The sequence below is a fragment of the Ptychodera flava genome, chromosome 6 (assembly GCF_041260155.1).
Source record: "Ptychodera flava strain L36383 chromosome 6, AS_Pfla_20210202, whole genome shotgun sequence".
Classification (NCBI taxonomy): domain Eukaryota; kingdom Metazoa; phylum Hemichordata; class Enteropneusta; family Ptychoderidae; genus Ptychodera; species Ptychodera flava.
Genome location: NC_091933.1, coordinates 35,100,197 through 35,160,292, shown reverse-complemented (window position 1 = coordinate 35,160,292; position 60,096 = coordinate 35,100,197). Strand labels below are relative to the sequence as shown.

The 60,096-nt window shown below is 37.2% G+C and overlaps 2 protein-coding genes and 1 long non-coding RNA gene across 3 annotated transcripts; all 3 read left to right on the top strand.

Moving 5' to 3' along the window:
- The first annotated feature begins 748 nt into the window (after positions 1 to 748).
- On the top strand, positions 749 to 8,718 carry LOC139134339 (glutathione hydrolase 1 proenzyme-like). The gene is made up of 6 exons (XM_070701218.1): positions 749 to 881; positions 1,385 to 1,521; positions 2,402 to 2,589; positions 4,857 to 5,091; positions 6,309 to 6,422; positions 7,597 to 8,718. The coding sequence occupies exons 1-6, from the start codon at positions 818 to 820 to the stop codon at positions 7,750 to 7,752; spliced, it is 894 nt and encodes a 297-aa protein (XP_070557319.1). The 5' UTR covers positions 749 to 817; the 3' UTR covers positions 7,753 to 8,718.
- A 22,467-nt stretch (positions 8,719 to 31,185) lies between these two features.
- Positions 31,186 to 43,524, top strand: LOC139134464 (glutathione hydrolase 1 proenzyme-like). Its single transcript, XM_070701324.1, has 5 exons — positions 31,186 to 31,343; positions 35,415 to 35,641; positions 37,743 to 37,932; positions 38,180 to 38,340; positions 43,370 to 43,524. Exons 1-5 carry the CDS (start codon positions 31,186 to 31,188, stop codon positions 43,522 to 43,524), a joined length of 891 nt encoding a protein of 296 aa, XP_070557425.1.
- A 3,986-nt stretch (positions 43,525 to 47,510) lies between these two features.
- LOC139135598 (uncharacterized) lies at positions 47,511 to 55,936 on the top strand. The gene is made up of 3 exons (XR_011553011.1): positions 47,511 to 47,643; positions 48,537 to 53,432; positions 54,953 to 55,936. It is a non-coding gene; the product is annotated as an uncharacterized lncRNA (long non-coding RNA).
- Positions 55,937 to 60,096: the final 4,160 nt, after the last annotated feature.

Sequence of the window (60,096 nt, the reverse complement as noted above, 5' to 3'; positions counted from 1 at the left end):
TCCGTTAGCTCAGTTGGTAGAGCATCCAAACTGAATTCGGGGGACGTGGGTTCAAGTCCTACATGGGTCATTTTTTCAAGCCCCAAAAATTTGCTGTGCAGAGACACTCAGATGTAGTTGTGTGTTTTTCAATTTAGTTTCTACTATATATATATATATATATATATATATATATATATATATATATATATATATATATATATGTGTGTGTGTGTGTGTGTGTGTGTGTGTGTGTCTGTGTGTGTGTCTGTGTCTGTGTGTATGTGTGTGTCTGTGAGTATATATATATATATCCTACATTAAATATATAAATATATTTATTTTTGTGTGTAAGTATGTACGTATGTATATGTGTACATGTATGTATGTATTTACATGATGCATGTATGTAGAAACATGATAAGAAAACATCTATGTGCATTATCGTTTATATACGTGAAATAGCACGTGCATACATTTCGTTTTGTCCAAAACTGTTCTTTAATACAACTTAGCCCTTTATATCAACAGTTGATTTCAAATAAAATTGTCTAAATTTCCCCCGGCAGAGACTGTATCGTCGACGATGACTGGTGACTCTGATAACTCACGTCATTTTCATTAAGGTTATCACAACAAATATTTCATTTTTCATCCCTCCCATCACTTTCCCGACAAAGATGTGAAACTACATAGTTATAGGAGTACTTTATGGCTATATATTAAAGTGCTGAATGTACTACGTTTTATTCTAGGTGGAACTATTAACCTCGATGACCTACATAATTATCGGGCAAAGCTATCAAGGCCGTTGAAGACCAAAGTAGGGCCATTTGATATGTTCACAACGCCGCCACCATCAGGTGGAGCTGCATTGATGTTCATAATAAACATAATGAAAGGTAAGTAGTATGGCAGACATGCTTTAGGCTATGTTTTATCGATAAAAGAGCTGCTCTCTTAACGTATAACACATCCTACACATCCTGCTATTGTGGAGCGAGCCTTTTAAATCGTTACAGCAATGCCTCGTTCACACATCTCCCTGTGCCTCCGAGAGGTACATCTAATCGTGGAAATCTTTGAATTTTTTAATATACATTTTTTGTTGTCAATATGTGGTCATCAAAAACACACAAATCAACCCAAAAAACCAACCAACCGACAAACTAACCAAAACAACACAAAAAACCAACAATAAGTTATTTTCTATTGCCTGCTTGTATTGACCCCCTAAAATGATTAAGTCATAAAACGTAATCTATGATATTGTTGACGATGCAACACCTCTAACCATATTATGCAGTCTGACTTAGAACATGATAACTGGGTGAACACTCTTTATCTTATTCGTTGTATACAATTCATCTTCTCGACTGAAAGAGACTTTTCTTGATTTCTTTAGGTTACGATATCAACCCTTGTGAGGCGTGTACGCCAGATGAAGCTCTATTGTGGCATCATAGGTTGATGGAAGCCACTAAATTTGCATTAACTCACCATTCTCAACTTGCAGACGATAATGTAGTTCATGTTCAAGAGGTAAGATTTCCTGATCGTTTGTTTGCTACATCAAAAAGTAATGTAATAACCATCCCTCTGCGAATTAACGTACTGATATAGATGCCAATTGTGCAGATTATTCTTATTGCCGTCACCTTTCGGAGTCTTACTTTATACCTTATTACGAAAGAAAAAGGCGGTGAAGTCAGCGATTCCTTTCAACAAAGATTTATAAAAACTTATAAGTATAGGGGAAATCAACAAGAAGTTAAAAACTGAGCAAAGATTATAATACTTAACTGAGCTGGGACGGTGCAGACAACTCCTCTCCAACAATCTGCAGGTGGTTGAGTCAGGACAGACACTTTTGTGTGAGAAAATGAGTGCTTCTCTGGCTTATTGCGCGGTTGAAGTTTTTCTGCACACAGTGTCAATCAGTTTGAGGATATAGCGAAAAGATAAAACATATATTGTGTAAATAATATGATGTATTACAATCGGACAAAAATGTAACGAATAAAGGCATTTTGCACATAGCGTTATCCAACACCATACTACGGTACGTTTAGTCTTGGTGAAATATGCCAAAGACAACTACGATACCATGACAATGATGAGTCTCATTATTCGTCAGATGCGCCTCTGAATCATGTATGCTAATGAAAGTCACAAATGAACATGAAAATGGTGGAAGTAGGGAATGTTCACGACGCTTGACTAATGTTGCCCACATTTGTTACTTCACAACGACTATCTCAGACGCAGAGACAACCATTTAACTCAATTTCGTATGGACTTTCAATCACTTATACTTGTTTACTCATAGCAGACGTAAGTTCCATGAAATTGATGGAGACTGACAAGTGCTACCTTTTGATATGCTATTTTTATACCTATGCATGATTTCATATGTTCGCAGGTCCTTGAAAACATGACATCAGAAGGGTATGCTGAAGAAGTGCGTCTAAAAATCAACGATAGTCGAACCCAGGATGAGGATTATTATGGTTGTGTCAGAAAGTACCCAGACATTGATGGGACGTCTCACGTATCGGTTATTGACCAATACGGTAACGGGCTGGCCTTGACGTCATCTATTAACAGCTAGTAAGGGTTCCAAGTAAATAGTCTATTATATCTACAGTACTCATAACCGATAGAAAAAGTCGAACCTAGAAATACACCTTTTAAATGCTGGTTTTCAAACGCTATGTCCTATCGATTAAATACTTTCGTACCAAGAGAGGTGAAAAATCCAGGCATCTTCCCCGATTCAAATATAACGATGCTGTTCACACATGAAAACAGCTAAGGGACTGGACAGAAATTATAGGCAAGGGTTGCCTTTTTTAGCGAAAACATCTGAAGGACATATCTGAAGGACAATACTACTACTACTGCTACTACTACTGCTACTACTGCTAGTACAATTACTACTAAAATAATAATAATAATTAATATAAGTATTATATAGAAATAATAACGCGAATAATAATAGGTTCAATTTCCGTGAAAATTTCACCATAAGGGTATTTTGGGTCGAAAAGACCAAATATGATATCGATTTCACTGCCCCATGTTTCCATGGTAACCATTTTAGGGGTTGAAAATTTCAGTTTTTCTAATATCCCATGAAAAGTTACTTTGATTGATATGAAAATTATCTAGTGGAGGAGCTCGGGTCAGAGAACACAAAAACCAGACTTATTTTAATGTTTTGAGTTGCCATGGTAACTATTTTGGGATTGAAAATGTTACTTTTTCCCTAATTCCTATTAAAGAACGATTGATTGATGTAAAAATTTGATCATAAGGGTTTTTCTGGTTAGCACACCAAAAATATCACACTCATTTTAATGTGAGATGTTTCCATGGCAACCATTCAGGAGTAAAAATTACCAGTTTTTTAAAGATTCCACCTAAAATCCAGTAATCAACAGAATGTGTGATATCAAAGGGATATTTTGGGTTAGAAAGACGAAATAACCAGTGTAAAAATCCAGTAATCAACAGAAATATTATACCAAAGGGTTATTTTGGGTTAGAAAGACAAAATATGATATCAATTTTTACTGCCTTTGTTTTTCTATAGTAACTTATTTGCATTTTAAAATTTCAATTGTTTTCCAAATGGAAGAAAACTAAAAACAAAATTAAATTGAACAGATTGAACGTGTATCCGTAAAGTTCGCGCAAAAGTTTAAAGTCTAGGCCTGCTGGTATCGCGTAAACTGCTTAGTGTCACTTTTCCGACAAGCATTTACGTAATTACCCCTTGGCTTAATGATATCCCCCTCTCTCAGTACAGTATGATGCATAATTCTGCGCTGCACGTACAACAATTGGAAGTCACCCCTATTGACAAAATTAAAATGTACAACATCTCTTTTTCAGAATTCTCACACAGCTTAAATGGACATAAGCTGTAACTTCTGGCTAGTACCGTGTCTGACCCTAATCCCTTTGTAATGCTGAAATTTCGAGTATTATTTTTGTCAACACAGTTTGTATGTGTATAGTGATCATTGTTTATTGTTTACAAATGAATTCTAGTCCGGACTTGAATACAATTTTTATCAATAGCAATGTAGATTATACTCATATAGGTTGTTTTTCATGCTAAGTGTTTGGCATAAAATTACAGTTTAGGGATTCAATGCAGAAAGTGTAGGGAAACCAAAAAACAACAGTTCTGAAAAAAATAGCCAAAAGTTACAGCTTATGGAGCTTAAAATGAACTATTATTAGATTTCTTTATAATACTTATAGCCCCTAAACTTGTAATAATAATAATAATAATAATAATAATAATAATAATAATAATACAAACGATTATATGTCAAGGTTAAATAATATTTTTGAAGGTCAAAAGTCACATGAAGAATAATGCGCTAATATGATGTCATATTTTAGTTATGTTTTTTGAAAATAGACTATCGAAAAGTGAACAATGACTGCGGCCGAAGACAGCAAAATACTTAACATATGCCTGTCATGATGTTGAAGGATTTCTCATATATTGATTATGGTCAATTTTCATTTTTAGAGAAAGACATGGAAACACACAAACAAAAGCAAGCACAATAAAGAAAGGAAAGACAAGGTCATCATCCTACTATTTTAATAGCATTAGCAATTACAGAATCATATCTGCCAGATCCGATGTGAAACTATCAGGAACAACCTACACAGCAAAGTGACGACCACGTGTTTTCCAAAAACCAGACCAACCAAGTTTCGAACAAGTTTGCCGACTCACCGAACGGATTTTGTTCATTGATTCAGCATCAACAGATACTTTTTCACTCGATGTGTTCAAATATAAGTCCACTCAAACTGCCATATTGCAATTATAGTATATATATTCATTGCAGTTTTGGATCTGGTGTGTATGGTTCACGAACAGGCATAATATTCAACGACGGAATGAACAACTTTCTTAACATCGACAAAGCAGATGATAGGATGGTAGCCAAGCAGAGCGCAATTTCACCAGGAAAACGCCCTCTCTCTGCAAAATCGCCGGCTATTTTCACTGACCAAACTGGAAACATCAAGTTAGTTGTTGGATCTGCTGGTGGTATAAAAATTATTCCTACCAATGCAATGGTAAGCTCCCTCACATTTTGAAATTTAGAAACGAAAGTTGATATCTGAGAAATACTTCGGTCAAAGTTCCAAAAAGGTTTCAAGATTTAAAAAACTTTGAATGATGCAGAAACAATTTGTCACCTTTCTGCAGTAAGTACTTATTGCCTGGGTAAAAAAATTAAATGACCCATAAAAGATAGATGGTCATAACACTCCGATTGATCAATTGTCGTGCACAAATTATACAAGACATAACACGCCTCTTGCGTTTAACTCTTTCGATTTTAAGGTTTAAAACAAAATTCGTAGAATATCAAAGAAAAAAGATTAGCATATCGGATCGAAGTCCAAATTCAGTTAATCCCAACTACCAGTATTTGAAAAGAACAAAACGCAAAACCACGGAGAAAAACAAAAGAAACTTGTGATACTTGAAGAGTTCTGGTTATGAATTGTAAGTTCATATTTAAAATGTAAGTTGATAATTGGTGTCGTTTAACAGAAAAGAGGGGTGCTAGAATAATCGAATAGAAAAGACATTCTCCCTCCTGTGTGTTTGCTTGTCTGGAAGTCTCGTTTGCGTATCAAACAATCTCATATTGCATATATGACAATTATTCTGCAAATGTTACAATTGCTGGTCATATTTACGGAATGATCTAATGCACATGAATGTCGATTGACACATCGCTGTGTTCTATAAAACCGGGAACACGGAGAAAATGATAAGCTGTTTTCTTTGAAATAAAGTTACGTAATACACGTTTCAAGTCGTGAGAATTTCTAATCTCGTTACCATTCTCTGATTTTACCATTCATTTTATCATGGACATAAAAATATAAATTTTGTATGAGTGTTCATCAATTGTTTGAGATAAAGCGCACGGCCTGACGATGATTGAATGATAATGAACATCTAAGGCAAATCCGTTATATTCTGAATGTTGTCGGGAATGAACCACGAAAATATGTAATGAGTGATACGGCTTGAGTTCAGTTTTGGAAAATACTAGCTCTGCACAAGTCTCTGGTTTTTCCGCTAGGAGTAAATGTCAAAATACGATCTATTATATATTATTTCACAGCAAGACCCAAAATATTCATATAAAAAGTTGGTAAGTCCATGTCGATATCAGTTTTACTACCTTGTTTTACCAGAAAGAGAACGGTGTACAACGCCGACTTAAATATTTTCCTTGATTAAAGTATGCTCATTTAAATTGTTTCGTTTACAGATTGCTATGGATACGTTGTGGTTCAACAGAGACATTGAGTATGCGGTGACGAAACCAAGGCTAAGCTACTCTTATATTACCGGAGCCGTTCTATGTGAAAATACATTTGATGAGGTGAGGCTATGGCCGACATAAGTACGATGTTTTCAAATGAGAAGGACAATTTCACATTGGGGATCGTCAGTTCAGGATCCTTTTGAGATGTACGCATGCGTAAACGAATCTAAATTTCCATAAAGGCATGCAATATTTCACTGTCACCCTCCTACGGGGTATGCATTTCCCAGCTTATTCGTTATGCTAGGGCACATAGTTCATATGGTGATTTGTAGAGTGACAGACATTTCTCTTGCAAGCTGGTTAATCAGGATAACTCAAGAAAAAGGTTTGTCTCTACATTCAAACGCCTTTTTGGTAGGTGTCAAGAACTGACAGAAAAATACGCTGTATCACTTAAATATCACTGATATCATCGGTGACATTTGTCTGTAGATTAAGATCACTTCCTATTTTGACTTATAGATTGATGTGTGGCGGTGCCACATGTGGGGCAGAATGCGCCTACTATTTTTGAAATACTTGACATTACTTCTTGGTTGTCTTTACCGGAGGTACATATATTTTTCTTCTACGGATTTGACTTTGTAACGGAACTAGTTTGTCGTCTATCTGTACTGTGATGTATGTGTTTGTTACATCGAGTTTGTCACTATGGAACTTATAACTATGATGTAGATTATGGCTTTGGTGCTATTGTTCTGATTAAAACTCAGATGTGGAGATGGTGACATGTGAACCTTTGCTCACTCTTTGGCTTACTCGGTGGCCGTGTGAAGATGGCAACGCTGACAAGAATAACAAAGAAACAGCTGAGTATAAAACGTCACCATCCCTGCATCTGATTTTGGTCGCAAGAATACGAATGAAACACTGACTCTAATATTGAGATGTAATCGTCTGCGGAAGACATGGACAAATTATCATTCGGTCAAAAAAGACACGCACGCAGAGACACGCTAATGAAGTCTACTTAAATCCATGTAAGAAATGTACCAAAATATGACTTTACTAAAGCGTTTCATTTCACAACACCTGGTATTATTCCCCAGGAATATGGAAGTTAGAATAACTCTACTGTCGCTCGGTAATGGGCAAACAGTATGTTGTCTTTGTCGTGGGTGTCGTTGTCTATTTATAATTCGTGTTGTAGTTCCTATGTGGACACAACCACGTTTACACCACAGCAAGTTTGACGATTTGGCGTTTGTCATTTTCATTTTTACCCCAGGACATCGCCGATGGATTGAGAAAACTGGGCCACAACGTGAAACAAGCATCGGGAATGAAAATATTTTCTGTAGCCAACGCTATACTAAGGAAAGGAGATGGACTGTACACTAGTCCCGACAATAGAAAACCAGGAGGGTATCCAGCAGGGTTTTGATGCGTAATTCTCGACTGTATTTGACGATTTTATGGATGTCGTTAGTCAACGCAGCATACTAAATTCATAAAGGTAGTGTGCGCCTCGAAAGTGAAAGACTTTAACTTTTCTCAAACTTTCCCCGATAAAAATTTCAACTATACTCTCACCAAATCAAGAATAAAAATCATAGGTCACCGTGCAAAGTTTGGTACTAGAGAAACAAATCACTAACATTTACCGATACTTGAAATTCAAAATGGCTGCCATTCCTGTATTAACTGTACGGGGAAATAAACTGTTCAAAACACTGTGACGGTAAAAGGTTTCCTTAATGAAAGAGCTTTTAAATGAGTACCCATAAGTAGTAGATCAGAAAAGAATTGTAAAAAAATTTGAAAGTTCGAATATCTATCCCCGAGGTGCATACTACCTTAAGTGTGTCATATATGTTTTCTGCATACCTTTCGGCCTTTTTTTGTCGCTGTAACTATTACATATAGCATCGAATATCGAATATTCACTTTACGGTACTTAATGTTACAAACCACAAACCCCAGGTTTTTTACATGTACAGCAATGTAGGAAATTTTATGAGTTTTGACTAAGAAAAATACCAAATGCATCAAATGTATTTCATTCAACAAGGATCTGCACCTTGGAGGTAATTTTTGTATAGTTGATAAGTATTATTGTACTATAAAGGTAGTTCTTGAATCTTCTTGAGTCTCAAGAAGATTTATCCCCTTACTTACAATTCCTGTAATAATTATTTTATATGACGCGACAGTCTAATCTAGTTGACCGACAAAACTCCTCGGATCTGACATCATCCAGTGATAAGCAGTGGGTCTGAGGTGAGTAAGCAATATTAATGACCCACAGTAAGTTGTATAACCTGCGAGTAACAGGTCCTTTGGTATTATATTGTGCGGCAAAGTAGCCCCCTCTCCTGCCGACAGTTAAGATGACAACTCTTGTGTTAGGCATATGTATGCAAACGATAAAGGATAGTAAAGACAAAAAATATCTTTTTCTCAATATAAAGTGTCGTCTTATCACAGGGAGCTCGTTCTCCTTGTTTATTTGTGTCTGTGTTTGTTTGTGTGTATGTGTTTGTGTTTGTTTATTTGTATTTTAATAAAATAACAGCGAAAAGCTATTTTGTTAATATTTGTCAGTAAAGAGCAGTTTATTTATTCATTTGTCTAGAGGGAGTAAATGTCTAACCCTAACCCTAACCCTAACTTAAGCCTAACCCTAACCCTAACCCTAAGCCTAATTTAAGCCTAACCCTAACCATCGGAAATACATATCAACAAACGAAAAACAAACAAACAAACAAATAAATAAACTGCTCTTTATTGACAAATATTAGCAAAATAGCTTTTCGCTGTCATATTATTAAAAATAAATAAACAAACAGAAACACATACACACAAACAAACACAGACACAAATAAACAAGGAGCCCGAGCCCCCTGTGGTCTCATCACCGTTAACGTAGCCCCATGCTGATAAACACGGCTTATTTGGCTTTAAACCGTATATCTCACGAGTTATCGTATTATATAGGTCAGTTGTTTCAATGGCTATGAAACCATTGATCCAATAGTCTATAGCGACAGATTCCGTTTGTGTGTGAAATCGATCGATCGATGCATTGTGATGCCCGCACAAAGATAGTGGGTGTGTGTTGACAGTCAGTGTAAGCACACAAAATGGCTATCTCTCTCCGCCGAATTTAATTATAATCCGAAGCGCTCGAAAGCGGGAGCGTTTATAGTTTTTGAGTTCATTTATCCTAAGTTATGGTTTTCTGTGAGCGAATGATGGATGACAATTCCGTATTCAAAGTAAATTTATTCTATTGCAATTGAAAGACTGGGAAGTGCAAGACTCCACACCTTTTCTAGATAAACTGGATGTGATTACTAACACCCGGAAATAGGCCAAATGTATTTCAACCAATGACTTTTACACTATACACTGCTCTTCCTCATGATGATGTCATTAATGTTCTCAGTTAATGGAATGATCAACCTTTGCATTTTAGGGTAGCACAAAACAATATGTGAGTGTTTCCTTCTCTAAGGCATCCTGGAATAGGGCGGGGACACAGTAACTTTCCTCAAGCAATTTAAAGATCACGGTCAACCATCTCATCGTTGAAATTGGTTTCAACGTTGGCAACAATGTGAAGCTACCGTCGTACATACAATTGGCATTCCCTTGAGTATAGATTGTTGTCTAATCTGGGCCTGTATATAAATAAGTGTGTACGCGAGTTGGTTTATTGGTTGACCCGTGGACAGTTACAAAGAGCCTACAAATTCCATGGTTGCTGTAGCTTCATATGTAACTGTTTTGTTTGAACTATGGCGCGTGAGTTTTGTAGATCTCATCTTGAGATTTATCCGGCGTACAATGGTACACATGCCACACTTGTTGAGATCGATATCATCATTGAGATACTTGTCAACAAACTCGTTGAAAAAGAGAAATGGCCTTGCTGTGTTCACTGTGCACAAGGCAATAATCATTTTTTGTAATAAACATCATACATTTTCTTTTGTACCATTCTCTCGGAATTCCTACGGATTGCATTTCCTTCCCTTTGGAGCGGACCTGTACAAACAGATGTTTTACGTCAGGGTACCGGTTGTCATAGAAACTAGATCTTCGGACAGTTTAAGCCTTTCCAAAAATAATGACAGGGAATTATATCATCAGATATTCTGACTTGAAGTTTATAGGCGGTTATTTGTGTGACCAACGCTGCTGGAGAGCCAGGAAAATCTGAATATATTGATTTTAAATCCCCGAATTAGACATCAAGGCAAAAAACTGATCACAGTCCACCCACCCAAGTGAACTGATTGACCCTTCTTATTCAACTTTGATGTCCTTCTTGTGATGTGTCACGCTTTTTCCTTTTACACTAAGCTTGCCCATGCTTGTTGCCTTTCTGATTGCGATATAGCCCATTCTCCAAAGTCGCTTACTGACATATTTCATATTATAATAGGAAAAAATTTAGTTTTGTCAAGTTGTTTGTACAACTCATCTATCTATTTGTATGAGAAAAATCATAGAACTATATCTGATCGTCTGTGTATTGCAACATTTTGAAGCTTGAAAAGATTGACCAATGTACGATTTGAACCTAGGTCGCTAAATTCAGTGCAGATGCTCTACCAACTGAACTAACAGATCATTTCTGAAGTTTATAATTATACTTGAATTTTGTTAATCGTTCCCACGGAATATTTTTTGATTCGAGGTCATGTATTCAGAGAAATCAATGACAAAGCTCCTGTCATGATACCATGCGTGATTGTCACTTTGCTACGTCACTATTTAGCTCGGTTATTGAAACTACTCTTTTTAAGGGTGGGATTTGGCCGAGCGGTTTTGGTTGTGATGTCTGTGCTAGGTGACTGAGTGTCATATGTTGTGAGCTCGAATCCGATCAAAAATCTACTCTACTATTGTCATTAAAGAAGTCAGTGTATGTCTTGCTTAAGTCCCAAAGTGTATTTTCTTTTAAAACTTTCGATTTCATAGCTTAATAGACTGTCATGCAAAACGTGTAACGAACATTTCAAAAACTATACCGATGAGGAATCCATGCATATCCATGCATATCCATGGATACATAGATATAACTATGTAGATTCGCTTCCGAGGGAATCACTATTGGATCAGCCTTGAAAAACGCCATAGAGATGAAAAGAGACAAGATTGCACAATTGAAACCGTTGAAGTTGAGTATAATTTGTTATCAGTTTGAATTCTTGAAATGAAGCACGAATTGTATTTGATATACTGCATAGAAATATTGAATACATTATAAATAGTTGCAGCAATGCTCTGATGCTAATTGGCCTACTTCTTTATTTTTTTAAATGAAAATACATACATGTACAGTGTACATCTTTTCGAAACAAAAATTAGTGAAATGCGACAAAATGCTTCTAGATCTTGTTTAATTATAACTAACATTAGAACAATTGGATGACATTAAAATGTTATTCAATTGTCATTGAATTACCCACCAAACCTTGGAATCGTAAAAAAGGGCACCAAAAAATTTCCATATCCCCTTTAGGAAGAACAAAATTTTCAAGTAACCCTCTACTACTCCAAAATGTTTTGTATCGCCCACATTTTTTGTGAGCGAAGCCATATACTGCAATGGAGATGTGCAAATACCATGATCTTTCTATGCAACTGATTTACTTGTAATAACGACAGGAGTCTAGATGTTTGTCAGTGATGTCACCATAATTTGCTTAAACGGGAACTTCCCTTATAAAAGCAGGATTATCGTAAATCCATGCAGATGTGAAAAGCCACGCTACTGATCGGACGTGCCGTCTTTGGTCCCAAAATCCCATAATTTTGCCAAGTTTTAGGCGTTCATTGTCATCGAATATTGCATCTGTGAATACAGAGCGACTACAACTTGAGTCAAATATAAATGTTCCTTTTTTGACGTAGAACGCATATGTTTCAAAATGTGTTCCCTGTACGATCACATTGGACCCCTATTTTGCATATGTTACAAAATGCCCATCATGATTATTCACATTCTATGAGAATTCAAAAACTCCCGCCCAGTCTATGCAAATCGCTGCGTCATCAGTAATCTCCCCATTGTGCGCCCACGGTCCTGTAACTTCCCGTTTAACTCACATGTATGTATGGTGCATTTGTATCATTAGACATCTGTCTCTCATTAGCAAAAAACCATCGAGCAAACTGTGCTTAAAGAACAAAAAATAAAGACATTCCTTTGCACCTACAAGGTACAATTTCAATGAAAAGCATTTCCTTTTTGAAATAAGAATGTGACATGCGACATAAGAAGATTTACAGGAAGATTAGTAGAGGTATAATTGCTCACTCATGATAATTTTAATATTTATAGTGTGGTGAGTGTCAACTGCACCTGCTTGCCACTAATTATGCTAAAGTGCTTTCAGCTTTCTAAACAGTCCGGATATCTTATCTATGAATAGCCTGAACTGAAATTCACTTTTTCACAGTAACAATGTTGACAATATACATAGAGGCTGTGTTTAATAGATGAATACAGACATTTGATATACTTTAGCCAACAGAGTAGCTGATAAACAGAACAAAATTTCCAGAAAAATTCAAATCTTGGAGCTCCATGCCCTCGAAAATCATTTGGCTTGAAACAGGTTTCTAATATTTTGGTCCCTCAAAAATCCCTCAAAAATGGCTCAAAGTTGGTAGTCAGCGAAGATTTTTTGACCAAAAAACAGGAAAAACTGACCCAAAATACAAATATGGAAAATCACTGCAATTTGACAAACCTGACCTATGTCACCCCTAGCAACCTGCCCATCAAATTTCAAACTTATGCAACAAACTCTTTTTAGACATTTTTTGACCAAAAATTGGAATTGTCCCAACTTACAAATTCCACAATTGTTTGAACACACTATGGTTACCCCTAGCAAACCACATACCAAATTTAAGACCAATAAGACAAATGAATTCAGAGTAGAACAAAGTTGCTGGAAAATACAAATATGCAAAATTTGAACTTCAGTTATCCCTAAGAACCTTCAACTAAACTAGCAGTTCCTGAAAATAAGATGAATGTTGATGGAACATAGAGGATGGAGGACTGAGGACAATCCACTGATCTGAATAAAGCTCTGTGTCATTGACAGCAGAGCTAAGAATCTCACTTATGAAGCAGTCGGTGAGAAGTGTTGTGCTTTAGGAGCAAAAGTAGTGTGATTTTGTAGTAAAAAAGGAAGATATTGTAAAGCACTGATTCTCACTGCATGAAAGATTAAACACACATGCAAAGAAAATATCTGTAATGGAATTTTTTCCCTCAAAAGTCACAATACCCTAAACATCACTCTAAGGTGTGACGTTAAACTTCTTCACCCATAATGCAACTTACATTATGTAACAGTGACTTGACACCCCCCTGAAAAAGAACTCACAAAAGAAGATACAGTTCACATTGGTAATTGGGTGCTTTAATTGAAATATATGGAGATCTCTTGCATGTGATAAAAAGAAATGTGTTTGAATGAAATCTTATTTGAAATTCACAATATTTGTGCTTGCAATTCAGTGAGTAGACTCTAAATCACAAACAAAGTATTGCTGTTTTTCTGTATTGCCCTTTGCATGATAAAAGGTTAAATCGATAGCAGGTCATCACATTGACATTACAGATCGTATCACATTTGAAGAAAATTACTGGACATATCTGGGTCATGATACACTTTCCTCAGTTCACACATGCCATAGTAATAGCTCCAGACATGAAAATAATAATAGCTGGCAAATTTTGATAATATCAGAAGGAAAGTGACATCGCATATATGTATGCTCAAGTACATTGTCCTTGTGTCTAGGGATTAAAAAGCTATTCAAGTTTGTCTGAATTACATCATCTTATCAATTTTACTCCTTTGTATGTATCATTTATATGAAGATGCAACCCACATGGGGGTTTGACTAATCATACCAGTGTGATAATTAATATGATCTTGCATTTGCATTGCCTAGGAGTAGTCTATAGTGATAGTGAAATTGTAGTCTCCTGTAAATGTTTGCTTTCCTAATGCTATGGCCCAGCTTTTAACATGCCATTTCAGTTATTTCCAGTCCCTGTTGTACAAAACTTTTCCCTGAACTAGGTATTTTTCAGCTGCAGACTTTGTTACTGTGACAAAAAGTGCCTGTCAATGGCTTCTTCCTCAGCCTCAGTCGGTGGTACTTTTCATCCATGTATGTAGCATGCTTCCTTCGTATTGAAAGGTAAGAAATGAGAAATTGAACAATTTAAAGATTTGGAGACATGAGGACACCGAACTCTGATCATTGTTTGAAACTCTTTATTACATCCTCAGGATGTCAGTTGTTTAATCCTCTTTCTCCCAAGTGGTATTTATTTCTATGGTTTGTCTATGGAGCCTGTTAGAAAGAGGATTATATGGATTAATGATACTGCCAGGCATCAAAATTAGTGTTGTTCAATGATAACCCACACTTGAGTATTAGCCCCTCACATTGTCTAATATTCTACGCCATGATAATTCCTTCCAAAGCCCTCCAAAAAAGTAAAATCCATGGCATGGCTCTTACAAAGGAACATGTTTTAAAGATCCCATTCAAAGCAAACAATTACACAGATATACCTTGTTAAAGCGAAGCGGTCTATGGTACTGTCTGCGATTTTGAAGCAGGGGGTTGAATGAAGGGAAATCACTTGCTGAGCTGACATAGTTTCTATGGACTTTAACTTGAATACTGCAATACAGTATAGATAAAAGCTTCATTTAGCATCTTCTACATCCTAACTGAAGGGCCACTTTGAGACTGGTTTGATTAGTGTAATACATAAACTACACATATGTATAGACATCACAAAAACATACATCATCAGACAGTCTTAATTTAAGTTTAATTAAAGGGACAGTACACCTGTTACTTTTCTGATTTTAAAAAATATTTTGTTTTTGTAACAATTTAACTATCTTTTCTTCCCTTGAAATGTCAAGTTTTCACCTAATCAAAGTACACTGTGAATTTTGGTGTGGACTAAAATTAGTTTGCTAACAATCACAATTTCATATATGATATTTACTGTATTTACAAGTTGAACACGGGACATGCAAGGTGCTTTTCGCAATAGAAAAAGACAGTGCAGTTGGTACAGTTAAGAACAAAATTACTAATAAAATCATCAAAACTTACAGCTACTGTTCTGAGGGAACAAACAGAGTGTCTGAGACTTGTTCTGAACAGATAGGTTGCAGTCTACTCAGATTGTATAATTTGTTTCGAAAAATTGTCAATATAGATCGGATTGGTTGACATGCAAATGAGCCTTTGGTTATTTGAGTCCACAACTGCAGAAGTGCCTTTGCTCAACTACGACAAAACAAGGAAGTAACAACAACAAATGCATAAAATGGTCATATTTTTTTATTTACATATTTATTCAACTTCAGTAATTTTTTACTACACATCAAAAGAAAAAGACATCCTAACTTACAGTGTATGAAATGAAATATTTAACATATCACATCACGTAAAACCTTGAAATTTTGTGCTTGAGCTCTCTGTAATAGCTCACTTTTGATCACTACAGTAGATGGAATAGAATACTTCAAATTACAGGTGTTGTATTTATGTATAGCCCATTTTCCTATTAAAATAATCAAGTTTACTAATTTATCTTTTTTCCTTTTCATTTCAATTCCTCCTACAATTATTTTATAATTCAATAACAATTTGAAACCCAATACTTTTTCCAAGATATTTTCAACATATTTCCATATATTATTAGCAACTATACAATCCCAATATCTATGTTTATATGTATCACACACTTTACATGAATTACACAAAGGAGAATTTCTAATCTTCCATTGAAATAACTTCATAGCATTTGGCACTCTGCGTATCATAAATTTCCAATGAAATGAATGTAACTTTGAAAATGGTCATATTTATTCTTATATGTACACACATACTGTTGCCCAGTATTTGTACCACAATAACACGACTTCCGGTGCATTATACTATCTGAGTCTATCTGGCATATATTTATATTGCATTAGGGAAATCATTCAGAACTTACAATATCACTTTTATGATCGACACCCTTTGGACAGAAATCCATGACAGCGACCTCAGGACTGGGATCAGTGGTAATGTCCTAGGACAGGTATCCATACCAACGTCTTCACCCAACTCCTACGGCTTTAAAATAACAAATCACATACACACCGCAGTGAGTTCAAAATGAAAGCTTGTGACTCTGTTGCCTTTATCACTACTTTTACATCAAGAAAACATTTTGATCATGGATGTGACCTTTCATCATTATACAGGGAAGTATGGGGCACATCAAAATCCTAGGAATATTATGTATGTTCCATTATCATCCAACTTTCAGTGTTTATATGGCCCTTGCATTCAGAGAATTAATACACACCATTTACATGTGTGAATATGTGCTGGTAGCATAAGAGGTAAACTAACCTTTATGTTGAGAAGAGGAGGGTTTTATTGGTTTTATTTGATTTGTGAATACAGGCTTTGGGGAGGGAAGAATTTGAGAAAAAGAGGGATGGGAGGGTCTCCTTTGGCAATCTCAGCATACCCTTAATCCCTCGACCCACCTGCTCATAATTACTGAAGTCCCCCTTAGTTTAGTTTGGTACAAGGAACATAGCTTTTGATTGTTATTGGGAATTGAAACATACCATAAGCGATTACACATGAAATTTTGAAAATGTTTTGATAGTAAACGTGCCAGGAAATAAAGATTTTTCATGCTTCCATGTTGATTTATTCTCGGCAAAGTCAGACACGCGTCTGAATTAAATTCTGAGTAAATCGCAAACCATAATACATGGGAACTTGATACATGATTATGGAATGTGAAACATAAATTAAGCTGCAGTTATGAAGCTCACAAGTTACCAACGACAAAAATAGTGAAAACTGATAAAAGACAAGAGACAAAAACATATGCAACAGGTGGAAAAGTGTATATCAATTATCAAATGGACATAAATGCAAAGATATTGTCAGTTTTATATTGGAAAAAATTGTGCATAGTTCTCTCATAGACTACCAAGTACAGTAAATCAACTTTTCAGTGAAATTCCAAAATCAAATTTCTTGCACAACCATGGACTTATAACCTTTCTGGTTTAATCAGAAACATTAATATAAATAATCAAGCGCACATACATGCACAGATTAACCTAGTTTTGTATTGTAACCACTCTAGTCTAATCAAGAACATTCATATCTATAATCAAGCGTACACAAATGCAAAGATTTACCTATATTTGTTTGGAAAAAACTATTCGTAGTTTCATCATAGACATCATGGATAGTGAAATAACTTTTCAGATGAAATTCAAAAATAAATTTCTTTACACAAATGCACATTTTACTTCCCAATTCAAGCAAAGTAGATTTAAATACATTATCAAACATATATAATATACAGATATAGCATGTTTTGTGGGGGAAATTGTCAATAATTTGCCTGATAGACTCCATATATTATGATTTGATACTTTTGGATGAAGCACTAAATCAGCCACATCTTGTCTTCTTATTGTTCCACAAAATATGGTGACCCTTCCTCAAATGTATGACATACCATATCTCTTCAAAATTCTTGCGTGATAAATTGCGACTGTCCCTCCAAAAACACCAGCCCTCCCCTCGTTTTGTCCCTAACATAACAATTGAACCAATTGCTATGTAAATTAGCTGATACTGTTTCAGTTATTCCCGGGGAGAATACCGCAGTGGTTGGGGGTCATGTTTTAGAATGTCGGACAAAGGGGAGGGTCACATTTTACACATGAGGATAGGGGGAGGGTCACATTTTACGGTGCTGGTATGCGCGAAATTCCCCCGGCGCACCCCCTGTTATTACTGAAGGCTCCCTAGGTAAATAAAAATAGATGAAACTTTGAAATTATGGTCCGCTACCTCCGCTACCCTTCGCTACCCACAATCTCATTTGCATTAATGAATCATGCCCCGAATACGGCATTTGTATGTAGGTTCGTGCATGCAGGTTTGTGAGAGTTGCATGTAGGTTCGTGGGTGTCGCATGGGGGTTGGCTCAAAATGTCAGATGTCAATTTTGGTATGGATTACGCGCCATATGTATACATAATACATAGGAACACCTTTCCATCCGATTAAAAAGCTTTCAATGACCACCGTTGAATATGCTCCAGCCACACACAGCAACAAAGCGAAAACATTTGAACCAGTCGGTAACGAAGGTGAGACTATGATTTCTAGACTAACTTATTGTGATACCCGTGCTTCCCCATGCGAATTAGAATATATATGCGCTATATTGGAAATGCCAGGGAAAGGACTCTTCATTTTCTTAGTTTAAAGCGATATTACGACTGTTAAACCTTTTAAACCTGCAATGAGATGTTTGTGCATATTCACTTGGCAGACTTTCAGTGTTGTGGAACGGTTTATATGAGTAGAACAATTGTATTGAAACAACACCTCTTCTGGCGAATTCCTCTTTAATATATATTGCATAAACTATATTTAATCACAAGGAGATAAGTCGCTCGGTGATAGCAAGAGTGTAAACAAATTCAGTTGTAGTTGTACAGACACTGTTGTTGATAAATTTATGATTATGAATATTGTTGATAAAATTTGATAGTACACAAAAAGTACACAACTGGCAAAAGTACACAACTGCACTTGAGTCCTGAATGATCATCGGTATTTATGCCAAATTCACGCAGTTATAACACAGACCATCGGAATTCCTCGATGTAGTTAAGCTGTAACATTGGACAATAACTTGATGCGAGGTCACAGTACTGCGTTGGCAGTCTCTATGAACAGTAAATAAGAGGATCCTATTGCAACCTTGTAACTGAAGTGAATTGCATTCTTCTTCTGACACTCTATTCAGAAAAACTTGGTTGAAAATAGAGGAGGATTTGAATTTTTATTTTTGACCAGACAGCAGAGCATTGAATTTATCAAACTACACAAAGTTAAAATTCAATCAATTGATGTCACGTTTCAAGTGAGAATGTAAACTATTCGTGTTGCAACGTGAGAGTCGACTGCCCTATTTGTTTAAGTTTGCAGAGTAATTCCATATTCTGGAATCCAATATGGTGTCATGACTTTTACAGATGCATTGTGCCAAATTGAAACAAACTGTCCATTTTCCTTCTGAATAAATTCTTAAAAATGTAAACTAGTATAGAAAAAGTCATTTTGTCCATATGATTGTATATAATATACGTTGATTTCAATCGGGTTCGAACTCACAACGTACGGCACCGAGTATTTAATCCTTGTAACTTTTCATAAAAATAGCATTTATCCTAAAATATGTGCGAAGTGTCACTAAAGGTATGAATGTGTCTGTACAGATAAAGATGGAGTGCAATTGTTTATATATTGAAATAAAAATTCATTGGGATTATGGAAGGAAATAATCCGTGACCTTTCGCGGCCAAATGATATATATTAATTTCGAATAGACATATTGACTGTTAGGCTTACTGCTGAAATATCATTTTCCTTTCTATTAAGTACGTCCAAACGACAGGGTTTCACAAACTTGCAACATGTCATAATTGTTTGGCCGTTCACAATGCGGTCGTTCGATTATTTAATTTATTTTGTTTGAACTTGGTGATTATGTATGTCATTTGGTTCAGACATGAGATTTAACTTAAGTTGTGACGTGTATTCGGTATTTCTGTACATGTATTTTTTAGCTCCGCTGGTGGACAGAATTGCTCCGCTGGTGGACAGAATTGTCGCTGGGGCTGCTTTTAGCCAAGTTTAAAGGATGTATTCATTGCTTCGCTTCGATAAAGTCTGTTTGTAATGTGTGATAGCGAGCGTACAGGTTTGAGTGCTTCATTAACTCTACAGCGTTTAGAGGGGTCGCAGTCAGAAAAATGTAACAACTTAGTTCGGTTATTGAACCAATGTTTTTGAGATTGGGGATTTGGCCGAGAGGTTTTGTCTGTGGCTTCTCCACTAGGCCACTGGGTGCCTTACGTTGTGAGTTCGAACCCGATTGAAACCACCGTATTTTAGCCTTAAAGATTTACTTATTGACAGAATGTTGCATTCGCTTTGGTGGGGATTTTGCCGAGGGATGTTAAGGGCTAAATTTGTTGCTAGGTGATTTGGTGACATTGTGGCAAGATGTAAGAACACAAAAGATGACGATAAATGTCAAAGTGTTCAGGATTTATACAATCTTATGTTACTACACAGCCTTGTTAGTGACGGCATCTTCTTTCGTTTGGTCACAGTTTGAATGCGTGACGGCCACATCCACATCCAATCGTGAGCAAAAATGTTGTAATTAATTTTGTTGTCACTTTTAATGAATGTTTACGATAACGAGGATATTTTAAATAGCAACATGAAATTTTGATGTACCGGTATTCACACTGATACAGAGAAACAAATTTGAATGACAAATTTATACGAAACTTATCAAAACCACACATACACTGACAGTGTCAAACTTGGTATTCAGGTACTGTAACCATGGAGGTAACATTTCTCGCTCTATGCTGTAACTAACACTGTAACAGTCGTAAGACTTCATAATCATAAAAAATGTGCCTCTAGAATTTAATGGGATTTCTGTTTGCAAGCTTGGTGAAAATTTCCTTGCTCGGTCAAAACGAAAGTCTGCATCCGGTGGTCCTTCCATTGTTAGGACCATCAGATCATCGGCATGATCGTCGCCTAGTCGATTACGTTGTGCTGTGACACAGACAAATAGAGAGACAGACTAGCAATGGGTATTGTTCAAGGTGTGAAGAGGTTTCGCCTCGCCTCAGGTAGCTCTCGCCTCTCTTTTCAGAAGAGTGTCCACCATTCACTCTTCGATAGTTTCCGGATTTTCGCCAATTTCAATCGAAAGTATGTTCGGCAAAGCTTTTGTTGTTGTTTTCGTGTGGCGCTGAGCGGAATTGACGTGCTGGCGAAAACGGGAAAGTTTTGAACTTCGTGGATGTGAGTTTTACCATTGGACCTCTGGTGTTTCAAAGTTGATTGAGTGGCCCTTGATGCTTGCGTTTCGAAACCCGTATGGTTTCTCAACATTCGCAGTGTAGATTCTTTTCTTAGTTTGCTATTTGTTCTGTGTCGTCACTGTCTACATAGTTGTGTATAAAGCTGAGTGAATTGCCTTACGTATTCGCGTACGTAATATTTTGTAATCTTTTAATGACAATGCCCCGACCTTAAAGTGTCTGGGTTTTATGGTAATGTGTCTATTGCTTGCAAGCTTGTTTATCGATTCTTTGGGTACGAGAAATGTTTTGTTTCCTGTTTGAAAGGATATCTCTAGAAGTGCAAGTTAAGTAGCTTCCAGTTAACCTTCAAGTTTTGTGTTCTCTGTTATTCAGGGAGTCTAGTTTTATTTTTCTTTGAATGGGTGTTGTTGCGATTGTTTGTGTCTCATGATGTAGCGTAGTCTCATTTTACGACTATATTTATTGAAATCCTGTCGGAATGATTTTAGGCCTTTGTCTACTGCTATTATTTCGGTGTTCGTTAGTTTGAGCGATGATAGGTTCCTGATGAATTTCATGTTGTTTGTGGCTGAGACTTTGTTACTGGCAAAAGGAAGTTCAACACTTCAAAAGTACACGGGCCATACAAAATTATTGGAAGAGCCCTTCAGACCAACCGGGTACAAGTTTCCCGAAAAGTGCCAAGTACATCAGACTAACTTAATATTTGAGGAAAAACATTGGGAACAATAAAACTAGTCCATGGGCCATAATCCCAAACCGGTCAATTTTTGTGTGGGCGCGGTGCTGGAATGATCATATTTCATACATCGTGTATTCTGCTCCTAAACTTGATAGTACACAATTTTTTATTCACATGCAAAAACATGGTACCATAGTCATTAAATTGTATTACTCAATTTTCTTTCATTTTAACAAACATGAAAGGTAGGGAAAGCAAAGCTTAAACACAATCCTGCACTTTTGGCTTTCCCCGGACCTGTGCTTGCTTTTGCATGGCTCGTCAACCGGCGAATATTTTATTCCTCTCCATGCATGGTGTTACATAGGCTGAGACAACAAGTTTAAACGACAATCCTAGACTATTGCCAATCATATTTTGGTTATCCACTTGACACGTTCACCCAAGACCTAAGGAAGGTAGTGTTGGGTGGCCAATTATCTGATCAAATGTGATGTATTCCTTCTTATACAAATAGTGACACTCTAGTCAAGATTGAAACATAAACCTCAGAGATTTGGCTCAGCAGAAGATTGGTTTAACAAGAGTCTCGAAATCATGATTTTACAATACCCTTCAAAACATGACTATAACAGCTATTGCATTCTAATATGTTTTCTGTTAAAAGTCTATGTCATATTTATGACGCGTCCCGGTAGTAAATAAAGAGATTTCATACAAGGCAGTGCCTATTATTATATGTCTAGGTAAAAGGGTTGTATATTTGAGATAAGCAGTGACATTAATTTTCAATAAAGTTTGGAGTATGGTAATTTTGGTCATATTTATAAAAACATTGGAAGATATTGCATATTACAATTTGTCATCTGACGAAGAATAAAATTACTTTCCAATGTTACCCCATAAACCATGTAATGTTAAAATATAAGCTAAGCAGATGACTTACAAGGAGACACGCTTAACAATTATTCGCAATACTTTGACTTTAAGGTACCCTTTAAACATGACTGTAACAGCCATTGCATCCCAATAGTTTTGCTGTTAAAAGTCTTTCATATTTTGACGTATGCCTGTAGCAAATAAAACATATTTCATGCAAAGCATTGCCCTTTGTAATATGTCTAGGTACAAATTGGTAGAATTTGAGATCAGCAGTGCAGTAATTTGAAATGTAAAGTTTGGGTATGGGGTAAGTTTTGGACATATTTTATAAAAACTGTGGAAGATATTGCAAATTACAATATGTCATCTGAAAGAAGAATACAATTACTTTCCAATGTTACCCTATTAGCCATGTTATGTTACAAATCGAGCTCAGCAGATGACCTACAAGAAGACAGGTTTAACGAAAACGCATTAGAGTTGGCAATACTATGATTTTGCGGTACTCTTCAAAATATGACCAGTAGAGCTATGTAGAAACACATATCCGAAACGAATCTAAGACAAACTCGACACAAATTAAACATTTTGGAAAGTAAGGTGGGGAGCCTCTTTCACATTTTTTAACATACGACAGTGGCGCTGTTGGTAAATTCTAGTCGGGTGGAAACCGCATAATTGGAACAGGCGTTCGTTTGCGAAGACGACCAAAAGGTGCCAAGCGTACCTTCCTTTAAAGAAGAAAGGTAAACTATGCATAACTAATAGACGGGGTGCAGAACGTCGTTTCAGGCGAGATCGACGGTTTCCACCCCGTCAGTTCTGTGTGGGCGCAGGGCTGTCATGATGGGCATGAATCTATATTCGTGCAATAGACCATTGACGTGACGTTGAAATAACTCTTAAACTAATTTATAAATCATGAAATTTATATCAAATTATACAAGATCGGTCTCTTAAATGAATTATGAAAAGCAATGTATAAAAAGTCAATGTATAAAACGTAATATATATATATATATAGCCAAAAATAACATAAAATATGATCGTGTTCTCCACGTGGTCAAATTCTAAATGGCGCCACTAATTGTAGTTTACATGATAAATCTCTAAGAGGACAATTATGGTGACATATAAGAGATTTTCCCCAAAATGTTATTGCTTTCAGCGTTCAAACTTAAAAAATGTTTTACAGTAAATATTATTATGTTTTTGTATGTAGACCTATGTATGAATGTAGATGAACAAGAGTGAAGGATTGGGTTAAATTCCCCGCACAATTTTCCATGTTAGGCCTTTTGAGCAAGAACGCCCTGCAAAACTCGTCAATGGCTAATTATAAAGTTTAGAAACGATAATTAGAGTGTCAAAATATTGCTCATATTCAACGTTTCTACTCAAGAACCCCCATCCATTGGCAGAACATGGGACACGCTGTTCTTACACTCAAACTCTTCATACCCGTGGGCCGATCTAGGCAATAGTTTGCAAAATCTGGTTAGTGTGCCGTACGTGTAATGCACACACAACAGCTACAACCCTAAAAAATGGTTGAAACATGTGCATCAACGATTACAAATAAAAATAAAATAAAAAACTCTTAACGGTACCTTCTGAAAGTCTACTTACAAAGGACAGCTAACAGCTGCTCATCGTAAAAAACACATTAAATTTGGCAATTTTGAATCTTCCACTTTGGCCTTGTGGCATCCATAGTGTCAATAATTTTATTAAGAGAACTCGCTTTTCATAGAAAATGAAATAATCAAACATTAAACAATGCAAATGGTAATCTTAATATGCATTTATTACGACAATACCTCCACTCTTCACCACAGAATCATCCGTAGAACAGCACCTATGGGATTTTACAGTAATTGAAGATTGCTATGTTTCAAAATGGCCGCTACACCAGAACAAGTCTCTATACTTATAAAAATATGCAAATAGTAATCTTAATGGTCACTTATGATGGAAATACATCCACTATTCCCCACAGAATCATCCGTAGAGCAGCAAGTAGGGGATTTTATAGTGACTGATGGTCGCCATATTTAAAAATGGCCGCCACACCAGAACGAGGCTTAATCTGTGGTGGCTCGGTATCCAAATTGATTGATATTATGATAATCTACATTCATACCAAATTTCATGCTTTTATCATAAAATGCACAATTATTATGAAAATTTTGCTTATGCCGCGCCACTATTTGAAAAGTTCATAGTCTACCGAGACGACGATGAAACAAAAGGTATGCTGCATTGCTTGTCTGTCTTTCTATTTGTCTGTGGCTGTGAGTACGTGGTTTTGGCAACTGAATCCCCGCTCACAGGGCACGGAAGAAACAGGAATCACTAGGCTAACAATCGTAACACAGGAAACAGCTCTCCATATTCGTTTATCAGAATACGACAAGATTCACTGAAATTGGGTCGTCCGTGGGCACGCAAAGTCAGTTTCATTTGAGAAAACTGGGCTTGCAAATCCGGCCCGGCATCATTTTACAAGTGGTATAGCCACAAACCGATGACGTCAAAATCGCCGTACACTATACACAGGCGTCCAGTAATTGCGGCACTGTTTAACTAATATTGTTAAAATAATATAAATTTGCACTTTCTTCATATCACAGTCACAATTTCCGACTGCTTAGTTTTGGTGCTGGGTGAAGCACAGTGGGGGCCAGGAATGGGGGTTTGCAGACCAAATTGTTGGAATGGATGGAACGAGCGAAGTGAGCAGAGTTCCGACAATTTCACTGAGAAAAAGTTAAATTTTAATATTATCTATAGTTTTAACAGAGCTTCCGTTAACGCAAAATTCTGCGTATTTCACGAATAATTACTTTGAAGTACGCAAAGTAAAATGACGTCTGCGTAATCCGATATGCATTAGAAAGCACAGACTCTTTAACAAAGACATGAGCACACGTAGACTTAAAATGGGTGATGGTGTCACATGTATATTTTGGCATAGATTGTGAAACTATATAAGGATTTTCAGAGGGTTGTTAACATAACCAGATTACAATGTGTAAAACTATGATTTTATTAATCATAATTATAATCAGAATTATCAAACAATTGGGTTTCCAGACGGTATTTACACAAAGCAGACGACATTGTTTGTAAAAAAAGGTTTTATATTCTGTAACATTCATATTAATAATTTATTAATATTCATAATATTTTTGATGATAATAATAGGAAAAATCATCACATATAAAGCGTAATCGACCTGTATCCATACCGAAGGGGCCGGGTCCAGGTGACCAGGGATGATTGGATCGAAACGGTCAGTGGTCGAGGTGACTCGTAGAAGCCGCAGCAGTTATGAAGCTCACAAGTTACCAACGGCAAAAATAGGGTAAAGGTTATTAGCTTCATAACAGCCGCACAGTGTCTTATAGGAATACAAAGCAGTGGGCACTTACCACTATCCTTCTTTAGCTTGAACCAAAACCAGGAACTTAGTTAGTGTTCGGTAGATGTGCTGTACCACGTTCCCTCCATGACCATGGCTGTACAGTCAATCCCGCTGGCTGAAGTTGTTTGCACTAGTTACTCAAACTCGGCAGACATAACCATCCGAGTTCAGAATATCGTGCGCGCTGTGTTGCACTTGATTGAGATGTTAAAGGTTGCTAGTTTGGTGTAATTGTTTGACATTTAGCAAGTACTATACTTTTAAACAATTGCTAAGGGAGCCTTCAGAAATTACAGGAGGGTGGGCCGGGGGAATAGGGGAGGGTCACTTTTTAGAAAACAGTTCAAGGGGGAGGGTCAAGTTTTATAAACCTATCTTGGGGGGAGGGTCACTTTTGACAGAAGCTGATTTTATGGCCAAACTTTGATTGTCCGTGTGATATTTCCTGAATAGGAAATCACCAACAAAATACGTACACATTATCCACAAGTTTCACAAGCAAAGAAGATGCTGTGGTATCCTACATTAAACACCTTGAACAGTTAAAACTGATGAAAGACAAGAGACAAAAACATATGCAACAGGTGGAAAAGTGTATATCAATTATCAAATGTACATAAATGCAAAGATATTGCCAGTTTTATATTGGAAAAAATTGTGTATAGTTCTCTCATAGACTACCATGTACAGTAAATCAATTTTTCAGTGAAATTCCAAAATCAAATTTCTTGCACAACCATTGACTTGTAACCACTCTAGTCTAATCAAGAACACTAATATCAATAATCAAGAGACACAAATGCAAATATTTACCTATATTTGTATTGGAAAAAACTATTCATAGTTTCATCATAGATACCATGGATAGTGAACCAACCTTTCAGATGAAATTCAGAAATAAATTTCTTGTACACAAATGCACATTTTACTTCCCAATCCAAGCAAAGTAGATTTAAATACATTATCAAACATATATAATATACAGATATAGCATGTTTTGTGGGGGAAAATTGTCAATAATTTGCCTGATAGATTCCATGTATTATGATTTGATACTTTTGGATGAAGCACTAAATCAGCCACATCTTGCCTTGGTGACGCTCTCTCAAATGTATGAAATACCATATCTCTTCAAACATTCTTGCATGATAAATTGCGACTGTCCCTCCAAAAACACTAGCCCTCCTGTCTGTTTGTCCCTAACATAACAATTGAACTAATTGTTTTGTAAACTAGCTGATACTGTTTCAGTTATTCCTGGGGAGAATACCGCAGTGATTGGGGGGGGGGGTCATGTTTTAGAATGTCGGACAAAGGGGAGGGTCACGTTTTAGACAGGAGGATAGGGGAAGGGTCACATTTTACGGTACAGACAGGTGTGTGCGAAATTCCCCCTGCCCACCCCTTGTAATTACTGAAGGCTCCCTAGGTAGATAAAAGTAGATGAAACTTTGAAATTAAGGTCCGCTACCTCCGCTACCCTTCGCTACCCACAATCTCATTTGCATTAATGAATCATGCCCCGAATACGGCATTTGTATGTAGGTTCGTGAGTTGCATGCAGGTTTGTGAGAGTTGCATGTAGGTTCGTGGGTGTCGCATGGGGGTTGGCTCAAAATGTCAGATGTCAATTTTGGTATGGATTACGCGCCATATGTATACATAATACACAGGAACACCTTCCCATCCGATTAAAAAGCTTTCAATGACCACCGTTGAATATGCCCCAGCCACACACAGCAACAAAGCGAAAACATTTGAACCAGTCGGTGACGAAGGTGAGACAATGATTTCTAGACTAACTTATTGTGATACCTTTGCTTTCCCATGCGAATTAGAATATATATGCACTATATTGGAAATGCCAGTGAAAGGACTCTTCATTTTCTTAGTTTAAAGCCGGCACAAAACGAAATCACGACTGTTAAACCTGTAACTGTTTAACACCTGCAATGAGATGTTTGTGAATATTTACTGGGCAGACTTTCAGTGTTGTGGAACGGTTTATATGAGTAGAACAATTGTATGGAAACAACACCTCTACTGGCGAATTCCTCTTAATATATAGTGCATAAACTATATTTAATCACAAGGAGATAAGTCGCTCGGTGATAGCAAGAGTGTAAACAAATTCAGTTGTAGTAGTACAGAAACTGTTACTGATAAATTTATGATTATGAATATTGTTGATAAAATTTGATATTTCTGTCGTTATTATATATTTGCAAAAGTTCACAACTGCACTTGAGTCCTGAATGACCATTGGTATTTATGCCAAATTCACGCAGTTATAACACAGTCCATCGGAATTCCTCGATGTAGTTAAGCTGTAACATTGGACAATAACTTAATGCGAGGTCACAGTACTGCGTTGGCAGTCTCTATGAACAGTAAATAAGAGGATCCTATTGCAACCTTGTAACTGAAGTGAATTGCATTCTTTTTCTGACACTCTATTCAGAAAAACTTGGTTGAAAATAGAGGAGGATTTGAGTTTTTATTTTTGACCAGACAGCAGAGCATTGAATTTATCAAACTACACAAAGTTAAAATTCAATTAATTGATGTCAAGTTTCAAGTGAGAATGTAAACTATTCGTGTTGCAACGTGAGAGTCGACTGCCCTATTTGTTTAAGTTTTCAGTCTGAGAGTAATTCCATATTCTGGGATCCAATATGGTGTCATGACTTTTACAGATGCATTGTGCCAAAATGAAACAAACTGTCCATTTTCCTTCTGAATAATTTCTTAAAAATGTATAGCTAGTATAGAAAAAGTCATTTTGTCCATATGATTGTATATAATATACGTTGATTTCAATCGGGTTCGAACTCACAACGTACGGCACCGAGTATTTCATCCTTGTAACTTTTCATAAAAATAGCATTTATCCTAAAATATGTGCGAAGTGTCACTAAAGGTATGAATGTGTTTGTACAGATAAAGATGGAGTGCAATTGTTTATATATTGAAATAAAAATTCATTGGGATTATGGAAGGAAATAATCCGTGACCTTTCGCGGCCAAATGATATATATTAAGTTCGAATAGACATATTGACTGTTAGGCTTACTGCTGAAATATCATTTTCCTTTTTTAAGTACGTCCAAACGACAGGGTTTCACAAACTTGCAACATGTCATAATTGTTTGGCCGTTCACAATGCGGTCGTTCGATTATTTAATTTATTTTGTTTGAACTTGATGAATATGTACGTCATTTGGATCAGACATGTGATTTAACTTAAGTTGTGACGTGTATTCGGTATTTCTGTACATGTATTTTTTAGCTCCGATGGTGGACAGAATTGCTCCGCTGGTGGACAGAATTGTCGCTGGGGCTGACTTTAGCCAAGTTTAAGGGATGTATTCATTGCTTCGCTTCGATACAGTTTATTTGTGATGTGTGATAGTGAGCGTACGAGTGTGAGTGCTTTACGAACTCTACAGCGTGTGGAAAGGTCGCAGTCAGAAAAATGTAACAACTTAGTTCGAGTATTGAACCAATGTTTTTGAGATTGGGGATTGGGTCGAGCGGTTTTGTCTGTGGCTTCTCCACTAGGCCACTGGGTGCCGTACGTTGTGAGTACGAACCGGATTGAAACCGCCGTATTTTAGCCTTAAAGATTTACTTATTGACAGAATGTTGCATTCGCTTTGGTGGGGATTTTGCCGAGGGATGTTAAGGGCTAAATTTGTTGCTGGGTGATTTGGTGACATTGTGGCAAAATGTAAGAACACAAAAGATGACGATAAATGTCAAAGTGTTCAGGATTTATACAATCTTATGTTACTACACAGCCTTGTTAGTGACGGCATCTTCTTTCCTTTCTCTGACATCATTTAACTGTAAATCTTGATAAAAGTATAATTATCTGTCACATGAGCATCTTGCCATGGCAACTATGATGCTTGTATCCCTGTAAATCGAGCTTACTGAGGGCAATGAACTATTCCTATTACTTACATATTAGAGATATAGCAAGTTTTGTGAGGGAAAATGTTTAACAGTTACCTGTGGACTACAATAAAAAGTGAAATGAAACCTTTAGGTGAAATTCCAATATCATCATTGTTGTCCACATCTGAACTTTGAAATACCGTATTTGAAGGAAGTACATTTGTATCAACAAGCAAGGGCAAGGGAAATTTTCACCTCGCGTGCAAAGAGAAATCCCGTTAAATTCTAGAGGCACATGTTTTATGATTATAGAGCGAGAAACGTTACCTTCATGGTTACAGTACCTGAATACCAAGTTTCACGCTGTCAGTGTATGTGTGATTTTGATAAGTTTCGTATTTTTATTTTTCATTCAAATTTGTTTCTCTGAATCAGTATGAATACCGGTACATCAAAATTTCATGTTGCTATATAAAATATCCTCGTCATCGTGATCATTTATTACAAGTGTCAACAAAATTAATTACAACATTTTGGCTCACGATTTAATGTGGAAGTGGCCGTTACGCCTTCAGATGATGACGATACACATGTTTGCTTAGCCTTTGCGTATGTGAAACGCATTGTCAGAATTTCGACCGCGAACACTGATATAATATCTGATATCTCTGTTTTTAAAATTACAAGTTGTATCTTAGATTAATCGTATTAGCTGACAATACCATCGTAAACTCCCTCACTGTCACATTCGCTTTATAAAGAAAATTTGAATACCAACCTTGCCGTGCCCGATACATTAGTGTTCAGCAATACCATCATAACCTCCCTCATTGTCATAGTCAATTTATATTTAAAAGGAAATTGCACATAATTTGACTTTGGCTAGTTACCAATATCTACTCATGTCTGTAGACGATGTCTTATGTTCCGGGCTCAACACTCTTTGCGACTTTCGTCGTAATGACAGCAATTTGTGCGACATTAAAGTGTGCCCGTGACTTTGTAAACGTGGACTCACATAACAGTCCCTGCATCAATCCATCGCTGACCGCCGAGGGATTCGTCTTCACACACGCAGTTGTAGTAGCAGACCACAAAACATGTTCTCAAGTCGGAAAGTAAGTAAAAACGTTAAATCATTCTTCAGTGCCTGGGTGTTCAAACCATTTGATGATGAATCATAAATTTGATAATTAGTCATGAATTGGTCATAAATTGGTCATAATAAAAATGTAATTACTCATATTATTGATAAATTTATAATTTATGAATATGAACAGTGTTGAAAAACAAAAATCATATTTCTGTGATCATAGAATAATTACATAAATTCAGAATTTATGCAAAGAAGTTATTACTGTAGATGGTTTAGGCATGTGATGGGTATAGCGAACTCCCCCAATACAATGCTTTACTTATATAATTTCTTTGCAAATCTCTTTTGCTAGTCACATAATTGTGTTTTCCTCCACGTATAACCGCCATTACAGCTACAGTTCTTTTGGGAAACAAGGTTGCCTGGAATAAACCATTATAAACCGTTGGTAAGGGTTGTACACAGAAGAAATGAGCGTAATGTTTCACATTAGTACATTATTTGAAGCTGCAGTTTCTAAAGGAAGGCTCTAATATAGTGGCCAGGAATGGGCTGGCAGAATCGTCTTGCACCTATGTCGAAATTGGTGAGGATGATAAAATTCCGTTACCCCCTTCTCGATATTGACAGGGCAAGTTTTTGTGCTCTCTCTCTCTCTCTCTCTCTCTCTCTCTCTCTCTCTCTCTCTCTCTCTGAAGAGGATGCATTAAACTTAAGTAACATATATCATTACTTCGTACTTGAGTTTATTTGTGTTGTTATACATATATTTATCACATGAAATGGCCCGTATCTCCACCTGTGTGACGTACAGCAGCACAGATAAGAAATCCATATTACTCCTGTTGTACGTCATCAACTGGAACTTTTTTCCTGCAATGGTACTCTTCGTACGTGCACGTCGCGACACAGACCGATCTGTCGTGATCGATGCCGTGCTCGCCTGGCATTTTGATAAAAAATTGACCCCGATAAATCCAAATATGGAAACATAGAAGGCATGCCCAATGAAATTTCGAGTCGCTAAAGCTTTAGCTATTCCCAAGAATCGAATGAGGATACCGTCGATCGTTTTAATGGCTCATTAACGTCACGGCTTCAGTCGTAAGGCTCAATGTGGACGTCGTCGTACCTGGTGATCGCCAAGCGACGTCGTACCTGGTAATCCCGGTTGGCGATAAACCCGAAAGATACACCTCAACGAAAGTTCAACTTAATAAATGAAAACCGTATAATCTTCGGGAAAGCGACATAGAAGGCTCAAGCATAAAGTCATTCGACAAACAACGATAAATTTTCTTCATCACACAAATTATTCCGTTATTGCTCGATCCGAATCAAACCTGCAGCGTAAGGTTGTAGTGAAGACATAAGCTGTCGACCTGTAGCCTTTACTCTAAAATCCTCTGTAAAAATACTCTGTAAAATCCGATGTATTTCGAAAGTTGACTCGGACAACACTCACAACAGAACAGAGTTCCCATCAAGTAACAAAATTGGGATGTACCTGCGGGCGATATATGTGTCACGGCAAACATCAAAGTCCGTAAGACGAAAACATTGACGATCGAGATGGACACCTGCGAATACCGGTAACGGCAGAGCCCACTACAAGCGTATAAGCTTACACTCTGTGTGTCATTGATCTGAATCTTTCGGGCTCGCCAAGGTCGTAAACTTGTGATATTTTAAAAGCCACAGCATCTCTAAGGATGATTACTACTGTTTCGATCGTGTCATTGCATTAACTTCATAAATATAATTGTAAATACTCAAAATACTATTGTTATCAGTCGATAGCGAGGTGAAAGCTATATCCACCGATGGCAGACATGCCTTGGCATCGGTCCAGCGCGAGACAGTGATTGACACGCGCACGTGATCGAATCCGTATGTCTAATTGGTGGAGATACCATTCGATGCGTCAAAATGTAGGCTTAATCGGATTTATGAATGAAAGTATACCTGTAAACATTTGCAAATCTCCTGGGTGACGGGCCGCTTTACTCATTAAATGAAAGTAATCCGCATAAATAAAACACAAAGTCGCGATAAAAATCATGCACTTTGTTACAATAATTTTGATCCATCCACATCAAAGAAATATAAAAAGACTGTTCATGTGATAAATATATAATCCCAAGGAATTTTTATGTTTGACGTCATCATATACTCATGTTTTTCGTCGAGCCGCCCAACTTTGCATAAAAGCAGCCTTGACTTAACGAGTGAACAATTAGCTGCTTTGAAACATCTGTCTAAAGATTGCGGGATGCATGAAACTTAAGTAACAGATACCATTACTTTGTACTTGAAGTAATTTTGTGTAAATATATATATATATATATATATATATATATATATATATATATATATATATATATATATATATCACCCGTTTAAGTTTTCAACTTTCAGATGAACATTATTAAACACCTAATATTATATAGGGCTCGGCCCTTGGTGTCGCGCCAGGGGTTAAGATTGGCGGTGTTATTTGTATTGATTCACGATAAAATGTAATTAATTGTTACTTCTATACGTTTATATGACAACTATGCCCACTTTCCCTCTGATGAAAACAGTTCACGTACGTACACTGACGTAAGCTTACACGACGTCAAACCCTGCAGCAGTGCAGGAATAGATTTTCTGTAATTTGTAAAAATGTTGGACAAAAATTGGCAATTTTTACCATGATAACAGCCTATTGTGTTAAACAAGAGACGTATATGCCATCGTTACCATTGCAATGGTAACCGCACTGCCCACCTTCCACTTGCAAGCTGAAAACTAGAGCGTTCCGTCAAAAAACTGGCAATTTTAATCTACTAATTGACATAGGGGGCGCTTTTCTAAAATTCAATCCCAGCATTCTTTGCGTATGCCCCCGTTCATATGCACGGCAGTTTTCTCCCATTTTCTACTTTTTATGCGTGATATTAACGATATTTTGTATCAGCGACAAGGTGGATAATAACACTTACTGGCTAACAAAAGATATATTTTATAAATGGCATGTTATAAAATAATAATTTGCACGTTTTGTATTTGTTTATTTACGAGTACTCAAAAAAACATGGCGGCGCCCGTAAAGGTAGGGTACACTTCCGGTTAGTCGCATAGTATATTATGAATAAGCGCATGCGTAGTCAGTAAGCCGCTGGCGCGACTATTACTTACTCATGAGGGCTATAGCGCCTGTTTATTACCCCGAGGGTCCGTGTGTTACAAGAAACATATCGCTATTTCCAGAGGCCTTAGGCCGAGGGGTATAGCGATGTGTTTCTGGTAACACACGGCCACGAGGGGTAATAAACGGGCGCTATAGCCCGAATAAAGACCAGGTTATAGGTGTTTTATAACACACCACACGCTCATGTTGTATTATGTTATAGTTTTTAATGTGTTTTGATATTTTGCACCGCAACAATCCATTGCGACAAGTTTACTTGGCAATATTTCCACAGCGGTTACAGTATGGTGCCACTTTCTTCCAAAAATATTCTAAGTATACCTTGCAAAATCCTTGGTTGCACTTGAATCTTTTTTGTCGATGAGCTACTCAAGATCCTACGCTGTTGGAACGGAAAATCTATCTGTTTTAGAGAGCGGCTCGTCGTGTCCGCTCATCCCGGGCGCACATCACGTTCTGCTCGCCCGCCATTGTTTGAAAGCTGCAGACGACACTACGGTCACGTGACCGGTCACTTTTCCAAATTTGGGCAAAACTATTTCCCTAGGGAAATAGCTTTTCAAAAAATACCCTTTGACGTCATTTTTGTAGATTCAGTGGGGACTAGACGTATCTATTTTCTCTTCACGTGACGTATTCTGGCGAATTGCGACACGGAATGAGCATGAGGAGTGTTATAAATTAGATTAGATATACCGAGAAGGAGTAAGGCAAAATAACTCGTTGAACCCTGACACTCCCGGGTGAAGTATAGTATCTACATCTGGCGGGGAGATTTACACCTGAACAGACCATAGGTTAATGGGTTGGATATTGGAGGTTGATGACCGTCATCCATGGGGTTGGAAATTTTGCAATAAAAGACTATCAGAGTTCGTACTTATGTACACACCACAGGGCGATTCTTCAACAAGGTGGAAATGCTGTGGACGCTGCGATAGCGGCTATGTTGTGTACTGGAGTTGTGAATACCCACAGCGTTGGTGTTGGTGGCGGACATTTTATGGTGGTATATAACAAAGAGAAAGGTGTAATTGATGCAATCGACGCTCGCGTTGCAGCACCTGCCTCAGTCCTGGAACGGAATTTTTCTGTAGGCAACAGTTACTGCTCCCCAAGTAATGGTAAGCTCTCCTTAGTTCCCGTCAAGTTTGCCATCAGGTTTTACTCATAAAACATGATAAGGCTGCGTTCACACATAAAGATTGAAGTGGGGTGGGGTGGGGGGGGGGGGCTGGAGGAATCACGATTGAAATCTTATCTTTTTCAGACCCCCGTCAATATCCTCAAACATTTTCAAGCCCCCGCTCCCCCCCACAATTATCATATAGCCACATATTTATTAGGGATGCACGCAAGGAAAAATATACATGTATTGAGCAGTTCTACCGGTAGATATTCAGCACTACCTGTTATTAGCAGTTTGTAGAGCCACATTCCTAAAGCAAATTCTTAAATTAAATTGATTCATTTTTATACATATCAGTGGACTTTTTAATTTGTCGGTCAAAGCCGACTTGAGTTAATCCAACTCGATCCGGCCAGGCCAATGGGACCTGCTGAAGAACACACAAAATGACGATAATGAGTATGCAGATTGTGAATTCCGGGCTACATTTTATGCTAATTATAATTTTTACAAAATTTACAATACAGGAACTTGGTTAAAATATTCCATCAAAGAAACGTTTTAATCTATGAAATTTTTGGTGTAGTAATGGTAAATTTGTAGAAAATAAAATAATTCCATTTAGTCCTACATTTTAAAATTTAAATTAGAGCTTTTACTATTCAAAGTTTTACTTCTGTGTTATTTTACGATGAGACAGTGAAAATTTTGAAAATCAAGCATGGTGACCCCTATCTTCTGCTTTTCCATGTGTTGCTTTACGGCCTGATCTTGTGTACAAGCATACTTTACTGTCATGAGCGACACATGACCCGAACTCAGTACTTCATAGTCAGAGCTATCTCTGTCACTGCCGATAGGCAATGACAGTGACACTGCCCGTAAGCACCAGTAAGACAGTAGCTGTATTATCTTTGATAATTTTGACAATATTTTTGTTCAGGTTATACAACTACATTCTTGTTGTACTTCCTACAGGCTGTTGAACTGTCCCGTATTCAGCTTGCCAACACAGCCTGTGAATATGTACCCCGCATTTGTATCATTGACAAATGACTTTCAGTACGGAATCTAATTCAGTTATCATCCAATATTCATAAATACGTGTTTTAGTCGCCAAACTGAATACTGTGTGTTTCAGCATGCTGTAGCATGTGTAGGGAGACAGCAAGAAACTGTTGTGATGTACTGCACAAAAATATTGAAAAAAATATCAACAGTTGCAGCTTCTGCCTCGATACTAGGCCTATTGGTATTTTTGTTTTAAGAAAATTCATACATTTTTAGATTTTTTCGAGTCAAAAGTAATGACGAAATGGTTCTAGATCTTGTTTAACTATTACTTACATTAGTACAATTGGATGACATAAAAAATGTTATTAAATTTTCATTGAATTACTTATGAAACCATGGAATCGTAAAAAAAGGGAACCAAAAAATGTTCAGTTCCCCTATAGGCAGAGAAAAACTTTCAGGTTCCCCCTCTACTACCCCAAAAAATTTGGAATCCCCCTGAATTCCTCCAGCCCTCCCCCACAGTTTTTTTGTGAACGCAGCCAAATGAATATTTTTGTAACAAACCATTTCAGTAGAAATTTGAAGCTCATTTCGTTTTTTGCGAATTTCATTTCTGTGGGAAAAGAATTCCAAACTTTTGTCCCTCGATACTGAAAAGTTCTTTTGCCTCAATTTAAACGTGGTTCACAAAATTTCTTTTTAAAAGCTGAACTTGTTTTAATTACAGAGATAATAAGGAGAATTGTTTGTGGCGAATTTATACACTGTGACTGTTAAAAGTAAAAGATTCGGAAGATTGGCTAGCGAAGTTGCCAGGTTTGCAGTGTGCATCTTTTAAATATAAAAAGAATACGACTGATTCGTTCGAAAGTTTTCACAATTACACTGAAGTTTAGTCAACTGCAGAAACGTCTCAAGATGGACTGAAGGAACATCGCACAGTTCATGAGCTTCCGTAATCAATGCAATTAGTGTGCTATGGTACTCTTTTAGAACAGCAATTCATAGCAATTTAACATACACATGGCTTTGTAGTTTGCTGTAAAGTTTTGACTATATGCCTGATCCATCCAAAGCAGGATTGTGTATCGCAGTGCCAGGTGAAATCAGTGGTTACTGGTTGGCTCACCAACGCTATGGTAAACTGCCTTGGGTAGACTTATTTCAACCTGCAATCAGACTCGCTTCCGAGGGAATCACGATTGGATCAGCCTTGAAAAATGCCATAGAGAAGAAGAAAGACAAGATTGCACAATTGCAACCGTTGAAGTTGAGTATAATTTGTTATCAGTTTGAATTCCTGAAATGTATGTATGTATGTATGTATGTATGTATGTATGTATGTATGTATGTATGTATGTATGTATGTGCCTGTACGTATGCAGTCGTATGTATGCTTCCATGCCCCTATAGTAGACGGATTGGTGGATTTCCGTGTATGTATGAATAGATAAATGAAAGGTCTGACTTTTCAATTCATCAGTCATCTATTCTGTTCATCACTTGCTTTCCCCAGAAATCTATTAATCAACGAGTCCGGTGAGGTTTACAGAGCAAGACACAGAATGGTTCGACCAAAGTATGCACAAACTTTACGGCGTATTGCTACAGGAGGCATAGACTCCTTCTACCGTGGACAGCTTGCTGAGGATGTTGTCGCGGATATTCAAGAAGCCGGTGGGTACATATGCATAATCAGGCAGATACCAGAGTTAATAATTGAGAACTTGAAAACTATAGTACCAGTATCCGTTGAAGATTCCATGAGTACGCGTATGCATTTCGTATGAACAAGGGCTGAAAGGAAAGGTTCCGTTTTGCTCTGTAGTATAGACATATCCCAACTCAGACCTGTCCTCTGTGTGAGAGTTAGTGATTGATACGACACTTATGCACTGTATTACAAAACTGTCCTAATATAGGTGAATGAGGACCGAACAGACATTAACAGCAATAAATTTATATATATATATATATATATATATAATATATATATATATATATATATATATATATATATATATATATATATATATATATATATATATATATATTCGTTTGTAGGATATTACACACGTACCAATCTTCTGGTTCAAATAGTTTATTAAAACAGCACAACGTTTCGTCCTAAAAGTAGGACTTCCTCAGGTGCTACAGATCAAAAAGTTTCAACACGGAGTAAGTCACAGTGATATTTAACGTACAAAAGTTACATGTCGGAGAAAATACTAAGTGACAGTATGGTGAAAATACAGGAGTTGTTTCTTACCTATTTGAATGGCTCAGATGTTGAATGGCAATTGGGAGAATGTTTGAATGTGTATTTATAGTGTGGCTGGGAGGGCGCTAGTGTTGGAATTTGAATAAAGACAATGGGAGTAGCTAGCTGTGAATATTTAGGCCGTCAGGTGTTAATGTCTTTAATTTGGAAATCCACAAGGATTCAGCTTTTTTCGAAGCGGGTCGTCCATTTTATTGATTTTCACAATGCCAACTATTGAAACGTCTTGGATTGTGTGTTGATCTGAATTGAAATGGAGCGCTACTGGCATGTTTGAGTTACGACGGATGGTGGACAGATGGTTATTGAATCTTAATCGAAATTCTGTTTTGGTCTCTCCTACGTACTGTTTTTTGCATTTATTACAGGTTATAAGATATATTATGTTTTTGGACTTGCATGTGATGTTTTGTGTAATAGTGTGAACTGTATTATTTGAGTGGCTATGGAAACTGGTGGCATTTGTCGAATGTTTACAGATGTTGCAGCCCTGGTTGAGCCACATTTGTAGAAACCTGCTGGTGCATCGGACTGTTGTAGTTCACTGTGAACTAATAGATCTCGCGGGTTTCTACTACGGCGGTGTGCTATGATTGGAGTTTCAGCGATGGCACTTTTACAACGGGGTGATTTTTGTAATATATTGAAGTGAGTTTGAACGATCTGTTTGATGTTTGGGTGCCGAGGGTTAAATGTAACTACAAAAGGAATACGTGTTTGGTGTGGTTTTATTTTGTATTGTAGGAGGGTGTTTCTAGGAATTGATTTGGCCCGATTTATTTGGTCTATAACCAAGCTTTCTGGGTATCCCCGCTTGATTAATGATGTTGTCAATTCCTTTAAGCGGGTGTCCCTCCAGTCATGCCTGGAGCATATTCTACATATGCGGATGGCTAATCCATAGGGTATGCCTAGTTTTGTGTGCCTAGGGTGTGATGACGTAAATGCCAAATGTTGATTCGTGTCTGTGGTTTTTTGTAGAAATCTGTTTCGATGTTGCCCTCTTTATCCAAGTGTTGCGAGATATCAAGAAAAGGGACGGAAGTTTGTGAGAGTGTCATGGTAAATTTTATGGTGGGGTGTATAGTGTTGATGAATTGATGGAATGCATTGACTATGGATTTATCATGTGCCCAGATGGAGTTGATGTCATCTATGAATCTGGCCCAATCAAGTGGTGTTTGTGGCGCTTTTTGTAAGATCTGAAGTTCCAATTCGCCCATGAAAATATTAGCATAGCTAGGGGCCATCTTTTGGCCCATCGCTGTGCCGAACACCTGTAGAAAGTGTGAGTTATTAAAAGTGAAATTGTTGTTGTGGAGAATGAGTTTGAGGAACCTGATTATTGTTTTTGTGGGTGGAACCTGTTGTCCAGTACTCTTTGGCATGCTGCAATACCTCATCTATGGGAATGTTGGTGTAGAGCGAAGTGACGTCAAAGGTGGCGAGAATACTTCCTTTAGGTACTTGCCCAAGGTTTTGAATACGTTGAAGGAAGTGGGTTGTGTCTTTAATGTATGAGGGTAGTCCGATGCACCAGCAGGTTTCTACAAATGTGGCTCAACCAGGGGCTGCAACATCTGTAAACATTCGACAAATGCCACCAGTTTCCATAGCCACTCAAATAATACAGTTCACACTATTACACAAAACATCACATGCAAGTCTAAAAACATAATATATCTTATAACCTGTAATAAATGCAAAAAACAGTACGTAGGAGAGACCAAAACAGAATTTCGATTAAGATTCAATAACCATCTGTCCACCATCCGTCGTAACTCAAACATGCCAGTAGCGCTCCATTTCAATTCAGATCAACACACAATCCAAGACGTTTCAATAGTTGGCATTGTGAAAATCAATAAAATGGACGACCCGCTTCGAAAAAAGCTGGAATCCTTGTGGATTTCCAAATTAAAGACATTAACACCTGACGGCCTAAATATTCACAGCTAGCTACTCCCATTGTCTTTATTCAAATTCCAACACTAGCGCCCTCCCAGCCACACTATAAATACACATTCAAACATTCTCCCAATTGCCATTCAACATCTGAGCCATTCAAATAGGTAAGAAACAACTCCTGTATTTTCACCATACTGTCACTTAGTATTTTCTCCGACATGTAACTTTTGTACGTTAAATATCACTGTGACTTACTCCGTGTTGAAACTTTTGATCTGTAGCACCTGAGGAAGTCCTACTTTTAGGACGAAACGTTGTGCTGTTATAATAAACTATTTGAACCAGAAGATTGGTACGTGTGTAATATCCTACAAACGAATTTATCATAACCACGCCACCGACAACACTGGGGACAACCTGAAAAACCACAGTCGAACATATATATATATATATATATATATATATATATATATATATATATATATATATATATATATATATATATATATATATATATATATATATATATATATATATATATATATATATATATATATATATTGCTCGAAATAAACTTGGGACAACCTAAAAACCACAGTCGTATATATATATATATTGCTCGAAATAAACTTTTTTCCCTGATAGTCCACTTCGGCTGCCATTTTCTGAAGTTGGTAGTCCAGTGACAATGGTTGGTAGCCCATGTGTATTTTAGCTCAGGGGTATCTTTTTTCGTTAACCAAACAAGATTCTGCTCATAAAGTGAATTTTCTAGTCACTTGATGTGAATACTTGCACACCTTTAATACCAATGGAAGCAGGTATAAAGGAAGTTAGCGATACTCAACAGTTTGATGACCTATTGACAACCGGTTTCACTGTCAGAGTCGTATGCAAATTTTGATAGTCGTCATGACAACGATACAACCTTCTTAGCACTAAGACATATTATTACACCTCACTCATTCAACGTGCACTGCCATTGGTTAAACACGACTCACGTGACATGTAAAAGAACGTGATGATGCCCTCTGCGAATGTGATGATGCCCTCTGCATTTGATATTCCATGGATGACGTCATTTTACTTACTGCGCATCCTTTCTGCGCAAAACAAATTGTCGTTCGCTTGTTGTACTTTGCAGTTGGCAACTTATGGCTGCGAAACGTCATGCAGAGCTGTCACCGGCACAGTTAGACGATATTTTGATGCAGGTAAACAGCAAACGAACGAAAATGGCAACAAGGAATGCAATTTCTGTGTTCAGCGACTATACAAGCAACAAATTTGGATACGCCACCGAGGAGATCGGCAAACTTTAGCGGCAACCCTAGACTCGGCACTGACAACATTTACGCTGAGGTTCGGACTCAGAAGGCGAACTGTACTCGAAGAAGTCTTTGTGTTTTTGTTTCTTTGCATGTTTGCTTGTTCGGTGTAATAAAAATAATAACACATGAGAGCTTTGGCAAGATCACGATTTTTTGCCTGCCCTCGGGCTGGTGGTCATGATCGAAATACTGATGATGCCCTCGCCTACGGCTCGGGCATCATCAGTATTTCGATCATGACCACCATCCCTTGGGCAGGCAATAAATCGTGATCTTGCCCTCGCTCTCATGTGTTATTATTTAACTATAGCTGGGCTAAAATGGAGGAGGCATATAATTTTTGTGTAATTGTGATTGCTATATTATGATCAAAATGCAACAAAATGCATTTTCATTGGCTATCATTTCCTGTGCCTGTCATTGAAATACGGCAGTTCAGATATAGAAACTTTGTTGCAAAATTCCGCACGGTCGTCTTCGTAATTCGCATAACAAAGTCATAGTTTGGCCTTTCTGTGTCCAGCTGGGTTTGTATTGCATTTAGCCGGTCCCAAAGTGACAGACTTGCAGGTCCAGAATTTCAGGTCCTGGCCTTTGGTAGTCCATGTGGGCTACCATTTCATGGATTTTGGTACCCCCAGAGAAAAGTTGGTAGTCTGTGGACCCGGGACTACCGCTAATTTCGAGCCCTGTTATATATATATATATATATATATATATATATATATATATATATATATATATATATATATATATATATATATATATATATTGTTATATATATACTGTTATATATATACTGTTATATATAAATATGTTTAGTATATGTATATATGTATTTACATGATCGTCTGCATATATGTATATGTAGAAACATGATAAAAAACATCTATGTGCATTATCTTTTATGTAAAATAGCATGTGCGTACATTTTGTTTTGTCCAAGACCCTTTCTATCAACAGTTGACTTCAAAAAAATTGTCTAAATTTCCGCCGGCAGAGACTGCGTCGTGGACGATGACTGGTCACTCTCATAACTCACGTCATTTTCATGAGGGTTATCACAACAAATCTTTCATTTTTCACCCCTCCCATTACTGTCTCGACAAAGATGTGAAACTACATAATTAAAGGAGCACTTTATGGCTATATATTAAAGTGCTGAATTTACTACATTTTATTCTAGGTGGAACCATTAACCTCGATGACCTACATAATTATCGGGCAAAGCTGTCAAGGCCGTTGAAGACCAAATTAGGGCCATTTGATATGTTCACAACGCCGCCACCATCAGGTGGAGCTGCATTGATGTTCATAATAAACATAATGAAAGGCAAGTAGTATGACAGATATGCTTTAGGCTATGTTTTATCGATAAAAGAGCTGCTCTGTTAACGTATAATTATTATTATTATTATTAAAAATTGTTTAAAATGCACTACACATACGTCTCAGCACATTGTACATAGCTGTATAAAATAATTTAAAAATACAACCACACTAAAAAATTAAAACAGAAAATTACAAATAAAACTGAGTAAAAAGGTAGGTTTTCAAACTGCGCTTAAAACTATCTACACTTCTGGCGGTCTTAATTTCAAATGGCAAATCATTCCATAGTAAGGGTGAACATACTGAAAATGCTTACTGTCCATATGTCTTGTTAAAGTTGCCACGGGGCTGGGTTAAACATAATTTGTCACTCGATCGCAGGTCTCTGGCAGGTACATATAAATCTAAAAAATCTCTCAGATAAATAGGTGCATTTCCATGGATAATTTTGAATGTAAGCAACAGAATTTTAAATCTGATGCGGGCCTCTACAGGTAACCAATGTAAATCTTTGAGAACGGGTGTGACATGATCGAATTTGCGCGTACGAGAAACTAACCTCGCCGCAGCATTCTGTAAAGACTGTAGTCGAGCAAGTTGTCCTCTAGGGATACCAAACAAAGACTGTTACAATAGTCTAAGTGAGAGTCACAAATGCATGGACTAGTTTTTCAGTTGTAGATCTGTCAAGAAGTTTACGAATCTTACTTATTCTATGCAAAGAGAAGAAACCATTTCTGCACAACATATTGATATGGTCAGACATGCTACCGTCCTGACTTAAAGTAATGCCAAGATTTCTGACTGAAATTGAAGGGATTATGTCGCATTGACCAATTCTCAGACTGTCTAGCTTTGTCACATCAGATTTTAAACGTGATGAGAAGTGAATAACTTCAGTTTTGTTGTCGTTCAGTACAAGCATATTAGATTTCATCCAGCTGCGGACGTCGTCGACACAGAGTTCAATGTTATTACGAATATCGTCAGGTCTATTGCAGATGACATAAATTTGCGTATCGTCCGCGTATATCATGCAATCAATCCCATGGAGTACGAAGATGTCTTCAAGAGGTGCAGTGTAGAGTGTAAACAAGAGAGGGCCGAGAACAGATCCTTGCGGAACACCGTATTTCATGCGAGAAAATGGGGATGATGCAGATCCAACTTTGACGCATTGCTGGCGATCAACGAGGTACGAACGAAACCAAGATAGACATTTGCCCGTTATACCGAAACGAAATTGTAGTCTCTGAAGCATAATTTCATGATCAATTGTGTCGAACGCCGCTGATAGATCTAACATGATGAGAATCACATCATGTTTGTTATTCAAGGCAAGCATTATGTCATTGTGAACACGGAGGAGAGCAGTTTCTGTGCTATGGTTAGCCGGGTAAGCGCTTTGAAACTTTGTAAAAAGACTAAATCTAGTGAGGTGCTGGTTCAATTGCTGAACAACAGCCCGCTCGAGGACGTTCGATAAGAAAGGGAGGTTTGAAACCGGCCTGTAGTTCTTCAGAATGTTCTGATCAAGATCTACTTTCTTTATTAATGGACGAATGATCGCTGACGTAAAATGACTCGGAACGATGCCAGTTGTGAACGAATTGTTGAATAGATCCGCAAGGAAAGGTGCCAAGATGTGTACACATTTCTTCAACACTCCATGTGGTAGAATGTCGAGTTCACAAGATTTCGGTGATGACTGTTTCACTAACGCAATTATATCCCCAGGTGACACTGGGTCAAATTCAGCTAAAGTATGGGTCGGCATTACATCATCAATCTCACAGCTGTGCGGTTGTAGACCAATCCTGTCACGAAGTTGCGACACCTTGTTTTCAAAATAATTCCTGAATGCTGATGGAATCTCTTTCATTGGGATGTTGTTTGGCATGGCGTTGGATGAAGCTGTTTTCGAATCCGATAGCTCTGCAACGATGGCAAACAATTTCTTGTTATCTGCGTCTTCAATTCTAGTCCGATGATAGGCTGATTTTACTGCATCACAGCGGCGTGAATATTCCACGCGCTTTAAAACGAACATTTGACGATCGATTTCTAACTGTGATTTGCGCCAATTTATTTCCAGTCGACGAACCTCTCTTCTCAGAGTCAGTAGATCCTCAGAGAACCATGGTGCACGCACTTTATTTAAGACCGATTTGCTTGTGACAGGGGCGACTGTATCGAGAGCATCGGTAACAACATCATGGAAATAAAGATACAAATCCTCTGGGTTGGTATTGCGTGGATGACCGATCATTTTGGATGAAATAATATCAATCAATCTGTCAATGTTCATCGTACGAAAGTGACGTTGTGAGATTTTCACCTTGGTGTTGGGTGATCGTTGAACATTCAGCCCAAAATATAATAAGCTGTGATCAGAGTTAAGCGAGTTGTCAGATTTGATGGAGTGAAGCAATTGCTCTGATGATCGCGTTATAAGTAAATCCAATGTGTGGCCTTTGCTGTGTGTTGATATCTTGACATGCTGTTGTAGGCCGACTGAGTGAAGAAGGTCGATTAGCTTACTTGTGTCGGAAGAATTTGTGTTCTCAAATGGAAAATTAAAATCTCCAGCAATTAAGAGATGGCCCGAGGAAGGTACGGCTGTTTCCAAAAGAGTGGAAAACTCGGAGATAAAGCCACTTACTGTCGCCTTATTCTTCGTTGATTTTGGAGGACGGTAAACAGCGATATAATACGTAGAAACTGACTTGCAGATTTAAATGTCACGTCTAACGATTCGAAGGACTGGAACATCTTTGATCTTTTTTCCACAAGTCGTAGGTTAGAACGAGCCAAGACAGCTACCCCTCCTCCTCTTCGCTGAGAGCGGGATTGATGGTAAAAGTTATACCCGCTAATTGCAGAATTAAGTTCAGCAATGACAGGATCAAATTGATTCTTTAGCCAGGTCTCGGTGATAATCATGATGTCCAATTTCCCTTCGAGCAAAGTAGATGCGATAGCACCGATTTTGCCGTTCAGAGAACGGGCGTTCCACAGAGCAGCGTTCAGATTGAGTTTGTTGAAGCAGGAAGACGTTCTTGGAATTTTGACAAGTGTGGAGGTTCGCTTGTATCCAGGTGTTTGTGTATCAGAGCGAGTGGTGAGTAAGGTTTCGATTGCATGCTCGTTGAGTGCATTATTTTGTGAAGAGACCGGAATCAGACGAAGTACTCTTGTACGTGAATTTTTGTGTCTAATCTGTGTGGAGCACGGTGATTAGTTATAATCGTTTGGATCCCATACCTTGGCTTTGGATGCTTGCATCCCGCCTTGCGTCCACGTGGTCGAAAAAATAACTTGGTAGGCAAAGCTGAACAAAGGGACATCTTCGTCGCCATATTGAAAGAACTTCTGCTTGCACCCAGGCACTGCCGTACATTGATAATTGAACGAATACTGCTTCCAAGCATGGTAGAGTTCGAGATTTTGTGACGAATCCAAGGCAGCAAATGTTTAAAAACCAGAAGGTATAAAAACTTCGCGGAAATTCACTGGTAAAAAGCGGTAAAACGTTAAAAACTTAGAGAGTGGAGAAAGGCTGCCGATCAACAGCGTGGAGCGTGCCTTTTAAATCGCTATAGCAATGCCTCGTTCACACATTCTCCCTGTGCCGTCGAGCTGTACATCTTATCAAGGAAATCTTTGAATTTTTGAATATACAGTACTTTATTCGTGTGGTCATAAAACACACACAAATCAACCCAAAAACCAACCAACCGACAAACCAACCAAACCAACACCAAAAACAAACAATAAGTTATTTTCTATTGCCTGCTTGTATTGACCCCAAAAAGTGATTAAGTCATAAAACGTGATAATTGTATACGCATTGATATTGAGGATGCAACACCTCTTACCATATTATGCAGTCAGACATAGATCAGAATATGATAACTGCGTGAACACTCTTTATCTTATTTGTTGTTCACAATTCATCTTCTTGACTGATAGACTTTTTTGATTTCTTTAGGTTACAATATCAACCCTTGTGAGGCGTGTACCCCAGATGAAGCTCTATTGTGGCATCATAGGTTGATGGAAGCCACTAAATTTGCATTAACTCACCATTCTCAACTCTCAGATGACAATGTAGTTCATGTCCAAGAGGTAAAACTCGTAAATCGTTCTGATCGTTTGTTTGCTACATCAAGACGTAATGTAATAACCATCCGCTTTGCGAACTGATATAAATGCAAATTGTGCAGATATTTCTTATTGCCGTCACACCTTTCGGAATCTTACTTTATACGTTATTACGACAGAAAAAGGCGGTAAAGTCAGCAATTCCTATTAACATAGATCTATTAAAACTTATAAGTATCGGAGAAATTAATAAGAAGTTAAAAACTGAGCAAAGATTATGATACTCAACTGAACTGGGACGGTACAGGAAACTCCGCTCCAACAATCTGCAAGCGGGTGAGTCAGGACAGACACTTTTGTATGAGAAAATAAGTGTTTCTCAGGGCTATGGTGCGATGGACGTTTTTCTGCACACCGTATCAATCAGTTTGAAAGATATAGCGGAAAGATAAAACATATATTGTGTAAATAATATACTCTATTACGATCGGACAAAAATGTAACGAATAAAGGCATTTTACACATAGTGTTATCCAACACCATACTACGGTGTACGTATCTATTTAGTCACGGTGAAATATGCTAAAGACAACTACGATACCATGCCAATGGTGAGTCTCTCTATTCGTCAGATGCGCCTCTGAATCATATATGCTCAGGAAAATCACAAATAAACAAGAAAATGGTGGAAGTAGGGAATGTTCACGACATTTGACTAATGTTGCCCACATTTGTTACTTCACATCGACTATCTCAGACGCAGAGACAACCATTTAACTCAATTGCTTGTGGACTTTCAATCACTAATACTTGTTTATTCATAGTAGACATAGGTTCCATGAAATTGCTGGAGATTGACAAGTACTATCTTTTGATATGCTATTTTTATACCTATGCTTGATTTCATATGTTCGCAGGTCCTTGAAAACATGACATCAGAAGGGTATGCTGAAGAAGTCCGTCTAAAAATCAACGATAGTCGAACTAGTCCGGCAGCCAGTGGGGTAAACCTTGCTTTGTGGTCTTAAGTTTTTTTCTTGGTGGATTTCGTTTGTCAAGACCACCAAAAAAAAGAATTTAATTACTGGCCCTCTGTCAGCATTGAGCAATTTGAGAAAATTAGCATAATCAAAATGGCCGCCAGCTTATTGCACTTTGTATGAGAAAGAAGACTCAAATGGCTTTATACATGTTGTAACTTTGTTTTTCTCGTTTAATCACCAAGCAGTTGCTGACGGAAAACTGGAACATAAATATTTGCATATATTATTTGAATGACATGCTAATTTGCATAATTTCAAGATGGCAGCTAGCTGTAAATATGTCGGCAGCCAGCTGCCAGTGGGGTAAACCTTGCTTTGTGGTCTTAAGATTTTTCTTGGTTGATTTCGTTTGCCAAGACCACAACAAAAAAGAAGAATAACTACTGGCCTTATGTCAGCATTGAGCAATTTGAGAAATTTAGCATAATCAAAATGGCCGCCAGCTTATTGCACTTTGTATGAGAAAGAAGACTCAAATTGCTTTATACATACTGTAACTTTGTTTTTCTTGTTTAATCACCAAGCAGATGCTAACGGCAAACTGGAACATAAATGTTGGCATATATTATTTGAATGACATGCTAATTTGCATAATTTCAAGATGGCGGCCAGCTGTAAACAATTCCTTGTTAAGCCTTACTCTACATTATTATCATTTACTGTACTTTGTGCAGTTATTTTAACACAGTAGCTTTTACATCAGTTTTAATAGTTGCACGTACATAAACTTCTTTTTCTGTTGCAAATTTTATGTTGATAATCAGACATATAAGCAACCGACTAGTTTAGCCTTCGCCCATTGTCGAGTACTTGTCTGTTTACTGGTAAAAAGATATAAACTGATGCGGACAGTGTTCTGGTAATTGTGTTTCACTCTCCCAAGAGACTCTGTTATGTTTCTAAGTAAGTTAGTGATCGTTATGCCTTGGCTAAAACCAATCTGAGTTGTGATTTTCTAACCGAAACAATGATTAAGTAAGGTGGGAACTTTTTCCTAGCTCGACTATCAATGCATTTGATGTACATTTAAGAAGAAAACGTTGTGATTTACACTACTTTCGAGGTTGACATGGAATCTGCTGACATCACATTGAATCCATGATTAGCCACACTTTGTGTATCAGAAAAAGACTAATGGGTTTGGAGTACAATAACTTATAGAAGATATTTCCAAAGTTACTCGGGTTCTCTAAAGGTAAAAAGGGGAAGGCGGCTCAACACACCATACTATATTTGAGGATGTTCAATTTTTTCGTATGTTACTCTTAATATGTGTATTGGGGGGGGGGTTAATTATTTTTTGATGTACTATGACGATTCGTCGTTCGGTCTGTGGTGTCAAAAATCATTTGTGATCCATTTTAACGTGCATTTCGAAACTCTGAAATGTGAGTTCTTCTTCAGTCTCTTAATATTGTTATCCTTATTTTGTTCGTGTATGACCTCCAGAATTACATTTGTTCATTTAGTAACGAAACTATTACTGATATATTTGGATCTGAATCCCATCCAGTGTGAGATTGTATTTGTATGTCTGTGTATGGCCTGTTTTCCTTTGGATGTTGTTGAACTCTCTTTTTCTTTACTTATGTGTTCATTCGGGGTTTTTTTTCTCTTTTTCGTTGATCCTTTGCGTTGATTTTGGCTCTTACTACAAGTAATTCATCTTTTAAGTTTTGTTTCTCTTGTATGCTATTATTGGTTTTTTCATGGAACAAAAGCTGAAGACGTTCATCGCTTTTAATTATTTTCCATTTCATCGTTAGTGCTATTATATCGATTGTTCTAATTTGTGGACTGTATTTGGTTGCGTATGTATATTAGTTTTGTTATTATTGATTTTCCCTAGTTTGAGGTACGATTGGCACTTTGTGTGTCCAACTTCCTTTTTCTGATTGTGCGATTTCTGTGGTCTTATAACCTTGTTTTGTTTTGTTTTTGTTTTTTGTTGAAAATTCAACTTTCTTGTCAAAGTCTTGGTTATATTATATGTTATTACACGGGCATATCTCAGCAATTTACCTTAATTAAACCAGTAAAAATACCTTTTTGGGTCGCACGAGTTTCTGGCTAGATATTGAAATGGTCCGTTATTTTGGTGTGAGTTTTTGTGTCGAGAATTCTCCCTTTATTGTATCGTTGACTTTGTAAATCATTAATGACACTTTGAGGAGAATACTCTATTGTAAATTTGAAAGTTCAGTGTAACTTCTTGATGTTAGCCATAAATTCACATTCAGCTCAGTTTCTGTTCCCGTATAGATCATGAAAACATCATCTCTGAATCGTTTCCAAAAGGAAAGTCTGCTTTTGTGTAGTTTAATGTCCTCAGTTTCAAGGTTGTAGAATGTTGTATCAGCGATTTCCGGCGAAACTGGTGAACCCAGGCTACAGCCACAAATCTGTTGATAGACGTTTCTGTTAAATTCAACCGTGTTATGTTGCAGAAATATTGTTAGTCATTCTTTAGTGGAAACTTCGATCTTTTCTTTATATTTTACAGCTGTAATTGATAGTTGAAACTAAATCAAGTGCGTTTGTGACAGCTTGCTTCAGTTTGTGGAGTATTTGTGTACATCGAGATTACATCCAGAGTGACTAGTAATGCATTATGTTGTATTGTTATCTTGCTTAGTTTGTTGGTAAAGTCCGATGCGTCTTTAATGTACATTGGCTGGTTTTGTACAATCAGCTTTAAGAAATAGTCTATCTTATGTATTCCGATATTTTGTGTGTTGGGCTAGAGCAGCCATAAATAATTTGGACCATGACGACAAATGAATTTTGCTGATGCTGGTGACTTTTTTGAATTTTTGGAGTGGATACTGCGTTGGTGTGAATATTATGTGTATTCAAGGGATCATGATATTTGAACGTATCATTTGTCTATTTGTTTATTTTAGTACATGTCCGTGTAGTTTTCTTGTTGTGTTGTCGCTGTCATTTACACGCGCTTTTGTATCGTAATCTCTTTTGCTTAAAAGTCTGTGACTTTCTTCAATGTAATCTGTTTAATTTGATATTTCTATTCCATTTCCCCTGTCTTTATCGAATGGTTTTATGGTAATGTTATGGTTCAATTTGATAGTGTTTTAATGGCATTTTTTCTGCCGATATTAGGTTAGATTTGGTTGTATTGAAATTAATTTCGGAATTTTCCAGGAATAAATTTTAAGCTTCTATTCAATGTTATTTCAGGAGTTATCACAATTGGAACTAATTGTGATAATTGGATGGTGACGTAATGTCGATTGAATCTTCAAATGTAATATAATCCGTTTTTCTTTTATATTACACACTTGTTTTAAATGAGTAATTTGCGATACTACAACATTCAGCTATATGGCACCGAACATGTACACTTTTCAGAAATTCGCAAAATATGAAAATCCAATTATCCCAATTAGTTCCAATCGTGCTGTTTATATTCCGAGAGATATTTAATACATTTAGTGTTCTTAGGGATTTGTATTTGGTACGCCTGTTTGCGTCTTATTTTTGTTTGTTTCTTTACTTAATTCTTTTCTTTTGCTTCCATTATCAGAGAAGTTTCCTCAATCTGTTAAATTTCTCTGTGTGTATTTGAATATGATGGCGGCCTGGCCATCGTATTTCAATGGTTGTTCTTTGGCTGAAAAATTTGGTGGCCCTGAAAAGAGCCCTTTGGTTTGGTCTGGGGAAGTAGTTTTTTGTACTTAACAAGTTATATTTTGAGTTTATGTGTAAGTTGTTATTTGACTTCTTCTTCGAAACGTCCGAGGAGCTTCTTTGCTTGTTGTATTTGGTCTCTTTCTGTTAGAGATTGTATTCCTTGTAAGACTGTTGTGGTATTTTCGTTTGCCAGTTATTAGACCAGTTATATGTGTTCGGGCACGTGTATAATGTTGAGAGAGCTGCTGATGAAACACGGAGCCTACTGTTACCTAGTTGTAAACTTTTTGCTTCGCCATAGTGTCCCAACACTGTGTCCAAAATTATAGAAGACGAAAATATAAAACATATTACGAGTAACATAGAAAAACACTGAATATCCGCAAAAGAAGTATGGTGTGTGGAACTGCCTTCCCCTTTTCCGCACCAATTCATTTAGCATTCATTGTAGCATTGTTTATAATCTACTTTGGTACAGTTCAAGCTTTCCTATAAAGTTTGGTTTATGTGTTAATTTATGCAAATGAGTATTTAAAAATGAGTATTTAAATTTATTCATCTATGATTACTAACCTTTTTTTTAGTTGAAGCACTAATAGAAATGTGCTTTAACTAGCAGACTTTAACAATATGAAGCCTACTTCTACTGCTCTCAATGGTAATTTGTGATAAATTTGTGTTAATTTATGCAAATTAGTATTTAAATTTATTCATCTATGATTACTAACCTTTTTTTAGTTGAAGCACTAATAGAAATGTGCTTTTACTAGCAGACTTTAACAATATAAAGCCTACTTCTACTGCTTCCAATGGTAATTTGTGATAATTTGGCGGCCATTTTGTTTATGCTAATATCTCAAATTGCTCAATACTGACGGAGATCCAGTAACTATTTTTTTCACTTTGGTTATCTTGACTAGCAAAATCCGGTTTAAAAAAAAACTTAAGACCCTAACACAAGGTTCGGGACAAAAAGTGGATTTGGCTGCCGGACTAAACCCACGATGAGGATTATTATGGTTGTGTCATAAAGCACCCAGACATTGATGGGACGTCTCACGTGTCGGTCATTGACCAATACGGTAACGGACTGGCCTTGACGTCATCTATTAACAGCTAGTAAGGTTCCAAGTAAATAGTCTATGATATCTACAGTACTCATAACCGATAGAAAAAGTGGAACTTAGAAATACACCTTTTAAATGCTGTTTTTCAAAAGCTATGTCTTATCGATTAATAGTTTCGTACCAACAGAGGTGAAGAATCCAGGCATTTTCCTCAACTCAAATATTACGATGCTGTTCTCACATGAAAACAGCTAAGGGACTGGACAGAAATTATAAGGAGGGTCGCTATTTTTCGCGCCGGGTCTTTCCGATAAACATCGACCCTCCCCTCGGTAACTACTGATAGTTTAGTTTCCATCGCTACTTGCTATGTAGTGCGCAAAAACCCTAGACTCTCTTGCCCTTTTGCAAAATCGTTCCGGGAGACACCTTTAACACACCTAGCCACAGTCTCACCGTAGTAGGACTATGACCTCGTGTAAAACGAAATCGACGGTCTCAAGTAATCGATTAAGTTGCAGATCAAAAAATCTGGAGCCATGTTACTGTAATGCGTATATCGTCGTGTCCCTAAATGATCTATTTTATTATGTGAAAATTACTTCGTGACTGTGCGTGATTAATCAAATATCACCTCTGTATCACGGAGATATGTACTAAAATCCGAACCTGGTTATCAGGCAAGGGTACGTATTCAGTAGTGCATGGATTCGATGCATTTGTCCTTGCTAAAGTTTTGTTCCTAGATTTCCCTTGTTCCAATCCCAAACACTGACTTGAATCTACCATCCAAGTACCAAGTATCTTAGTAAGTGATTACTAAACAGGTAATAATTTTCTTTCTAAAAATTTGGATTCGCCAAGGCAATGTTTGCGTTACAGTGTACTAACTGGTAAAGTTCACATCTGAGTTCTTCTAAGTTGACAAAACTGAAGATTTAGCACTTCAGTGTCCCATTAGCTGGAAAATGGTCACGTCAGTTCATTCGCAAATTAATGCACATGGCTCGATGAAAGCTTCAGAGGTTGAGTTGGCCAGGTTCAACGAGTAAAGGGTACTATTTCGTTTAGAAATTGTATTTTTTATATTTAGCGTTAAATGTTATGCTGCAGACAACTCTTTGTGAAACTTTAATCAATAATGAGAAAATATGTGATCTTAGAACTTGCTAAAGTTGTGCGCCATGCAGGTAAATGATTAAGAGACTCTGTAACTTGTTATATTGTGGCTCAGAGTAAACGACTTTTGGCAGACAGAATATGAGCAAATGGTGTACAATTTGCCGTCCGATGCTTCCCGTGATTCTTCGTTGTGAGTTACTGACACATTTGTAGTATGTACGGAGTGAGTATACTGTTTTATGAATGGAACATCAGACAAATTCAAATATGTCGTTGTGACGACCACGTATTTTTCAAAAACCGATCAACCAAACAGAATAGATTTTGTTCAAGGTCATTGACTCACCGCCAATAGATAATTTGTTCTTAGATAATGCAGCAGTCGCTGTGTTTAAATGTAAGCCCACTCAAACTGCCATTTTGCGATAACTGTATGTATATTCATTGCAGCTTTGGATCTGGTGTATATGGTTCACGAACAGGCATAATATTCAACGACGGAATGAAGAACTTTCGTAACATAGACAAAGAAGATGATAGGAAGGCAGTCAAACAGCGCCCAATTGCACCAGGAAAACGCCCTCTCTCTGCAAAATCACCGGCTATTTTCACTGACCAAACTGGAAACGTCAAGTTAGTTGTTGGATCTGCTGGTTCTTTAAAAATTATTTCTACCAATGCATTGGTAAGCGCCCCCAGATTTTGAAATTTAAAAACGAAACTCGATATCTGAGCAATATTTCAGTCAAGAAGTTTCAAAAACGTTTTGAGGTTCAAAACACTTTGAACGATGCAGAAAGAATAATTTTTCACGGTTCTGCAGTAAGTACCTATTGCCTGAGTACAAAAATTAAATGACCCATAAAAGATAGATGGCCATAATATATGCTCCGATTTGAAAATTGCCGTGCACAAATTATACAAGACATACAGTCACACGCCTCTTGCGTTTAACTATTTCGATCTTAAGGTTTAAAACAAAATTCGTAGCATATCAAAGGAAAGAGGTTAGCATACCGAACCGAAGTCCAAAATCAACTTTCATCCCATCTACCAGTAGTTTAAAAAGAACAACACGTAAGACCGCGGAGAAAAACAATAAGAAGGCTTAGATACTTGAAGTTCTGGTTATAATACCAAGACTCGTAAGTTTTATATTTAAAATGTAAGTTGATTATTGTTGTTTAATATCTGTGTACGTGTAGAAAATTAAAAGAAGGGTGCTAGAAAAATCGAATAGAAAAGGGATTCCCAATCCTGAGTGTTTGCTTGTCTGGCAGTCTCGTTTGCATATCAAACAATCTCATATTATATATGTGACAATTATTGTGCATATTTTACAATTTCTGTTCATATTTAGGGAATAATCGAACGCACATGAATGTCGATGGACATATCACTGTTTTCTATTGAACTTGAAACACGTCTGGGGAAATGATAAGCTGTTGTCTTTAAAGTAAACCCAATAAACTTTTCAAGTCCTGAGAATTTCTGATCTCGTTATCAATTTCTGATTTTACCATTAATTTTATCATGGACATGAAAATAAAAATCTTTTGTAAGTGTTCATCCATAGTTTGAGATGCAAAGCGCGTTGCCTAGGGATCTTTGAAATGATAATGAATATAATCCGTTATATTATGAATGTTGTCGGGAATGAACCTCGAAAATACATAATGAGTGATACGGCTTGCGTTCAATGGTGGAAAATACTAGCTCTGCACAAGACTCTTGTTTCTCCGCTTGGAGTAAACGTCGCAATACGATGTGTAGCTGTTATACCGTTACAATTATATAAACACATTAGTCTATTTCACATCAAGAGCCCAAATATTCATACAAAAAAGTTAAGCCCGAGTCGATATCAGTTTAAATGCCTTTTACCAGAAAGAGAACGGTGTACAACGCTGACATGAATATTTTCCCCGATTAAGAGATAAAACGTATGATCATTTAAACAAATTGTTTCGTTCATAGATTGCTATGGATACGTTGTGGTTCAACAGAGACATTGAGTATGCCGTGACGAAACCAAGGCTAAGCTACTCTTATATTACCGGAGCCGTTCTATGTGAAAATACATTTGATGAGGTGAGGCTATGGCCGACATAAGTACGATGTTTTCAAGTAAGAAAGACGATTTCACGTTAGAAGTCAGTTGGAGACCCTTTTGCATTTATGCAACTGCGCATGCTTAAGAAAGAAAGTGAGATGTACGCATGAGTTAAGGAATCTAAATTTCCATAAAGGCATTCAATATTCCACTGTCACCCTCCCATTGAGTATACCTTTCCGAACTTATTCGTTACGCTAGGGCACATAGTTTATATTGTTATTTGTCGAGTGAAACAAACATTTCTTTTACTAGCTTGTAAATCGGGGTTACTCAAGAAAAAGGCTTGTCTTCACTTTTTTGGTAGGTGTCATTTACTGATAGATAAATACGATGTATCCCTTAAACAAATGTCACTGATGGGCTAGATTAAGATCACTTCCTATTTTGACTTATGAATTGATGTGTGGCATTATTATGACGTTACTTCTCGGTTGTCTCTCCCGGAGGTCCATAATTATTCTCCTATACACGGATTTGACTTTGTTGTGTGTACCGGTACTTGTTTTTGTCCGTCTGCGCTGTGCTGTCTGTGTGTGCCAAATCGAATTTTTCACTATGGAACTTGATGTAGACTATTGCTTAGTGCTATTATTATGATTAAAACTCAGATGTGGAGATTGCGAAATGTGAACCTTCCGCTCGTTCTTTCAATTTGTTTTCTCGGTGGCTGTGTAAAGATGACAACACTGAAAAGAATAACAAAGAAGCGGTTGAGTATAAAACGTTACCATCCTTGCATCTGATTTTGATCAGATGGAAACCAATGAAATAGGTACTCTAATATTGAGATGTTTACGTCTGTTTTCGGTCAAAAAACACGTGGCACGCAAAGACAGCTTATGAAGTTGACTTCAATCAATATAAGAAATGTTCCAAAATATGACTTTACTGAAGCGTTTCATTTCACAACACCTGGTATTATTCCCCAGGAATATGGAAGTTAGAATAACTCTACTCTCGTTCGCTAATTGTTCAAAAGTCTGTTGTCTTTGTCGTGTGTGTTATTGTCTATTTGTAGTCCATATTGTAGTTCCTATGTGGATACAACCACGGTTACACTACAGAAAGTTTGACGATTTGGCATTTGTCATTTTCATTTTTACCCCAGGACATCGCCGAGGGACTGAGAAAACTTGGTCACAAAGTGAAACAAGCATCGGGAATGAATATATTCTCTGTAGCCAACGCTATACTAAGGAAAGGAGATGGACTGTACACCAGACCCGACAATAGAAAACCAGGAGGGTATCCAGCAGGGTTCTGATGTGTAATTCTCGAATGTATTTGACGATTTTATGGATGTCGTTAGTCAACGCAGCATACCAAGTTCATAAAGGTTGTGTGCACCTCCAAAGTGAAAGACTAACTTTTTCTCAAACTTTCCTCGATGGAACTTTCAACTATGCTCTCACCAAATCAAGAATAAAAATCATAGGTCACCGTGCAAAGTTTGGTACTAGAGAAAAACATTGGCCGCCACTCCTGTGTTAACCTATAGGGAAAAATAAAATGTTCGAAAAATTATGACGGTGAAAGGTTTCCTTAAGCAAAGAGTTTTAAAATGAGTCCCAACAAGCGGTAGATCAGAAAAGAATTGTAAAAAATTTGAAAGTCCGAATATCTGTCCCCGAGGTGCATACTACCTTAAGTGTGTTATATATTGTTTCCTGCATGCCTTTCGGCCTTCTTTATGTCGCTGTATCACCTATAGCATCGAATATCGAATATTCACTTTACGGCACTTAATGTTACAAGCCACAAATCTCAGGTTTTATACAAGCACAGCCATGTAAGAAATTTTATGAGTTGTGACTCACACAAATACCAAATGTATCGGATGTATTTCATTCAACAAGGATCTGCAGCGTGGAAGTACTTTTTGTATAACTGATATGTATTGTTATAGAAATAACGGGCGACGCGCTGACCATTAACGTTTATTTGTGGGCAAGGGCTAGAGGAAAGCCAAAAATTAACTCGCCTGTTAATTTGGCTTTCCTCGAGCCCGCGCCCACAAATAAACGTTAACGGTCAGAGCGGAGTCTGTTATTTCCATTATATTATCAGCGAACCCAAGAAAATCGTCAAAATTTCCGAAAATTTCAGGAGCGAACGACAACTGGGCCCCTGAAACTGAGCAATACGCGTCGCACTGTCACGCGCGCTGTAAAAAATTGGCAAATCCGGAGATGTTTTCAGAAAAAAGTATCTCAACTTGACCTAAAAGTGCTCCATTTTATTTTGTAATTGATTATGATTTATGTTTGAGCTGTAAAGTTACGATACTTTGAGTTGTTAATCTTATTATTCATATTCACGGGCATGTAAACAAACCATTACTGTGTATTTGTGGTCAGTCACGTGGTTCAGCTCGACCAATCAAAGTGCGACGGACAGGGCATGGTGATATAATGTACTATAAATGTAGTTCTTGAATCTACTCTAGTCTCAAGAAGATTTATCCCCTTACTTACAATTCGTGTTATAAATTATTTCATATGACGCGACAGTCCAATCCAGTTGACCGACAAAACTCCTCGGATCTGACATCATCAAGTGATAAGTAGTGGGTCTGAGGCGAGTAAGGACTATTAATGACCCACAGTAAGCTGTATAGCCTGCAAGTAGTGGGCCCGTGGATTTATCTTGTGCGACAAGGTAGCCCCCTCCCCCGCCGACAGTTAAGATGGCAACTGTTGTGTAAGGCATATTTACGAAAACGATAAAAGGTATGACAAAAGAATATATTAAAGACAAAAAAGAATCTTATTCTCAATGTAAGGTGTCGTCACGTGAACGTTAACATGCCTGCCTTGCAGATAGCCACGGCTTATTGCGCTTTAAACTGTTTATCTCGCGAGTTATCGTATGGCATAGGTCAATTGTGTCAATGCCTATGAAACCATAGATCAAACAGTCTAGAGCGACAGATGATTCCGTTTGATCGATTGATTGGACAATGCATTAATGTGAGTGCATTGCGAAAGGTCAAATGTTATGAATGATGGATGACAGTTCCATATATAGATGCTCACACAGACACAGACACAGACACAGACAGACACACACACATATATATATATTTATATATATATATGTGTGTGTGTGTGTGTGTGTCTGTGTGTGTCTGTGTTATATTTTGGATAAACTCAAAAAAACCCAAAAAGTCGGACAACATGATCTACGTGCACGAAGATAGTGGGTGTGTGTTGACAGTCCGTGTAAGCACGCAAAATGGCTATCACTCTCTCCCGAGTCTAATTGCAATCCGAAGCGCTCGAAATTGGGAGCGTTTTTAATTAGATGAAATTTTTTGAGTCCCTTTATCGTAAGTTATAGTGTTCAGTGAGTGAATGGTGGATGACATTCCATGTTCAAAGTGAATTCATTCAATTCAAATGAAAATTCTGGGTACAGCAAGAGCCCACACCTTTTCTAGATAAACTGCATGTGATTAACACCCGGAAAAGGGCAAACG

Excerpts from the sequence above, each read along its gene's own strand:
- LOC139134339 (XM_070701218.1), top strand. The coding sequence starts at position 818 with ATGTTCACAACGCCGCCACCATCAGGTGGAGCTGCATTGATGTTCATA. Across the intron at positions 2,590-4,856 it reads ACGTCATCTATTAACAGCTA|TTTTGGATCTGGTGTGTATG; the intron begins GTAAGGGTTCCA and ends TATTCATTGCAG. Across the intron at positions 5,092-6,308 it reads TTATTCCTACCAATGCAATG|ATTGCTATGGATACGTTGTG; the intron begins GTAAGCTCCCTC and ends TTTCGTTTACAG.
- LOC139134464 (XM_070701324.1), top strand. The coding sequence starts at position 31,186 with ATGACAGCAATTTGTGCGACATTAAAGTGTGCCCGTGACTTTGTAAAC. Across the intron at positions 31,344-35,414 it reads ACATGTTCTCAAGTCGGAAA|GGCGATTCTTCAACAAGGTG; the intron begins GTAAGTAAAAAC and ends TACACACCACAG. Across the intron at positions 38,341-43,369 it reads CGCGGATATTCAAGAAGCCG|GTGGAACCATTAACCTCGAT; the intron begins GTGGGTACATAT and ends ATTTTATTCTAG.